The following is a 72,089-nucleotide window of genomic DNA, read 5'->3' as shown; positions in this document are numbered from 1 at the left end:
TCCCTATAGATTGAAGCATTCTGAAACAAATATGAAGCAGTCTGAAGAAGGGTTTCGGCCCGAAACGTCGCCTATTTCCTTCGCTGCATAGATGCTGCTGCACCCGCTGAGTTTCTCCAGCATTTTGTGTACCTATGAAACAATCTTACTTGGATGACCTGAAATTAAAGCATATAATTAGTTAGTTACCCAACTGTAGCTAATTACATAATTCAATTACTACATCTAAACATCTATCCATTTGAGAAAAGATTTAACGTTTTAAAATCTCTCTCCCTCACTCTCCCCTTTCTCCCCCCCATCGTTCTCTCTATCTCTCCTTTCTTTCTCTCTCCCTGTCTCTCTTTCCCTCTCCCTCTCTCTCTCCTCCTCTCTCTTTTTCCCTCCCTCTCTCCCTTTCTCTCTCTCTCTCTCCCTCCCTCTCACCCCCCTCTCTCTCTATCCCCTTCTCTCTCTCCCGCCTCTCTCTCTCCCCCCTCTCTCTCTCTCTCTCTCCCCATCTATCTCTCCCTCCATATCTCTCTTTCTCACTCCCTCTCTCGCACCGTCCAGTGCTGGTCGGCTCCATCTTGGGGCCGCGGCAGAAGCGTCATTTCCGGGCTGAGGCCGCCCCGCAGCCTGCGGGTCAACGGGGGCGGCGACGTCATTTCCGGGCTGATGCCGCCCCGCTGAAAGACTATCGAGGGAGGGGGGAGAGAGGAACATCAGCCCGGAAATGACGTCGCCGACAGCCCCCGGCCCCTTTGCCCCGCAGGCTGCGGGGCGGCCTCAGCCCGGAAATGACGGCTACGCCGGCCCAAGATGGAGCCGACCCGCCCTGGACGGTGAGAGAGAGGGAGTGAGAAAGAGAGAGAGATGGAGGGAGAGAGAGAGAGGGGATAGAGGATGGGGAGGGATGGAGAGGGAGAAGGGGAGTAGTTGAGAGAGGGAGAGGTTGGGAGGTGAGAGATAGAGAGAGAGGAAGGGAATAGCTAGAGGGGGGGGGGGGGAGGGTGGGAAGGAGGGAGAGGAGAGAGAGCACGGGGATCGAGCTAGAGAGAGGCGTGGGGGCGGGAGATACGGGGAGGGATGAGAATGGATAGAGGAGAGAGAGGTGGCGTAGATTTCGAAGAGGGAGAGAATGGAGAGAAGCGAGAAGGGGATAGAGGGTGGGCGAGGGAGAGATGGATGAGAGCGGGAACAGAGGGTGGTTAGGAGAGAGATGGAGCGAGAGAAGGGAATGGAGATGGATAGAGAGAAGGGGATAGCTGCGAGAGGGCGGCGAGGGAGAGAGGAGAGAGAGAAGGGGATAGAGAGGTAAAGGGGAGGGAGAGATGGAGAGAGAGAAGGGATAGAGAAGAGAGAGCGGAGAGATGGAGAGAAGGAGGTAGAGAGGAAGAGGGGAGAGAGGGGAGCGACATTGCGAAGAGTGAGAGGGAGGAGAGAGGCGAGGAGGGAGAGATGGAGAGAGAAGAGGTAGGGAGAGGGTGGGGAGGGAGAGAATGGAAGAGGAGATGGAGAGGGAATGGGGGGGGAGTGAGAGATGAGAGAGAGAGGGAATAGAGAGAGACGAGCGAGAGGGGGAGAGGGTGGGGAGGGAGAGATGGAGTTAGAGAGAGGGGAAGTGGTGGGGGGGAGAGATATAGGAGAGGGGATAGAGAGAGGAGAGCGGGGAGGGAGAGGATGAGAAAGAGGGGATAGGAGGGAAAGAGGGTGGGAGGGAGAGATGGAGAGAGAGAAGGGGATAGAGAGAGAGAGAGGGTGGGGAGGGAGAGATGGAGAGAGACACCCAGATCTACCTTGGCACCAAAGCCCCCCCACAACCCCCCCCCCCCTCCCCCTCCCATATCAACTCATATTTGTCAGCTATAAAAACCTGGATGCAACATAATTTCCTCAAACAACAGCGATAAGACAGAATTCCTCCTCATAGGCTCCAAAGCCACACTCAGCAAAATCAATAACCCCACTCTCACCATCGACGGCACCACTGTCTCCCCATCTCCCCAGGCCCGCAACCGTGGCGTGATCTTTGATTCCACCCTCTCCCTTGAGCCTCACATCCGCCATGTCATTAAAACTTCCTTCTTTCATCTCCGCAACATCGCCAAACTCAGACCCTCTCTCACACCGCCCTCTGCTGAAAGACTCATCCATGCCTTCATCTCCTCCCGACTGGACTATTGCAACTCACTTCTCCTCGGCATCAGCTCCACCTACATCAACCGACTCCAACTGATCCAGAACGCAGCCGCCCGACTCATCACCCACACCAAATCCTGGCATCACATCACTCCAGTCCTCAAACAACTTCACTGGCTTCCCATCTCCCACCGGATCACCTACAAAATCCTGATCCTCACCTACAAAGCCCTCCACCATCTGGCCCCCCCATATCTCACTGACCTCCTCTACCCCTACCAACCCTCACGGTCCCTCAGATCCACATCAGCCGGTCTCTTCCATCCACAAGTCCAACCTCCGCAGTTTTGGGGACAGAGCCTTCTCCAGGGCAGCTCCCGGGCTCTGGAACTCCCTCCCCCAACTGATCCGCAATTCCGTGTCCCTCACCATCTTCCAGTCTCGCCTCAAGACCCATCTCTTCACCTCTGCCTATCCTTAGACCCACGTCCCCCTCCCTTTTCATCTGTGCATTAATTGCCTCATATTGTGTTTTGTATTGAATTCTGTCTTTACTTTGTGTACTGGTCATGTCTCTACTATTTATTTCATTCCCCTTACATGTTTTTCCTCTACCTGCTAAATTTTTGTAAGGTGTCCTTGAGACTCTTGAAAGACGCCATAAATGTATTATTATTATTGTTAGAGAGAAGGGGATAGAGAGAGAGAGAGGGTGGGGAGGGAGCGATGGAGAGAGAAAAGGGGATAGAGAGAGAGAGAGAGAGGGCGGCGAGGGGGAGATGGAGAGAGAAGGGGATAGAGAGGGAAAGAGGGGGGAGGGAGAGATGGAGAGAGAGAAGGGGATAGAGAGAGAGGGTGGGGAGGGAGAGATGAGAGAGAAGGGGACAGAGAGAGAGTGGGTGGGGAGGGAGAAATGGAGTGAAAGAAGGGAGAGAGGGAGAGAAAGGGAGAGACAGAGAGTGGGGAGAGAGAGAGAGAGAGAGAAAGAGGGAGAGAGAGTGGGAGGGAGAGAGAGAGACAGACAGAGTGAGGGGCGGAGAGAGAGTGTGTGGGGAAGGAGAGAGAGGGATTGAGTGGAGAGGGGTGGAGAGAGAGAGGGAGAGGGTGAGATAGAGAGGGGCAGAGAGAGATAGAGGGGTGGGGAGAGAAGGGAGAGGGAGAGACAGAGGGGAGGAGTTGAGGACAGAAAGTTCAGAAGGGAGAGGGAGAGAGAAATATCTGAGCGGTGGGGGGCTGAGAGGGGCAGGAATAAGGGGAGAGGCTCCTCTAGCGTGTCCAAACCCTTAACAATCTTATATATTTCAATAAGATCGCCTCTCATCCTTCTAAACTCCAGAGTGTACAAGCACAGCCGCTCCATTCTCTCAGCATATGACAGTCCCGCCATCCCGGGAATTAACCTTGTAAAGCTACGCTGCTCTCCCTCAATAGCAAGAATGTCCTTCCTCAAATTAGGGGACCAAAACTGCACATACTCCAGGTGTGGTCTCACTAGGTTTCTGTACAACTCTGAGCCTTGCAGAATGTGTAGAGCCGAGGGATCTTTGAGTGCGGGTACGAGTTGGGCCGAAGGGCCTCTTTCCAACGCTGTATCACTCTATCTCTGACAAAGTGCTGGAGTAACTCAGCGGGTCAGGCAGCATCTGTGGAGAGAAGGAATAGGTGGCATTTTGGGTCGACATCCTTCTTTGGTTTAGTTTAGTTTAGAGATGCAGCGCGGAAACACCAGGTCTTTCGGCCCACGGAGTCCGCGCCGGCCAGCGACCACCCCGTACACTAGCACTATCCCACGCACATTAGAGAAAATTCAGCAATTTTGCGGAGGCCGGTTCATCTACAACCCTGAACGTCTTTGAAATGTTGGAGGAAACCGAAACACCCGGAGTAAAAACTCACGCAGGTCAAAGGGAGAAACTACAAATTCCGCACATAGTCAGGATCGACCCCGGTCTCTGGTGGTGAGGCAGCAACTGTACCGCCAGTGTGCCGCGCAGAATTATATAACGGTTTCCTCCACCATAAACACACTCAATATGTGCTAGTAATGTCCTGTTTGCCAGCTTGTTGACCCTCTGTGCTCCCTTCCTGCAGGGTTTAGGAGCCGTTGCTGTGGATGGAGAGACGGGGACGTGAGCGGCCATTGAGGGCAGCCAGGGAGAAGCGTTATGAGTGCGACGTGTGTGGCAAGGCCTGCCGGAGCCCAAGCAAGCTGGAGATCCACCGACGGGTGCACACGGGAGAGAAGCCCTATGACTGCTCCACCTGCGGCAAGAGCTTTATCCAGTTGTCGGGGCTGCGGGATCACCGGCGGGTGCACAGCAGTGAGCGACCCTTCACCTGCCCCGACTGCGGCAAGAGCTTCAAGTTGTCCACGGAACTGAAGGTGCACAGGCGATTGCACACCGGGGAGTGGCCCTACAACTGCAGCGACTGCGGCAAAGGCTTCACCCAGTCCAGCTACCTGCTCGATCACCAGCGCACCCACACCGGCGAGCGCCCCTACACCTGTGCCCAGTGCGGCAAGTACTTCACCCAGTCCGGCAGCCTGCTGAAGCACCAGCGCACCCATACCGGCGAGCGCCCCTACACCTGCGCCCAGTGCGGCAAGTGCTTTACCCGCTCCGACATCCTGCTGAGTCACGAGCGCACCCACACCGGCGAGCGCCCCTTCACCTGCGCCCAGTGCGGCAAGGGCTTCTCCCAATCCAGCAGCCTGCGGGTGCACCAGCGCACCCACACCGGCGAGCGCCCCTTCACCTGCGCCCAGTGCAGCAAAGGCTTCTCCCATTCCGGCAGCCTGCGGGTGCACCAGCGCACCCACACTGGCGAGCGCCCCTACACATGTACCCTGTGCGGCAAGGGCTTCATCTGCTCCTCCAACCTGCTGATGCACAAGCGCAGCCACACCGGCGAGCGCCCCTACACCTGCGCCCAGTGTGGCAAGGGCTTCACCCGCTTGACCCGGCTGCTGTCCCACCAGCGGGTTCACGCCGGCGACCGTCCTGTCCCCAGCCCGGTGTGTGGAGAGTACTCTGCCATGGTCTCCCACGCCCTGTCTCACCAGCATGTGCTCACCAGTGGCCCACCCTACGACTGCCCGTATTGTGGTGAGTCGTTTGACAGCTCGCGGGGGTTGCGGCATCACCGGCGGGCCCACGTCGGCGAGCAGCTGCTCCCACTGTGACAAGAGAGCATGAGCGCAGTGGGAGCACCAGCGGATACACACCGGGGAGAGACCCTTTGTGTGCGCTGAGTGTGGCAAGGGTTTCACCTGCATGTCCAGTCTGTGGTTGCACTTGCGTACCCACAGCGGTGAGCGTCCCTTCCCCTGCCCGTCCTGTGGTAAGGGCTTCACCCGCCTTGACCACCTGCTGGAGCACCGGCGAGTCCACACCGGCCAGCGCCCCTTCACCTGCCCGCTCTGTGGCAAGGCCTTTGCCCGCTCCTCGCCTGCTGGCACACCGCCACGTGGATAGATAGGCGCTGTTTAGGTAAACACAAAATACTGGAAGGAATGGGTAACATTTTTGGTCGAGACCCTCCTCAGTCTCGACCCGAAATGTCACGCATTCCTTCTGTCCAGAGATGCTGCCTGTCCCACTGAGTTACTCCAGCATTTAGTGTCCTTTTTTGTAAACCAGCATCTGCAGTTCCTTGTTTTTAAACCATTCTAGTTAACTGTATGCAATACTCCAAATGCTACCTGAACAATGTCCCTTAAAGCTGCACATATACATTCCTCTCTCCTTATCTCACATCCTTTTATCTCCTTATTTCCCTCGCCTCTGTCACTTACTTCACTCATCTGCCGATCACCCCCTCACCTGTCAATATAGTGTCAGTCTGAAGAAGGGTCCCGACCCGAAATGTCACCTATCCATGTTCTCCACAGATGCTGCCTGACCCGCTGAGTTACTCCAGCACTTTTGTATGTAAAAATAAACAGCCTACCTTGCCTTGTCCCCTACGTGAGATCCGTCCCTTTGACTAAGTTCCTGTTGTTTGGGGGTTTGTAACTAAAGTTTGTCCACGATATAACCATAGCATGAGAAGTATTGCGTTAGTGACAAGAATGCTTTGAATGGGCATACTCTGTGATTGATGTGTTAGACGTCATTGCTCCACCGTGTATAAACATGTGACTACGTTTCCAAAATACTAACAAAAGATGCTGTGTGCCTTGGTTCATTAAAGTGATGGCCCAGGAGGTTTAAGTGTGTGTTGCATACTTGACTTTGTATCCCCTGCCACTCTCGCCGGCTAAATGATCAGTAAAGCTTGTGTTGGTTGATCTAACTTATTGTGAGTTGTCTGTTTTAAGAAATGTACCTTAACAGTTCTGGACTCCCCAACATGGGGAACATGTTTCCTGCATCTACCCTGTCCAATCCCTCACTAATTTTATACGATTCTATAAGATACCCGCTCATCCTTCTGAATTCCAGTTAATATAAACCCAGTCGACCCATTCTGATTCAGATTCAACTTTAATTGTCGTTGTCAGTGTACAGTACTGAGACAACAAAATGCAGTTAGCATCTCCCTGGAAAAGCGACATAGAATATGATTTCAATAAATAAATCTATTTACATGTATACAGTCAAAGTGTTTTGCCTGTGGAAGGAGTGTAAGGGGGGGGCGGGGGGTGATTGGCAGTCACCGAGGTACATTGTTGAGTAGTGTGACAGCCGCAGGGAAGATGCTGTTCCCGGACCTTCATAATCTTTCAACATATGTCAGTCCCGCCAACATCCTATCTCCCTCCCCTATCTCTCTATCCCCTTCTCTCTCTCCATCTCTCCCTCACCACCCTCTCTCTCTCTCTTTATCCCCTTCTCTCTCTCCCATCTCTCCCTCCCCACCCTCTTTCCGTCTCTCTCTATCCCCTTCTCTCTCTCCATCTCTCCCTCCCCACCCTCTCCCTCTCTCTATCCCCTTCTCTCTCTCCATCTCTCCATCTCTCCCTCCCCCCCTCTTTCCCTCTCTCTATCCCCTTCCCTCTTTCCATCTCTCCCTCCCCACCCTCTCTATCAGATTCAGATTCAGATTCAAATTCAATTTTAATTGTCATTGTCAGTGTACAATACAGAGACAACAAAATGCATTTAGCATCTCCCTGGAAGAGCGACATAGCAAATGATTTGAATAAATAATAATAAGTGTCCGGTGGGGGGGGGGGTGATTGGCAGTCACCGAGGTACGTTGTTGAGTAGAGTGACAGCCGCCGGGAAGAAGCTGTTCCTGGACCTGCTGGTTCGGCAACGGAGAGACCTGTAGCGCCTCCCGGATGGTAGGCGGGTAAACAGTCCATGGTTGGGGTGAGAGCAGTCCTTGGCGATGCTGAGCGCCCTCCGCAGACAACGCGGGAAGACAACTCAGACAACGAGATATCCCCTTATCTCTCTCCATCTCCCCCTCCCCACCCTCTCCCTCTCTCGCTATCCCCTTCTCTCTCCATCTCTCTCTCCCCCCCTCTCTCTCTCTCTCTCTCTCTCTCTCTCTCTCTCTCTCTCTCTATCCCCTTCTCTTGAATTGCCTCTTCCAGCCTCTGGCGGTAATGATTTGTCAAATCCATCATCACACCTTTCCAGGAGCTCCATCAGCGAAGACATTGGAGGAGCTGTGATGAATCAAAATAATGGAATTATCAAGTGTTGTCTGTTTTCCTCCACCCATAGCTGTCACTACCCCCACTCTGCTAAAAGGCGGACCACATGACGGAGATGAGACGCTCCGATCAGCGGGTTGCAGTCAGGCCACGAGCCGGTTCTACCCGCACCCTGCACGGAGGGAGGGAGACCCGGCTGTGATCCTCAACTTGCCCTGACAATGGTCCCCAGGCTGTTGCTGTAACTTATTCCCTGCGGCATCTAAACAATGCGCTAACTCACAACAATTGTCCCTCTCCCACTGTTCAATCCCACGGGTGCATTCTCTTCTTGATTCTGGATGGACACAATGTCGACACATTTTGACAGAATACACCGTTGCGACATTAAACGCGACTTATTCTCACACTTTAGCTTCAGCATTCAGAGTTCAGAGGCACAGTATGCAAACAGGCCCTTCGGCCCAGCGAGTCCATGCCAATCATCAATCCATCACCCGCTCACACTAGTTTTATATTATCTCACGTTCTGCATATTAGGAGCACATTTATAGAGGGCAATTGATGTTCATGCCAGCATGTCATAGGGATGTGGGAGGAAACACACGCTGTCATAAGAAAAACATGCAAACTCCACACAAACAGTGGCCGTGGTTGGAATCGAACCAGTCTCCGGAGCCGTGAGCCAGCGGTCCTACCAGCTGCACTACTGTGCCGACACTTATTATTGTCACATGTACTGAGAAACAGTGAAAATATTTTGTTTGCATGCTGTCCAATCTAATCAGGTACACTATACACAAATACAGCCAGCCAAGCACAAGTACAGCAGGTAGAGTGAAGAGAGTCTAATGAATATTGTATGTATGAAATATTGAATGTATGCGGGATAGTTATCTAAATCAACATGTAGAGGAACCAACGAGAGAGCAGGCTATTTTAGACTGGGTATTGAGTAATGAGGAAGGGTTAGTTAGCAGTCTTGTTGTACGTGCCCCCTTGGGCAAGAGTGACCATAATATGGTTGAGTTCTTCATTAGGATGGAGAGTGACATTGTTAATTCAGAAACAATGGTTCTGAACTTAAAGAAAGGTAACTTTGAGGGTATGAGACGTGAATTGGCCCAGATTGACTGGCAATTAATTCTAAAAGGGTTGACGGTGGATATGCAATGGAAGTCACTTAAAGACTGCATGGATGAACTACAAAAATTGTTCATCCCAGTTTGGCAAAAGAATAAATCAGGGAAGGTAGTACATCCGTGGATAACAAGGGAAATCAGGGATAGTATCAAAGCAAAGGATGATGCGTACAAATTAGCCAGAAAAAGCAGCATACCGGAGGACTGGGAGAAATTCAGAGACCAGCAGAGGAGGACAAAGGGCTTAATTAGGAAAGGAAAAATAGATTATGAAAGAAAACTGGCAGGGAACATAAAAACTGACTGCAAAAGTTTTTATAGATATGTGAAAAGAAAGAGATTAGTTAAAACAAATGTAGGTCCCTTGCAGTCAGAAACAGGTGAGTTGATCATGGGGAACAAGGATATGGCGGACCAATTGAATAACTACTTTGGTTCTGTCTTCACTAAGGAAGACATAAATAATCTGCCGGAAATAGCAGGGGACCGCGGGTCAAAGGAGTTGGAGGAATTGAGTGAAATCCAGGTTAGCCGGGAAGTGGTGTTGGGTAAATTGAATGGATTAAAGGCCGATAAATCCCCAGGGCCAGATAGGCTGCATCCCAGAGTACTTAAGGAAGTAGCTCCAGATATAGTGGATGCATTAGTAATAATCTTTCAAAACTCTTTAGATTCTGGAGTAGTTCCTGAGGATTGGCGAGTAGCAAACGTAACCCCACTTTTTAAGAAGGGAGGGAGAGAGAAAACGGGAAATTACAGACAAGTTAGTCTAACATCGGTAGTGGGGAAACTGCTAGAGTCAGTTATTAAAGATGGCATAGCAGCACATTTGGAAAGTGGTGAAATCATTGGACAAAGTCAGCATGGATTTACAAAAGGTAACTCATGTCTGACGAATCTTATAAACATTTTCGAGGATGTAACTAGTAGCGTGGATAGGGGATAACCAGTGGATGTGGTGTATCTGGACTTCCAGAAGGCTTTCGACAAGGTCCCACATAAGAGATTAGTATATAAACTTAAAGCACACGGCATTGTGGGTTCAGTATTGATGTGGATAGAGAACTGGCTGGCAGACAGGAAGCAAAGTGTAGGAGTAAACGGGTCCTTTTCACAATGGCAGGCAGTGACTAGTGGGGTACCGCAAGGCTCAGTGCTGGGACCTCAGCTATTTACAATATATATTAATGATCTGGATGAATGAATTGAAGGCAATATCTCCAAGTTTGCGGATGACACTAAGCTGGGGGCCAGTGTTAGCTGTGAGGAGGATGCTAGGAGACTGCAAGGTGACTTGGATAGGCTGGGTGAGTGGGCAAATGTTTGGCAGATGCAGTATAATGTGGATAAATGTGAGGTTATCCATTTTGGTGGCAAAAACAGGAAAGCAGACTATTATCTAAATGGTGGCCGACTAGGAAAAGGGGAGATGCAGCGAGACCTGGGTGTCATGGTACACCAGTCATTGAAAGTAGGCATGCAGGTGCAGCAGGCAGTGAAGAAAGCGAATGGTATGTTAGCTTTCATAGCAAAAGGATTTGAGTATAGGAGCAGGGAGGTTCTACTGCAGTTGTACAGGGTCTTGGTGAGACCACACCTGGAGTATTGCGTACAGTTTTGGTCTCCAAATCTGAGGAAGGACATTATTGCCATAGAGGGAGTGCAGAGAAGGTTCACCAGACTGATTCCTGGGATGTCAGGACTGTCTTATGAAGAAAGACTGGATAGACTTGGTTTATACTCTCTAGAATTTAGGCGATAGAGAGGGGATCTTATAGAAACTTATACAATTCTTAAGGGGTTGGACAGGCTAGATGCAGGAAGATTGCTCCCGATGTTGGGGAAGTCCAGGACAAGGGGTCACAGCTTAACGATAAGGGGGAAATCCTTTAAAACCGAGATGAGAAGAACTTTTTCACACAGAGAGTGGTGAATCTATGGAATTCTCTGCCACAGAAGGTAGTTGAGGCCAGTTCATTGGCTATATTTAAGAGGGAGTTAGATGTGGCCCTTGTGGCTAAGGGGATCAGAGGGTATGGAGAGAAGGCAGGTACGGGATACTGAGTTGGATGATCAGCCATGATCATATTGAATGGCGGTGCAGGCTCGAAGGGCCGAATGGCCTACTCCTGCACCTAATTTCTATGTTTCTATGTTTCTATTTGTTGCAGTACTAATACATGTAATATTGTATGCTTTGTGTATGCGAATTAAATGTGGGTGTTCTAAGTTGGGAGCCCCGGGATTACCTTGTCCCTTATCTGGGGGATAGTTAGTACACTGTTTCTGGGCAAGAGGAAAGATCATTAATGACATTGCCCTAAACTTGGAAGAAATAAATACAGAGATGGTGACCATCCGGAACTGAATGCCTCTGGAATGGTCCAGAATGCAGATTCCTGCATAACTGAACGGCTTCGGATATACTGCTTCTGTACCTTTGCCTTATGGGAGAGGGGTAAGTGGGAGTGACCGAGGGGAGACTTGTCTATGGTTATTCTGGTGGCCGTACCGAAGGATCGTGACGTATAGATGGTGTTTATCTATTCATGTGTTTTGTAATCAATGCCTACTATGTTCTGTTGTGCTGAAGCAAAGCAAGAATTTCATTGTCCTACCTGAGACACATGACAATAAACTCACTTGAACTTGAACTTGAACTTGAACTTGAGTTCGAGTGATGTGCCGGGATGGGTTCACAATATTCTGTAATCTCTTGCTCTCTTGGATGGAGCGGTTCCCAAACTATGCTGAGACACACCAGATAAAAATGGATGCGGTGGTGCATCTGCTGACGTCGGTGAGAACTAGTGGTAACATGCCAAACTCCTTGGGTCTTCAAAGGAGGTAGAGACGTTGTTGCGCCTTCTTAAGGTAATAAAGTCTTGTAATAGTAGTAAAATGAGGTTATTCGACCCATCAAGTCTGCTCAGCCATTCAATCATGGCTGGTCTATCTATTTACCAGGTCTTCGGAGATGTCCTCATTTCTTAGGGAACGGGGCTTCCCCCTCTTCCATTGTAGATGAAGCTCTGACCAGGGTCTCCTCGCAATCCCGCGGGGTAGAAGATACCATGGACAACAGCGAAAAAGATTTCAAGAAGGAAGAGAGCATAGGAACATGATGTCGAATAACAATGTTCGTCAGTGAGATGAAATATTTAGTCCTTGACTTCAAGAGCATGGTGGGGTATATGCCCGAATCGTCATCAATGGTGCCGCATTTCAATCGTTCCAAATAGTAAAGTTTGGCGTGAAATTATCAACGATTTGTCCGGGACCATCCACGTTAAAGCAACAGCAAAAAAAGGCATATTATCAATTGCCGTCTGAGGATACTGAAGGAATTCGGCTTGTATATGCTTGCAGATACACATAGGCGACATACCGTCGAGTTGCAACACTGCCTGATTCGTTGCACCGCTGGAATTCCAGTCCAGTCCAGTCCAGTCCAGCCCAGTCCAGTCCAGTCCAGTCCAGTCCAGTCCAGTCCAGTCCAGTCCAGTCCAGTCCAGTCCAGTCCAGTCCAGCCCAGTCCAGTCCAGTCCAGTCCAGTCCAGTCCAGTCCAGCCCAGTCCAGTCCACCACACAAACTGGAATCCTCGACAATGAAGCTTGAAAACGAATGGCACCGGGGATAGGAACAGAACTTTATTAATATTCTCTAAACGGCCTTTCCAAATGCTAGGCTACTGTCCAATTTGCCTACCCCAGCGAGGACAATGGACTTTGTCCGTGGAACTGATGCATTAACAATGCGCTACAACGTTGCTCCATCCAGTATATTTAACTCATCTATTTAGTTCTTATTTCTACTGGATGGGCACTGCCCCTCATTCAGAACAACGCTGCGACTTGAATGCATGTCCAGGATGTGATTGTGTCCCTCTGTTCTCAGAGTTCTGCACAGTCCTTCTAATTGCTAGGATTCTGCCTGATTCACCTCTACCCATTGCAGCCACTGGACTTTGTCTCTGGAACTGCTGGGCTATAATGCTCAGAACTATGTTCTCCATACGAACCTTTCATTTGCTCTACCTAGTTTAGATGAGCCGGGCTTGATTGCATTTATTCATGTTAATCCTTTGTGTCTTGCTGACATTGGAAAAGGGTGCAAGATTCTTTAGACCTATCATTTGGCTGTTAAATAACTATTAACTGGGTTCCCGCTTAATTAATGTTTCCAAACTTAGCTGACTTGATTCAATATCAATTCGTTTGTTTTTATCTGTATTCTGGGACAAGGGATGAACCATGGACATATGAACATTCAAATTGTGAGCCTTATCGAACCGCTTCTCATATTGATCACAAGCAAATTCAAGTTCAACTTCTGCCTTGCGCCTGGTCATATGGCATTTCAAGGTTACTCTTTACCTGCACTGGAATCCACAAACTCCACACGTCAAAGGTTTTGCTCCAGTACGGCTCATTTGGTAAACTGACAGTTGTTTCTGCTGTTTGAAAGTCTGTCCACATTGATCACAAATGTAGTTTATTTTCACAAATCGAGTCGTTCTTCATCCCAAGTTGTCCATCAGCGTGCGAAACCAGAATTCTTCTCCCTTCTCCATCAATGCCAACTGGCTGTCTGATCCATCCCAACTCAGCTCCTCACTTTGATCCCGGCTGGGATTTACTTCAATCCAGTTCTGTAACTGAGTTGCATTCCAAAATCAAGGCTTTTCAACTCTACAACCTGATTGTTCTCCTTCAGCTGCTGTGTGATGGAAGCGAAATGGTTATTTTCAGACTGGGCATTGGTGAGCGTATTTCTCAAACGTCTTGGTGCAGGGGTTGTTCCCCAAGTCCAGCCCATCTGGGCCAACCTCAGGATAAAAAGTAGGGTCAATATCCCCATTGTCCTTTCTTGGTTCTCCTCCATTTACAGTCAATCGTATCAGATGTCTCCAACGTAAGTCATCTTCACGGCTGTTGGTGTCGTAATAGCACCTGGTACAGTCCCTCCAACACAGTCCCAATTTTGTCCGATCCCAGCAGTATGGACTGTGTCTGTGTTCAACTGGCAGTGGCTTCAGCGTTGTCAACCCACGAGAATGCAAGGCTGACAAGGTTGTGCTTAGTTGCTGTGCGTATGTAATTCATTCATTGCTGTGGGCCTGTAGGTCATAACTAACTTCCACACCCTTTAGTGTCCTATTCATTCCCTCCACTAATCCAGAATTATACGGTTCGGTGGGGGGTGGGGGGGATTACTGTTTAACTACCTATAAAGCAGCCCCCTTTAACAATAGATCATCATATTTTTTTTTTAAATCTTTCCCAGTTGTTCCAATCTATGTCCCCAAATTTACAATTTCAAATTAACAGATTTTGTTCTGAGATAAAGGCATCTCCAATCTCATCTAACACATCTACCAGAATGTCACGTGGCCACCGTGGAACTCAGGTCTCTATTTGAACTCAAATCAAAAGGTAAGAAATTGGGGGGGGGGAACTTAAAGTTAAGAGAAAACAAAGAATAAACAATTAATTTTCTTAGATTGCAAGCTCATTGCAAGCCCACAATGTGCGTCTCTCTATCAGTACTACACCAATGTGTCATTACATCAGGACTACCCACAGTGTGTCATTCCACAGGTACTAGCACAAAGTGTCATTATTTCAATATTACATAATACATGAGTACTACCCGCACGGTGTCATTCCCTCACGACAACCCCACATTGTACCATTCCAGTAGAACTACACTGCGATGTGGCACTCCAGTCATTCCTTCTGTACTATAAATGTCAGTCCAGCTATACTGCTTTGAAACATAGAAAGTAGGTGCAGGAATATGCCATTCGGCCCTTCGAGCCAGCACTTCCATTCAATATGATCGTGGCCGATCATCCCAAATCAGTAGCAGAGAATTCCACAGATAACACCAGACTACCCCACTGCGTGTCAGTCCATCAGTACAACCCACAATTTGTCACTTCATCAGTAGAACCCCATAGTTTGTCGCACTATCTGTACTACCCCAGTGTTTCACTCCATCAGTTTTGCCCCACAGTGTGTCACTGCATCAGTACCACCCACAGTGTGTCATCCATCAGTTCTACCCCACAGTGTGTCCCTCCATCAGTACCACCCCACAGTGTGTCCCTCCATCAGTACCTACCCCACAAGTGTGTCACTCCATCAGTATACCCCACAGTGCGTGGACCAGCGCATGCAGCAGATGATGTTAGAGAAGGTGCAGGTGAACATCTGCCTCACCTGGAAGGACTGCTGAAGTGTGAGGGAAGGGGTACAGGGACAGCTATTACACCCCATGGCGACTATGCGTTTTAACCGCACTTCGCAAGAAAGGCGTTGGAGAGAGACGTGATGGCGAGCAGGAGGAAAGTTGGGGGAAAGGGAGAGACAGAAAGGGAGTATAAAGATGAAAGGGAGAGATAGCGGAGACGAAAGGGGGAGTGAACTATTAAAGCGAGAATGGGAAGATGAAGTGAGCGGGAGTTGTCAGAGCGAATGGGGTGGCAAAAGGGAGGGAGGGAAGGTCAGAGAGATACAGATACACGGAGGGAGAGATGCATCGAGAGTGAGGGGGGGAGGGAGGTCTAAGGAGAGAGTTCAGAGTGAGGACAGCAGTAAGGATGGAGGGAGAGAGAAAGGGAGGAGGGAGATGTGCGGCATCATTTATTTATTTAATTATTTACTTCGAACAGAATAAAAGAATAAAAAGCAAGTGTGAAACAGCACAAAACAACAAAACAAGAATATTTATAAAGTGTCATAAACAACATCTATAAATAAATGAAATCGTATGTGTCCGAAAAGGAGCAGGAAGAAGCCAAAGCTTATTAATTCCCACCCCTTATTCAACTGCTTATAATTATCTTATACAAATTTAGCAGCTATGTGTACACCATATGTACACCAGCAGCTATATGTACACCAAATTATTTACATTTATACACTAATCAAATATTTACACAGCCATACAAAAAAGAGAGAAAAAAAGAAAAAAAGAAACGAAAAAACACTCATATTCTATACAGTATCTTAGTCATATATACAACCCATCACCCTATAATCACCCTTCCCAATACAATCAGTATAACAAATATCCCACAACAATCACCTATCCTCATCCCAGTGTCCTTTTAAAATTTTGTTTTTGTACATCCTTTGAACTGAATTATGTTTGTGCTAAGTTTTTTTCTCCTGTTCCAGACCATTCCACAAATTCACCCCACAGATTGCTATGCACATACCTTTAAGAGTTGTTCTGACATTGAGTTTTTAAAAATTATGTTCCCCTCTCAAATTATACCCACCCTGTCTTTCCATAAACAGTTTTCGTATATTTCTTGGAAGTAAATTATTTCTTGCTTTGTACATGATTTGCGCAGTCTTAAATTTAACCAGATCAGTGAACTTCAGTATATGTGACTTTAAGAATAATAGATTGGTATGTTCAAGATATCCAACGTTATTGATAATTCTTATTGCTCTTTTTTGTAATGTGCATAACGGCTGTAGGTTGGTTTTGTAGGTGTTACCCTATATCTCCACAAAAGTAACTCAGATATGGCAATATGAGTGTATTATACAGAGTATGTAATGATTTGTGGTCCAGAATATGTCTAGATTTCCCAATATTGCTATAGACTTTGCCAGTTTTGCTTTGACGTGGTTTATATGTGGTTTCCAGCAGAGTTTGTGGTCTAAGATCACACCAATAAATTTATTTTCATATACTCTTTCTATACTTATGTTATCTATTTTCAATTGTACGAGCGTTTGTTTTAAGTTTTCCAAATAGCATAATCTTTGTTTTGCTTAAATTTAGAGACAATTTGTTGACATCAAACCACTGTTTTTATTTATTCATTTCTGATGTGATGACCTTCAAAATCTGCTTCAAATTGTCACCGGAACAAAACATATTCGTATCATCGGCAAATATAATCAATTTCAGTATATTTGATACTTTGCAAATGTCGTTAATATACATTATGAAAAGCTTTGGACCTAACACAGACCCTTGAGGTTCTCCACAAGTTATGTTCATGTAAGTTGATTTATGTTCACCTATTTCTACAAATTGTTGCCTGTTTCTTAAATAGCTTCTCACCCAATCCAATCCAACCCCTCTGATGCCATACCAATCCAATTTCATGAGTAAAATGTCGTGATTTACAGTATCAAATGCTTTATTTTAAGTCTATGAATATTCCCACTGCAAGTTTTTTTATTATCTATGCAATTTGTGATTTCCTCGATTAGTTCCATTATTGCCATAGACGCTGATCTGTCTGTCCGGAATCCACATTGACTGTCGATGAAATGCTTAGGTTTTTCCAATTAAATTGTCAAATCTTTCTGTAAAAGGTTTTTCAAGGATCTTGGAGAATTGGGAGAGTAAAGAAACAGTCCTGTAATTTGTGAAATGGTGTCTATCCCTAGTTTTATATAATGGTATTACTTTAGCTACTTTCATTTTGTTCGGAAATTTACCGGATTGAAAAGACAAATTACAGATATGAGTTAATGGTTCTGCAATTTCTTCAATGACGTTATTTATTATAATCATATCAATATCATTCCAATCAGCAGAGGATTTGCTTTTACATTTTCTTACAGTGTCTATGATTTATTTTCCTTCGACTGCTCTAAGGAAGATAGAGCTAGTATTTCTATCCTAAAGATCAGTATCTGTCCCTTCTTTTATTTCTGCCAAATCTGGTCCCACATTTACAAAGAATTTGTTAAAACCATTAACCGCATCATCCATATTATTTATTGTCTTGTCTTCCTCAATAAAATACTCAGGGTAGCTTGTATTTTTGATCCATTTCTAATAATACTATTTAGCACGTTCCATAAACCTTTCATATCGTTTTTTTTTATTCTCTAACATTTTATTATAGTATTCTTTCTTACATATCCTCATAATATTGGTTAATTTAACAATTTGAAACAATTTAATCATTCATTGTTGTATTTAGGTTTAGTACAATTCTGAGGCGGCAATGTTTCTGTTTTTCTAAGTGTCGTGTGTCTTTGGTGTCAGAGGTGATGAAGGCAGAGAATGTTATTGTCCCAGGGCAAAGTCAGATCCATTCTAGGCAAGCAAGGAGTGAATGGTTACCGGGGTCGACGGGAGTCTGGGGTTGGGGATACAGTTAGATGAGCCGCGATCATATTGAGCGGTGAAACAGAGGCGATCTGTTGAACCAATTCCACACGCTGTGGAAAAGGGTCGCCCTGTCTAACTTCAAACCGGGCACCAGAAGCCATGAGAGGGTCCCTAGAATTTGGGATTGCCTTGCTGAGTGAAGCGGATTGAAGGAAATGAGACAAACAACATGAGGTGGAGAGTTGGGACTGATGGAGATTGAAACAATATTCCCTGTGCTGGAACAATGCCGCTCCCAATTTCCATCCCTAAGTATCGCCACTATTCCCAGTCTTCGGAGTTACTCAATCAATTCCCTGAACAAATCACAACCAGTCACTGTGGGGATTTAACTTGGCCGATGTCATCTGTTTGCGAATAATTTCAAAATTTATATTTTTAAACTCTAATGAAACTTTACAGTCCCGGTGGAGACGGAACATGGTATAAAATCTCCGGCAATGTTCTGCCCCAGCATTTCATTCTGAGAGACTGCCGGTAGCTCACGGGGACACGTCGCTGGGCAGAGAAAATGGGGGAAAAGCTGAGGGAATATTACGAAGTGGGGAAAATCTTGTACGTGATCATTGCTGCCGTTGGAGTCCCTGGTAAATGAGCAGAACTATTCAAGTTATATAACTCCGTGTGTTAACCTGATTCTGATCATGTTACAAGGTTTCCAACTGGTGATCGTTGTACAAGAATATGTGAAGTGTATCAATCCACTCAGTGGTTTTTCTTAAATTGTACTAACGCTGTGATTTTGTGATTTTCAGAAAGCTGAAACTAATCCTCTTTTCATCCCACTGCCGGGACCCACTAGAATGTTGTTCGTGCCTTCAGTGGGACTTTGCCCAGAGTTGTCCCAGTGCTCGGGACAGGCAGCTCTCCGGGCCGGTGTGACTGGGAGAGGTTTACATTGTGAAGTTCACTGTGTCTGAATTATTGATCAGAGTGAACACCCGCTCCCGTGAACCTCATCGTCCCCATCAGATGCCGAGTTCCCAGAGACCTGGTTAAACGCGGCCGGTCACGGGCAAGTCTGTGAAACCGGCCCCATCTGAGACTGTGTGCGGGGTTAACTATAGAAAAGACCATCCCGCCTATTGTAGCAGGTGGCTGCTCGTTCCCATCCCGCTCTTTACCCCGCCCGTCGCCTTATCTCTTCTCCCCTGAAGCAGGCAGGTCGGGCACAGTCGGAGCCGGGTCTGACATTGTTAAACCTGCAGCCGCGCACCGACTCCAACACTCCTGATCTTTAGCTGAAAGTCGAACCGGTGTTCAGCCCCGGAGAACGTGTTCAGTAAATGCCCAGTGTCCGTTCCCTTCTCTTTCCGCAGTGAATTTAGTGGCGATTGTGATCCTGTCCCGGGGTAAGTGCGGCCTCTCCACCTGCACCACTCGCTACCTGGTGGCCATGGCAGCGACCGATCTACTGGTCCTGATCACCGAGGTCATTTTGTATCAGATCAAATCTCATTACTTTTATTGGAGTTTCCTGTCCATCACCCCTGTGTGCAGTGTTAACGTTGTACTGAGGACTGCAGCGACAGACTGTTCTGTCTGGTTCACCGTCACTTTCACCTTTGATCGGTTTGTCGCCATTTGTTGCCAGAAGCTGAAAACTAAATATTGCAGCGGGAAAACTGCGGCTGCGGTTCTCGCAACAGCCGGCGTTCTGTTCTGTCTGAAAAACGTTCCCCGCTACTTCACACTGGAACCCCGGACAATCATCGACAATGTCCCGTGGGGCTGTGTCGCGGTGGCCAGTTATTACACTGACCCCGTGTGGGTGACATTTGACTGGATCGACACGGTTTTAACGCCGCTCCTCCCTTTCGCTGTAATCCTGCTGCTCAACGCTCTGACAGTCCGGCACATTTTAGTGGCCAGTCGGGTCCGTAAGGGGCTGAGGGGTGAGAGCAAGGGGGAGAACCGCAGTGACCCGGAGATGGAGAGCAGGAGGAGGTCTGTGGTTTTACTCTTCACCATCTCCGGCAGCTTCATCCTCCTGTGGCTGACGCTGGTTGTATTCTTCGTCTATTATCAGATCACAGGAATTGGAAAAGATCGGAATGATTCTCAATGGATCTTTGTCGGCGTCGCGTTTTTGCTGAGGAATGTCAGCTGCTGCACGAACACATTTATTTACGCGGCGACCCAGTCCAAGTTTAGGGAGCAGGTGAAGAGCGCGGTGAAATATCCGCTCACCTCAGTGTTTCGGCTCATTCATAAATCCGCGCCCTGAGCGCCCCCCAGAGGCGGCCGCGGTCTCTCCGCTCCTGGCTCCGGCTCCAGTGTAGATGTTGACCATCATTTGGACACTGGATAAGGGGGGGGGGTGATTATTTGTGGATACGGGGGGAAGGGGGAATGGCCACTTTGTCGCCCTACGCTGAGAAAGTTGGTCATCTAGAAACGCGCTCTCTCTCTCTCTCTCTCTCTCTCTCTCTCTCTCTCTCTCTCTCTCTCTCTCTCTCTCTCTCTCTCTCTCTCAACCGGGTTGACGGTCGATATGCAATGGAAGGCATTTAAAGACTGCATGGATGAACTACAACAATCGTTTATCCCAGTTTGGCAAAAGAAAATAATCAGGGAAGGTAGTGCATCCGTGGATAACAAGGGAAATCAGGGATAGTATCAAAACAAAAGATGAAGCGTACAAATTAGCCAGAAAAAGCAGCCTACCGGAGGACTGGGAGAAATCCAGAGTCCAGCAGAGGAGGACAACAGGCTTAATTAGGAAAGGGAAATACATTATGAAAGAAAACAGGCAGGGAACATAAAAACTGACTGCAAAAGCTTTTATAGATATGTGAAGAGAAATAGATTAAAAACAAATGTAGGTCCCTTGCAGGTAGAAACAGGTGAATTGATCATGGGGAACAAGGACATGGCAAGCCAATTGAATAACTACTTTGGTTCTGTCTTCACTAAGGAAGACATAAATAATCTGCCGGATATAGCAGGGGACCGGGGGTCAAATGAGATGGCGGAACTGAGTGAAATCCTGGTTAGCCGGGAAGTGGTGTTAGGTAAATTGAATGGATTAAAGGCCGATAAATCCCCATGGCCAGATAGACTGCATCCCAGAGTATTTAAGGAGTAGCCGCAGAAATAGTGGATACATTAGTGATGCTTTTTCAAAACTCTTTAGATTCTGGACTAGTTCCTGAGGATTGGAGGGTAGCTAATGTAACCTCACTTTTTAAAAAGGGAGTGAGAGAGAAAACGGGTAATTACAGACCAGTTAGTCTAACGTCGGTAGTGGGGAAACTGCTAGAATCAGTTATTGAAGATGGGATAGCAGCACATTTGGAAAGTGGTGAAATCATTGGACAAAGTCAGCATGGATTTATGAAAGGTAAATCATGTCTGACGAATCTTATAGGATTTTTCAAGGATGTAACGAGTAGAGTGGATAAGGGAGAACCAGTGGATGTGTTATATCTGGACTTTCAGAAGGCTTTCGACAAGGTCCCACATAAGAGATTAGTATACAAACTTAAAGCACACGATATTGGGGGTTCAGGATTGATGTGGATAGAGAACTGGCTGGCAGACAGGAAGCAAAGGGTAGGAGTATACGGGTCCTTTTCACAATGGCAGGCAGTGACTAGTGGGGTACCGCAAGGCTCAGATCTGGGACCCCAGCTTTTTACGATATATGTTAATGATTTGGACGAGGGAATTGAATGCAACATCTCCAAGTTTGTGGATGACACGAAGCTCGTGGGTAGCTGTGAGGAGGATGCTAGGAGGCTGCAAGGTGACTTGGATAGGCTGGGTGAGTGGGCAAATGCATGGCAGATGCTGTATAATGTAGAGAAATGTGAGGTTATCCACTTTGGTGGCAAAAACAGGAAAGTAGACTATTATCTGAATGGTGCCCGATTAAGAAAGGAGGAGATGCAACGAGACCTGGGTGTCTTGGTACACCAGTCATTAAAAGTTGGCATGCAGGCGCAGCAGACAGTGAAGAAGGCGAATGGTATGTTAGCATTCATAGCAAAAGGATTTGAGTATAGGAGCAGGGAGTTTCTACTGCAGTTGTACAGGGTCTTGGTGAGACCACACCTGGAGTATTGCGTACAGTTTTGGTCTCCTAATCTGAGGAAAGACATTCTTGCCATAGAGGGAGTACAGAGAAGGCTCACCAGACTGATTCCTGGGATGTCAGGACCTTCATATGAAGAAAGACTGGATAGACTCGGTTTATACTCGCTAGAATTTAGAAGATTGAGGGGGGATCTTATAGAAACTTACAAAATTCTTAAGGGGTTGGACAGGCTAGATGCAGGAAGATTGTTTCCGATGTTGGAGAAATCCAGAACAAGGGGCCACAGTTTAAGGATAAGGGGGAAATCTTTTAAGACCGAGATGAGGAAAACCTTTTTTCACACAGAGAGTAGTGAATCTGTGGAATTCTCTGCCGCAGAAAGTAGTTGAGGCCAATTCATTGGTTATATTTAAGAGGGAGTTAGATGTGGCCCTTGAGGCTAAAGGGATCAGGGGGTATGGAGAGAAGGCAGGTACAGGATACTGAGTTGGATGATCAGCCATGATCATATTGAATGGCGGTGCAGGCTCGAAGGGCCGAATGGCCTCTACTCCTGCACCTAATTTCTATGTTTCTATTCAGCCCCGCGCACATTCCACAACATCCCGTCCAGACCAACTGTCGACGAGCGCGCGCGCGTTCCCGCCCGAACTACGTCACCTCCAAAGATCTTATAGCAGAGCTCCTCTATAATCTTTGGTGGTGGGGGGGGGAGGGGGGGGGGGTGGGGAGTAGGGGGGGGGGGGGGGGTGGGGGGAGGGGGGTGTGGGGAACAATCACAGCGGCTGCAGAGGCTGCAAACCTGAGATAGAACTTCAAGGGGGGGCAGACTACAAAATGCTGCAGTAACTCAGCGGGACGGGCAGCATCAAAGATCCTATAAGATCTTTGGGCAGCATCTCTGGAGAGAAGGAATGGGCGACGATTCGAGGTTGAGATCCTCCTCAGACTGAGAGTCGCAGGAGAGATGTAGACGGTGATGTGGAGTGAAAAGCATTCATTCTCCACAACAACGTTCACATTCATTGTCGATAAAAACACTGCTTTTTGTTGCTGTTTTGAAAATCTTTTATATTTTTCAATTACATTCATTATTTCGATTTAAACCATTTTCAAAAGGTAAACCAAACGCTTTCTTTATTCTTTATATGGGCGACAAATGGCGCAATGGGCTAAGTGTTCGGCTGGCAACCTGAAGGTGGCCGGTTCGAATCCAGCTTGGAGTGTGTACTGTCATTGTATCCATGGGCAAGACACTTCACCTACCTTTGCCTGGGACTAGAGACGGAAATTAGCTACTGATTGGCTACATATCACAAATTTGCACAAATATATTTACATGCAAATGGCTACATTGATATATTATCAATCTCGCATATTTACATGCAAATTTGTGATATGTAGCCAATCAGTAGCTAATTTCCGTCTCAAGTCCGTCCGGCACTGTCCCTATAAACAAAACATATTATTATTTTCCAAACGTTTTTATATTTGATTCATTATTTTAGAAAATATGATTGCATAATCGTTTAAAAACGTTGCACTTATTTGATTTAGAAACATAGACAATAGATGCAGGAGTAGAGGCAATTCGGCCCTTCGAGCCTGCACCGCCATTCAATATGATCATGGCTGATCATCCAACTCAGTATCCTGTACCTGCCTTCTCTAATGGCAAAGGCATTAAACGAGTATTTTGTATCAGTCTTCACCATAGAAGACACAAAAAATATTCCAACGCTGGATAAACAGGGGGCGGTAGGAATGGAGGAGCTAAATACTATTAAGATCACCAAGGAGGTGGTATTAGGGAAATTAATGAGACTGAAGGAGGATAAATCCCCTGGGCCTGATGGATTACATCCAAGGGTCTTGAGGGAGATAGCGGTGGGGATTGTGGATGCATTGGTGATAATTTTCCAAAACTCCCTGGAGGCAGGAACGGTCCCAGTGGATTGGAAAATGGCCAATGTAACACCTATATTTAAAAAAGGAAGTAAACAGAAGGCGGGTAACTATAGACCGGTTAGTCTAACATCGGTGGTGGGTAAAATGTTAGAGACAATTATTAAAGAAACACTAACGGGGCACTTGGATAAACATGACTTCATCGGACAGAACCAGCATGGTTTTGTGAAGGGGAAGTCCTGTTTAACGAATCTGCTCGAATTCTTTGAGGAAGTAACAACCCGGGTGGATAAAGGGGAACCGGTGGATGTGGTATACTTGGACTTCCAAAAGGCTTTTGACAAGGTGCCACATAAGAGACTATTGCTAAAAATAAAAAATTATGGGATTGGGGGTAATATATTAGCATGGGTAGAGGATTGGCTAACAAATAGGAAGCAGAGAGTGGGGATAAATGGTTCATACTCGGGATGGCAACCGGTAACTAGCGGGGTTCCGCAAGGGTCGGTGCTGGGACCCCAGTTGTTCACAATTATATAAATGATTTGGAGGAGGGAACCAAGTGTAATATATCAAAATTTGCGGACGATACAAAAATGGGAGGAAAAGTAGGGGATGAGGAGGATAGGAAGAGTCTGCAAAAGGATATAGATAAGCTAGGTGAGTGGGCAACAACTTGGCAGATGAAATTTAATACTAATAAATGTGAAGTCATTCACTTTGGGAAAAAAAATGATAGGGCAAGTTATTTTCTAAATGAGGAGGAGCTGCGTTGTAATGCAACGCAAAGGGATCTAGGGGTATTAGTACATGAATCACTAAAAGTTAGTATGCAGGTGCAGCAAGCAATCAGGAAGGCCAATGGAGTTTTGGCCTTTATTGCTAGGGGGATTGAGTATAAAAACACGGAGGTCTTGCTGCAGCTGTACACAGTATTAGTGAGACCACATTTGGAATACTGTGTACAGTTCTGGGGTCCATACTTAAGAAAGGATGTACTAGCCCTGGAGGCAGTGCAGCGAAGGTTTACAAGATTAATTCCTGCAATGAGGGGATTGACATATGAGGAAAGGTTAAGTAGGCTGGAACTCTACTCTTTGGAGTTTAGAAGAATGAGAGGCGATCTCATTGAAACATATAAGATCGTGAGGGGCCTTGATCGGGTGGATGCACCGAGGATGTTCCCAATGATCGGGGAAACTAGAACTAGGGGACATAGTTGCAGAATAAGGGGGGGCTCTTTTAAAACTGAGATGAGGAAGAACTTCTTCACCCAGAGGGTGGTTAATTTATGGAATTCACTGCCCCAGGGAGCAGTGGAAGCAGAAACTTTAAATATATTTAAGACTAAAATAGATGGTTTTTTAGCTGCCAAGGGGATAAGGGGCTACGGGGAGAGGGCAGGGATATGGACCTAGGTATGGTTAGTATAGTAAGACCTGAGTGATCTCCTGGACAAGTGTCGATCGCCTGGATTGGGGTCGGAGAGGAATTTCCCGGATTTTTTTTCCCGAATTGGACCTGGGTTTTTATCCGGTTTTTTGCCTCCCCCAGGAGATCGCGAGGTTCTTGGGGTGGAGAGGGGTGATAGCGGTATAAAGGGGAGGGTAGTGTCTTGTGTTCTGTGTCTTGTGTCTACTGTTTGTGGGTAAGTGTGTCTGTTTAGTGTTCAGCCATGAGCGAATGGCGGTGCGGGCTCGACGGACCTGGTGGTCTACTCTCGCACCTACTTTCTATGTTTCTATGTTTCTATGTTTCTCTCCATACCCCTGATCCCTTTAGCCACAAGGGCCACATCTAACTCCCTCTTAAATATAGCCAATTAACTGGCCTCAACTACCTTCTGTGGCAGATAATTCCACCACTCTCTGTGTGGGGAAAATTTTTTTTTCTCATCTCTGTCCGAAAAGATTTCCCCCTTATCCTTAAACTGTGACCCCTTGTTCTGGACTTGACCTGCATCGGGAACAATCTTCCTGCATCTAGCCTGTCCAACCCAGACACTGAAATTTAGACTGAAATTGCTTTTCTTACATTTACAATTTGAATTTGCTCCTATATTTACCTTTTGAATTTGGGGATAGATTGCAGCGGGGATATAAACAGAAAAGTAAATAACGACAAAGTTTGAAAAGAAAATAGGAAGGAAAGATCAGTGGGGATTTGAAAATTGAAAAATAAGCAATTTTGTAAAAAATTAATTGTTTAATGTAAATATTCTCTCTCTTTCTTTTTTAAAGGTTGTCGTTATTTACTTTTCCGTTTACATCCCCGCTGCGATCTATCCTCAAAGTCACAAGTAAGTGGAGTCGAACAACTGAAGACCCTGTTTCTATTGTGTATCTTTCAAATCAATATTCCCCAGATTCCCTGTATATCCACAGCCCTATCTTGAAGCTCTTCAATGCCATTCTCTCACCAGCCTTGACAGGGAGATGCCCTTCGGATTGTGCAAAGTTCTTCCGCTCTCTTCTTAAATCTGCCGTCTAGTTCTTGGTTCCATTCCCCTTTAAAAAAAAGACTTTGGGCACAGAGGGAGGTGGTTATATGGAATGTGCAGAAAGCATTTGAGATTAGTGGGCAAAATTAGTTTAGTTTAGAGATGCAGAAACAGGCCCTTCGGCCCACCGAGCCCATGCCGACCAACGATCCCCACACACTAACACTATCCCACACACACACACTAGGGGAATGGTTTTACAAAGCGGAAATCATGCTTAACTAATCTTCTGGAATATTTTGAAGATGGTAACTAGGAGATGGACAAGGGAGAGCCAGTGGATGTAGTGTACCTGGACTTTCAGAAAGCATTTGTAAGGTCCCACATAGAAGATTAGTGGGCAAAATTAGGGCACATGGTATTGGGACTAGAGTGCTGACATGGATAGAGAAGTGGTTGGCAGACAGGAAACAAAGAATAGGGACTAACGGGTCCCTTTCAGAATGGCAGGCAGTGACCAGTGGGGTACCGCAAGGCTCGGTGCTGGGACCGCAGCTATTTACAATATACATCAATGATTTGGATGAAGGGATTCAAAGTAACATTAGCAAATTTGCAGATGACACAAAGCTGGGTGGCAGTGTGAACTGTGAGTAGGATGGATGCTATGAGAATGCAGGGTGACATGGACAGGTTGGGCAGATGCATGGCAGGTGAAGATTAATGCGGATAAATGTGAGGTTATCCACTTTGGTAGCAAAAACGGGTAGGCAGATTACTATCTAAATGGCGTCAAGTTGGGAAAAGGAGAAGTACAACGGGATCTGGGGGCCGTTGTACATCAATCTATTGAAATAAGCATACAGGTACCGCAGGCAGTGAAGAAAGCCAATGGCTTGTTGGACTTTATAACAAGAGGAATAAAATATAGGAGCAAAGAGGTACTTATGCAGTTGAACAGAGCCCCAGTGGAGTATTGTGTGCAGTGTTGGTCCCTTAACTTGAGGAAAGACATTTTTGCTATTGAGGGAGTGCAGCATAGGTTTAGAAGGTTCATTCCCGGGATGGTGGGACTGTCATATGCTGAGAGAATGGAGCGGCTGGGCTTGTACACTCTGGAGTCTAGAAGGATGAGAGGGTACCTGAAACATGTAAAATTGTTAAGGGCTTGGACAGGCTAGAGGCAGGAAACATGTTCCCGATGTTGGGGGAGTCCAGAACCAGTGCCACATTTTAAGAATAAGGAGTAAGCCATTTAGAACGGAGATGAGGAAACACTTTTTCTCACAGAGAGTGGTGAGACTGTGAAATTGTCTGCCTCAGATGGCGTTGGAAGCAGGTTCTCTGGATGCTTTCAAGAGAGAGCTAGATAGGGCTAATAAAAATAGCGGCGTCAGGGGATATGGGGAGAAGGCAGGAACGGGGTACTGATTGGGGATGATCAGCCATGATCACATTGAATGGCGGTGCTGGCTCGAAGGCCCAAATGGCTTACTCCTGCACCAATTATCTATTGTGTTGCCAATAACATGGTTTTAGTGACATTTGGGCAGGTACATGGGCAAGAAAGGTTTGGAGTGATAATGGCAAACATGGACAAACAGGGCTGGCTCAGATAGGGCAGGTTGGTCGACACATCTGCGTCTGTTGGAAGCATGTCTGTCTGTGCGGTGTGACTGTGATTCTGCCACATAGCGAGAGAGAAATAATCTGAAAATGTCGACATTAGAATGAAAGATGAAAACAAACCATTAAATACAATTGCATTATATCATTAAGATTACAGGATGCAAGAGACATGTTTGAAGTAACAAGGCCAAATGGAAAATAATGCGTGGCCATGTTGTACGTATATCAACAAGGTAGATACAGCACAGTAATCTACAGCACAGGAAAGGTATTGTGGTCCACAATGTCCATGTGGGCCGATGCCAAATGAAACTCATCTCCACTGCCTTCACACAATCCATATTTCTCCATTCCCTGCATATCAAAAAGCTGAAATGCAACTATGGTATATGCCTCAACCACCACACCTGGCAGCGTGTTCCAGGCACCCATCATCCTCTACGTATAAACTAACTTCACCTGCACTTCCCCTTTGAATTCCACCCTTCAGCTTACAGCTGTGCACCCCAGTATTGCCACAGACCCCCAGCCAGAAGAACAACCCTTTGCCTTCTCAATAAACCAGTTCTGAATGTATAGGACCATGTTGCTGTGAATCTTGTGCATTCTTATTATGATGTTATCAGACTGCTGAAAGATCCTTCCATTGGTGAGTTGCGGCCTGTGTGGGGACATAGTCCTTATTTTCACAAACTATTTCATTGCGGACGCTGGATGTTTTCTCTGAAACTATTACATGCTGAGAAATCTCATGCTGAGATTCTATCCACGGCCACTGTTTGTGTGAAGTTTGCATGTTTTTCCTATGACGGCGTGTGTTTCCTCCCATATCCCTAAGGCATGCTGGCATGAACATCAATTGCTCTCTGTAAATTTGCCTTTAATACGCAGAACGCAAGATAACATAAAACTAGTGTGAGCGGGTGATCGATTGACGATTGGCGTGGTCTCGCTGGGCCGAAGGGCCCGTTTACATACTGTACCTCTGAACTCTGAATGCTAACCCTAAAGGTAAAGTGTGAGAATAAGTCGAGTTTAATGTCGTAACAGTGTATTCTGTCAAAAGGTGTTGACATTGTGTCCATCCAGAATCAAGAAGAGAATGCACCCGTGGGACTGAACAATGGGAGCGGGACAAATGTTGTGAGTTAGCGCATTGTTTAGATGCCGCAGCGAATAAGTTACAGCAACAGCCTGGGGACCATTGTCAGGGCAAGCCGAGGATTGCAGCCGGGTCTCCCTCCGTGCAGGGTGTGGGTAGACAGTGGCCTGACAGCAACCCGCTGATCGGAGCGCCTCATCTCCGTCATGTGGTCTGCATTTTAGCAGAGTGGGGTGGTGAAAGCTATCTGTGGAGGAAAACAGACAATTCTTAATAATTATGTTATGTTGATTCATCACAGCTCCTCCAATGTCTTCGATGACGGAGCTCCTGGAAAGGTGTGATGATTCGCAGCTGCTGGAATTGACAAATCATTACCGCAAGAGGCTGGAAGAGGCAATCCAAGGGGCGGTGGAGAATGTCGTCTTCGTTCTAGCATACGAGAGATATTTCAGTGAGCAAGAGTACAAGGTAGGGAGAGGAATGGATGAGTGGGTAATTTCAGCCGATACGCAAATCTTTTCATGCACACATATTGTGGGCGAAGGGTCCATTCTTGTGCTGTACTGCTTGTAATGATTCGAGTCTTACACACGTCAAGGTACAACAGATGTTTATTAAAGTCCACTCACTCACAGTATTCATCTGCATGGTGTTACAGTAAGCTAGCAGCTACTCCGACTAATTACCAATAAACATATTACATAGTGTGCAAGCAAAGATACTATAAACATACTATAAACATAGTAAGCACAAATTGTTCCCCCGCAACGCTGATTACACTGCGAGAGGCATAAGTGAAGTCGGGTCGGGCTTACTGAAATGGCGATAGTTACGCTCCGTTGCATATTACACGTCAGTCCATTGGGTTTTGCAGGAGTGGTCTATCTTGGTCCGCTCCAGTATCTTTGCTAATTACTTAAACAGACTTCTGATAATATAACCCACATAGTAGGCGGAGCATCTATTAACAAGCACTACAATTGGTTAGTAAGGAGTAACCAATCTACACATCTCTCTATCATTACGGTGCAGTCTCAAAGAATATCCCGAACAGTGGTCTCAAACACGCCATTATATTCAGGGTGTGGTGCAACCCAAAGTGTTTCAATGATTCACATCGCTAGCAAATTTTCAAAACACTGGCAACACAATAGTTCTATGCGCATTTTACATTTTTGGCATAATTAATAGGTGATCAACTTCTCTTTACAGTCTTACATCCTTGCTTTCCACCAGGTAGACAACAATGCTGGAGAAACTCAGCGGGTGAGGCAGCATCTATGGAGCAAAGGAAATAGGCGACGTTTCGGGTCGAGACCCTTCTTCAGAGGGGGGGGGGGAGAAGAAAGTAAGAGGTGGACACAGTGGGCTGAGGGAGAGCTGGGAAGGGGAGGAGAAAGCATGGATTACCTGAAATTGGAGAAATCAATGTTCATACCGCTGGGGTATAAACTGCCCAAGCGAAATATGAGGTGCTACTCCTCCAATTTACAGTGGGCCTCACTCTGGCCATGGAGGAGGCCCAGAACAGTATGGTCGGATTGGGAATGGGAGAGGGACTTGAAGTGCTGAGCCACCAGGAGATCAGGTTGGTTGTTGTGAACCGAGGAGAGGTGTTGGGCGAAGCGATCGCCAAGCCTACGCTTGGTCTCACCGATGTAGAGCAGCTGACACCTTGAGCAGCAGATGCAGTAGGTTGGAGGAGGTGCAGGTGAACCTTTGCCACCTGGAAAGACTGCTTGGGTCCTTGGATGGAGCCGAGGGGGGAGGTAAAGTGACATTTGTGTAGCATTTCCTGCGGTTGCAAGGGAAAGTACCAGGGGAGGGTGTGTTTTGGGTGGGAAGGGACGAATTGACCAGGTAGTTACGGAGGGAGCGGTCTCTGCGGGAAGCCGAAACGGGAGGAGATGGGAAGATGTGGCCGGTGGTTGGATCCCGTTGGAGGTGGCGAAAATGTCGGAGGATTATCTGTTGTATGTGACGGCTGGTAGGGTGGATGGTGAGGACAAGGGGGACTCTGCCCTTGTTACGAGTAGGGGGATGGAGAGTGAGAGCAGCCACGGGTTATTGAAGAGACCCTGGTGAGAGTCTCATCTGTAGTAGAAGAGGAGAACCCCCATTCCCTGAAGAATGAGGACATCTCCGATGCCCTGCCGTGGAATCCACCAGAGTCATGTTTAATCTTCTCCGCCAAATGGATACAGTTGTCACCATCAACCCGCAGCAAGAGCGGGGGCCGCTAATGATAAAGTCATATCTGGGATCCTGCAGGTCCCCGCTGCAATTCCCCCGTCCCCCACTGGAGGGCAGGCAGCAACGGATATCCGGCATCTGTAGCAGCGCCGCGTACCCGGGTCACGTGACAGCAGGCAGGGCCACCTCTCACGCCACAGCCCAGAAGGCACGGGAAGTGTCGGGGTTTAAAGGAGAGGGGGCCGTTTAAAGTGGAGTGCGGCCGTTTCAAGGGGAGGGCGGCCGTTTCAAGGGGAGGGCGGCCGTTTCAAGGGGAGGGCGGCCGTTTCAAGGGGAGGGCGGGGAATCGGACAACATTATTCCCATTCCCAGGGCGGTGACGTTTACACCCGAGATGTTCACACGACCACTCTCAGTCTGCATCTGGATTCCTGCATCGACCTCAGTTCCTTCTTCCCGGTCGGACTGAACTTATTCGCCCCCAGCCTGAAATAAATCGAGGAATAAAGAGGAAATAAACAGATGAAACAGTGTCAGTAACAGAGACTGAGGTTAATATTTCAATAACACTTACAGTTGAGGGAGTGCAGAACCAGGGGCCACAGTTTAAGAATATGGAGTAAGCCATTTGGAACAGAGACGAGGAAACACTTTTTCTCACAGAGAGTGGCGAGTCTGTGGAATTCTCTGCCTCAGAGGGCGGTGGAGGCAGGATCTCTGGATGCTTTCAAGAGAGAGCTAGATAGGGCTCTTAAAAATAGCGGAGTCGGGATATGGGGAGAAGGCAGGAACGGGGTACTGATTGGGGATGATCAGCCATGATTACATTGAATGGCGGTGCTGGCTCGAAGGGCCAAATGGCCTACTCCTGCATCTATTGTCTATGGAACAAAATCACAGGAGAAAGAAGCCCACGGATCTGCTGATATTTTATCACATTAAACATTAACACAAACACTCACCTGATCCACTTCAGTCTGGGGAGGGCCAGTATGAGGCGGTGGAGAGCGGGGACAGATTGGTCTGTGAGGGAGTTCTGTGCCAGGTACAGCTCCGTCAGCGAAGTATTTGTACTGAGAGCGGAGACGAGTTCCTCGGCACCAGAATCTGTGAGACCAACACCATCCAGCCTGGAGACGAGAGAGAGTGAGAGTGAGAGGGACACAGAGAGTCAGGAGACGGTGCAATTCCCCAGTGTTTATCAGTGACACAATTACTGATCGTATTAATGTTCAGTGTCAGATACCCAGTGAGTGTAAACACAATCTCTCACTGTCTGGGACTTACCCCAGTCTATGTATTTTACAGTCCGGGTTCGTCAGAGCCGCAAACACCAGTTTCACTCCGGAGTCTCCAAGTTTATTATCACCCAGCCACAGCTTCGTCAGTGAGTGGTTTGTACTGAGAGCGGAGGTGAGATCCCCGGCTCCAGAATCTGTGAGACCGACACTGTTCAGCCTGGAGATGAGAGAAAGTGAGGGTGAGGGACACAGAGAGTGACAGGTCTAGCAAGCCGCTTTTAAGCTCAAATACATCTCCTGACTTCATACAGACATGACGGACTGGTCTGTAGGCTTTTTTGGGGCCTTGTGCCAGAGGAAAAACATTTTCTGCTAGGCTGCAAAATGCAATTTTTGGCCTTTTGCAAGGTCCAGCTAGCTCCTTTTAAGCTGAAATACATCTCCTGATTTCATACAGACATGAGGGAATGCCTTCTGCACTTTTGCAGGCCCTTGTGGGACCTAAAATGCATTCTCTGCAAGGCAGCAAAATCCATTTAATGGCCTTTTCCCCGGGCTTGGCAAGGTGCTTTAACGCTCAAATGCATCTCCTGTGTTCATACAGGCATGAGGGAATGTGGTTCCTTTATCTTGACAGGAACAGGGTACTGATTGGGGATGATCAGCCATAATCCCATTGAATGGCGGTGCTAGCTTGAAGGGCCGAATGGCCTACTCCTGCACCTATTTCTATTGACTATTAACCTTTTGGGAATCCTGCACCAATACTCCCAAGTCCCATTGCATCTCTGATTTCTGGACTGTCCAGCCTGGAGATGAGAGTGAGGGTGAGTGAGAGAGAGACAGGAAACGGTGCAAATCCTCAGTGTTTATCAGTGACACAATCACTGATCATATTAATGTTCAGTGTCAGACACCCAGTGAGTATAAACACAATCTCTCACAATCTAGGACTTACCCCAGTATCTGTATTTCACAGTCCGGGTTCCTCAGAGCCGCAGACACCGGTTTCACTCCGGAATCTCCAAGTTTATTATCTCCCAGGTACAGCTGCGTCAGTGAGTGGTTTGTACTGAGAGCGGAGATGAGATCCTCGGCTCCAGAATCTGTGAGACCGACACGGTTCAGCCTGGAGTTGAGAGAGAGAGAGAGTGGGTGAGTGACACAAAGAGACAGGAGATGGTGCAAATCCCCAGTGTTTATCAGTGACACAATTACTGATCATATTAGTGTCAGACATCCAGTGAGTGTAAACACAATCTCTTACAGTCTGGGACTTACAATAGTGTCTGTATTTTACAGTCCGGGTTCCTCAGAGCCGCAGACACCAGTTTCACTCCGGAATCTCCCAGTTTATTCTCACTCAGGTTCAGCTTCGTCACCGTGTGGTTTGTACTGAGAGCGGAGGCGAGATCCTCGGCTCCAGAATCTGTGAGACCGACACGTTGCAGCCTGGAGATGAGAGAGAGTGAGGGTGAGAGACACAGACAGGAGATGGTGCAAATCCCCAATGTTTATCAGTGACACAATTACTGATCATATTAATGTTCAGTGTCAGACACCCAGTGAGTGTAAACACAATCTCACACAATCTGGGACTTACCACAGCATCTGTATTTTACAGCCCGGGTTCCTCAGAGCCGCAGACACCAGTTTCACTCCGGAATCACCTAGGTCGTTGCGTCCCAGTCTAAACACAAACAGACAGAGTATGAAACAAATGGATACAAACCCCGGCGAGGCTGAGATAGATAACTTCTCCCAAACGGATATGTATGGAAACACTTCAGCACATTATTGAACAAATCTCTGTGGATGTGGTGTTTGGTGACTTTCACCATTTATTCTCATTCCCCGACCGACGACCGGGAAATGTTCCCCGTGCAGAGAACGGCGGCAGGCAACACGCGCCCCGGGGGAAGGGGTCGACCACCGGTGACCCGGGGGAGATGGGGGGGGGAGTGGAGACGACCACCGGCGACCCGGGGGAAGAGAGGGTAAAATAGGTGGGTGCCCCCCCCCCCCTGTGCACAGTGTCGCCCGCTCGGCCCCATAGAAGGGGTGCTGGATGGAATTACAAAATAGTGAAACAATTTTACAGTTCAGTGTTAGTGTCAAACGGACAGTTACCTCAATTCCTGACACTTGTGCAGAGCCGGTCCCAGCCGCTGGAGACCTTCACACTGAATGCGGCAGCTCTCCAGATCGAGGTGTTTGATTGTATCACAGGGCCTGATGACATGAGACAGGACCGCACAGTCAATCGGGGTCAGTCCCAGTCCACTGAATGAAAGTGTTTCCACAGATCCCAGTGTCTGCTGAGCCAGTACAGGATTCTGAGACTCAAACAGGTAGTGCAGCGTGTTCAGGAGGCGCCGTTTACCAGCTTCACTCCTTGTGTTTCCAGCCCGGCGTTTAACTTCCTCCTTCACCCAGTCAATCACTCGGCAGATTGTTTGATGAGGGAATTGACCCAGAAACTCCTCCAGGATCCAAACTGCCCGTGGGGAGGAGAGACCAGCGACAAAACGGAGAAATACTTCAAATCGCCCGTCTGTCATGCCATGGGCTTCAAAGAGGAGTGTCTTGATATCCCCGCGATCTGAAGACATGAATTGCGCGAGTGCGGCTACAAACTCTTGGATGGTGAGGTGCGGGAAGGTGTACACCACGCTCCGGGCTGAACCCTCTCTCTCCAAAAGTTCCATCAGGAACCCGGACAGGAACTGGGAAGGCTGCAGATTGTTTTTGATCAAATCTTCATCTGTGAACACAATGTTCTTCTCAGCCACTCCAGTGAAGGCCATCTGACCAACCCTCAGTAACACCTCACGCGAGCTCTCAATCTCACGGCCGTGGTTTTTCAGGATGTTGTAAATAAAGTAGCAATATAGTTGGGTGATGGTCTTGGGAACTTGCTGCGGGCCCCGGTGTGTTTGTGTGAAGAAGGGGCCCAGTGTCAGGACGAGGATCCAGCAGTAGGAGGGGTTGTAGCTCATGGTGTACAGGATCTCGTTCTCCTTCACGTGTTTGAAAACAGCTGCTGCCACCGTCTGATCTTCAAAATACCTGGTGAAATATTCCTTCCGTTCCTCACCAACAAATCCCAGGATTTCAGCCCAGACACTGATCGCTGCCTTTTTCAGTAAATGTAACGCAGTGGGGCGGGTGGTCACTAGCACTGAACACCCTGGGAGCAGCTTGTGCTGGATTAAACTGTACACAATGTCAGACACTTCACACCACCACTCGGGATCTGGGCACTGGTGCTTAGGTTCGGTGTCTCTCCGACTGTCAGCAAAATCGATTCTGCCCTTGAATTCATCCAGACCGTCGAATATAAACAGCAATCCCTCTGGGTTCTTCCAGACCTCCCGCAGCATATTCTCAAAGTAAGGATATTGCTCCAGAATCAGTTCCCTCAGGTTTATTCTGTCTTTAATTGTGTTTAAATCCCGGAATTTGAAACTGAAGACAAACTGGAATTGTTGGTATATTTTCCCCGTGGCCCAGTCATGGACAATCTTTTGCACCATTGTTGTTTTTCCGATCCCCGGGACTCCGGCCACGGCAGACGAACTCCCAGATATGGATTTGCTCGCCGAAACGTTCTGGAATAACTGATCAGTTCGGATTTTTTCAAACTCTCCCCCGAGATGTTCCTCTCTCCACTCTTCATGGTACCGGCCTCTTGCCAGCAGCTCATGTTCCACCAATGTCCGATCTCGAACAGTGGAGATGACCGTGAGCTTGGCGTATCGATCAAGCAGCTGGAAAACCTTAACCTTCTCCTTCATCAGGATGGTGTTCACGCTCAGTATTTCAGTCTGTGCCTTCAGTGTCTCCATGTGCTTCTGCTGAACATCTTTTATCAGGTGAGATAAACAAGAGGTCTTGAAATTAGATTCATCACGCAAAGAAAAACACATTCACGAATTCTAATATTATGGTTATTAGTTGACTGTGTTATTGATTATATGTTATCTGATAGTTATTGTTGTTTATTGGTCAACTAAGCAGAACAAAATTATAAAAATAGTATTTGACAAGTACATGGATTGGAAAGGTTTAGAGGAATATTGGGAGAGCTTAAATGGGGCATTTTGGGCTGTAAGTACAAATTAGATAGAAGATCCTGTTTCCGTGCTGTGTGACAGTATAAATCTATCGCTACAACTCTAAATTCAAGAGTAATCAACGCAGGAATGAAAGAGTTTCCCAGAAAGCGGGTAGTGCGAGTTATTCCAGCGTGCCGTCATTCATTAGATAGTGTACTTCCAATGTTTAACATCATCAATGACCTGTCTCTCCATAATCGCAGAGAACTGGAGAATACCCAGGGTTGTTCCTTTGTTTAAGGAAGAAAGTAGAGATGAACCAGGAAATGAACCTCGTCTGTGGTTGGGAAGCCATTGGAGAGGGATTGTTTGAATACGATTTGCTCGCACATGGAATAGAATATGACTACTAGCGAAAGTCAGCGAAACATAGAAAATAGGTGCAGCAGGAGGCCATTCAGCCCTTCGAGCCAGCACCACCATTCATTATAATCATGGCTGATCGTCCCCAATCAATAACCCCGTGCCTGCCTTCTCCCCATATCCCTTGATTCCACAATCCCCAAGAGCTCTAACTCTGTCTAGCTCTATCAAAACTTGCTCTTAAATCCATCCAGTGACTTGGGCTCCACTGCCCTCTGTGGCAGGGAATTCCACAAATTCACAACTCTCTGGGTGAAACAGTTTTTTTCTCACCGCCGTCTTAAATGGCCTCCCCTCTATTCTAAGACTGTGGCCCTTGTTCTGGACTCGCCCAACATTGGGAACATTTTTCCTGCATCTAGCTTGTCCAGTCCTTTTATAATTTTTATATGTTTCTATAAGACCCCCCCGCCCCCCCCCCCCCCTTGTCCTTCTAAACTCCAGTGAATACAAGCGTAGTCTTTTCAATCTTTCCTCATATGACAGTCCCGCCATCCCAGGGATCAATTTCGTGAGCCAACGCTACATTGCCTCAATTCCAAGGATGCCCTTCCTCAAATTAGGAGACCAAAACTGTACACAATACTCTGGGTGTGGTCTCACCAGGGCCCTGTACAACTGCAGAAGAACCTCTTTACTCCTATACTGAAATCCTTGTTATGAAGACCAACATTCCATTAGCTCTCTTCACTGCCTGCTGTAACTGCACGCCAACTTTCAGTGACTGGTGTACAAGGACACCCAGGTCTCTCTGCACACCCCCCTTACCTAACCTAATCCCATTGAGATAATAGTCTGCCCCCTTGTTTTTGCCGCCAAAGTGGATAACCTCACATTTATCTATATTATATTGCATCTTCCACGCATCTGCCCACTCACTCAACCTGTCCAGGTGACCCTGCAACCTCCTAACATCCTGTTCACACTGCCACCCAGCTTTGTGTCTTCCAAAAACTTGCTAGTGTTGCTCCCAATTCATTCTTCCAAATCATTAATATATATGGTAAACATTTGCGGCCCCAACACTGAGCCTTGCGGCACTCCACTCGCCACTGCCTGCCATTCTGAAAAGGACCCGTTCACTCCTGCTCTTTGCTTCCTGTCTGCCAACCAATTTTCTATCCATGTCAACACCCTACCCCCAATACGATGTGCTCTAATTTTAGTCACCAGTCTCCCGTGCGGGACGTTATCAAAGGCTTTCTGAAAGTCTATATACACTACATTCACTGGCACCGCTTCATCCATTTTCACATCTTCAAAACATTCCAGAAGATTAGTCAAGCATGATTTCCCTTTCATAAATCCATGTTGACTTGGACTAATCCTTTTACTGCTATCCAAATGCCCCATTGACTTCTTTACTAATTGACTCCAACATCTTTCCCACCACCGAAGTCAGGCTAACTGGTCTGTAATTCCCCGTTTTCACTCTCGCTCCCTTTTTGAAAAGTGGGATCACATTAGCTATCCTCCAATCCACAGGAACTGATCCTGAATCTATTGAACATTGGAAAATGATCACCAATGCGTCCACTATTTCTAGAGCCATCTCCCTGAGGACCCTGGGATGCAGACCATCAGGCCCCGGGGATTTATCATTCTTCAGTCCCATTAGCCTACTCAATACTATTTCTCGCCTAATGAAAATGTCTTTCAGTTCCTCTACCCCCTTAGATCCTCTGTCCTCCAGTACATCTGGTAGATTGTTTGCCTCTTCCTTAGTGAAGACAGATCCGAACTACCTATTCAACGCTTGTGCCATTTCCTTGTTGCCCATAATTCACCGTGTCTGCCTTCAAGGGACCCACATTTGACTTTGGTACTCTTTTTCCCTTAACATATCTAAAGAAGCTTTTACTGTCCTTCTTTATATTCCTGGCCAGCTTCCTTCGTACTTCATCTTTTCAGCCCGTTTTGTTTCCTTCTGTTGTCCTATGAAAGTTTCCCAATCCTCTGGCTTCCGGCTACTGTTTGCTGTGTTATACATCTTTTCTTTTAGTTTTATTCTATCCCCAACTTCTCTTGTCAGCCACAGTTGCCTCCTACTCCCCTTAGAATCTTTCTTCACGCCAGGTCATGTCATATGAAAAACTGTGTTTTTGAGGAGGTCATGTAGGTGATCGTTGAGAGACGGACAGTGTATGTTTTCTACATGGACTTTGACATGCATTTAATAAACCCCATCTTCGCCGGATGATATAGAAGATTAAGATTTACTATATTCATGGTGAATTGTTCAATTGTATTCATAACTGTTTTACTGATGCAGGACAGATAGATGCGTTGGAAGGGAGTTATTCGGGCTGGATGTATGTGATTGGTGGAGTCCGCAGTGAACTGTGCTTGGAACTTTGCTGTTTATGATGTATGAAAATGACTTGGCTGTAAATATAGATAGGCTGCTTCGTAAATTTCCAGACACAACCAAAATTGGTGGAGTTGCGGAACATGTTATAGGAAATATGTTATCTAGCTGGAAAGGGTACAGAGAGGAGTTACGAGGATGTTGCCTGGACTTTAGTGTCTGAGCTATAGGGAGAGTTTGAGTAGGCTGACACTCTATTCCTTGAGCACAGGAGGACGAGGAGTGATCTTATAAATGTGTATACAATCAAGAGAGGAATAGATCAGGCTGCTGACATGGATAGAAAATTGGTTGGCAGACAAGAAACAAAGAGTAGGGATTAACGGGTCCCTTTCAGAACGGCAGGCATTGACTCGTGGGGTACCGCAAGGCTCGGTGCTACGACTGCAGCTATTTACAATATACATCAATGATTTAGATAAAGGAATTACAAGTAACATTGGCAAATTTGCAGATGACACAAAGCTGGGTGGCAGTGTGAACTGTGAGGAGGATGCTATGAGAATGCAGGTGTGACTTGGACAGGTTGGGCAAGTGGGCAGATGCATGGCAGATGAAATTTAATGTGGATAAATGTGAGGTTATCCACTTTGGTGGCAAAACCAGGAAGGCAGATTATTATCTAAATGGTGCAAATTGGGAAAAGGGGAAGTACAACGGGACCTGGGGGTCATTGTTCATCAATAATAGTAAGCATGCAGGTACAGCAGGCAGTGAAGAAAGCGAATAGCATGTTGGCCTTCATAATAAGAAGAGTTGAGTATAGGAGCAGAGGTCCTGCTATTGTTGTACAGGGCCTTAGTGAGCCCACACCTGTAGTATTGTGTGCAGTTGTGGTCTTTAAATTTGAGGAAAGACATTCTTGCTATTGAGGGAGTGCAGCGTAGGTTTACAAGGTTAATTCTCGGGATGATGGGACTGTCATATGCTGAGAGAATGGAGTGGCTGGGCTTGTATACTCTGGAATTTAGAAGGATGAGAAGGGATCTTATTGAAACATATAAGATTATTAAGGGTTTGGACACGCAAGAAGCAAGAAACATATTCCCAATGTTGGGGAGTCCAGAACCTGGGGCCACAGTTTAAGAATAAGGGGCAAGCCATTTAGAACAGAGACGATGAAACACTTTTTCACCCAGAGTTGTGAGTCTGTGGAATTCTCTGCCTCAGAGGGCGGTGGAGGCAGGTTCTCTGGATACTTTCAAGAGAGCTAGATTGGGCTCTTAAAAATAGCGGAGTCAGGGGATATGGGGAGAAGGCAGGAATGGGGTACTGATTGAGGATGATCAGCCATGATCACATTGAATGGCGGTGTTGGCTCGAAGGGCCCACTCCTGCACCTGTTGTCTATTGACAATGCTCTGCGCAGTGTTGATGTACTGATCCTTGTAGTGCAAACACATAACCCCTGACCAAGTGCCGACAAAGTTGATAGAGTGGTGAAGAAAGAATATGGTCTGCATTCTCCCACGGGACATTCAGTATGAGAATCACAAATTCACACTGCAGATTTACAGAAAAATAGGATCATACTGGTGTAACTCATTAGGCCATGCAGCATCCCTGGAGAACAAGGATATGAGATATGTCATGTCAGGAAACCTCTTCAGGCTGTTTAAAGTGGGGCTGGTTGGAGAAAGCTGGGAGACCTGGAGGACCAGTCGCCTCACAGTGCCAGAGACCCAGGTTTGATCCTGACCTCGGGTGCTGTTTATGTGGAGTTTGCAGCTTCTCCCCGTAACCCCCCCCCCCCCCCCCCCAAGAGTCCTTCACTTTCTACTCACACCGCACAGACGTGGGTTAATTGGAACTCTGCAAATTGTCCCTAGACTGCAAGTTGATATAAACATGGGATACAATCGATGGATGACGTGTACGCACTGGGCAGAACGTCATGTTTCCATGCCCTATCCCTGAACTAAACAAAACATGCAATTGAATACCTTTCAGATGAGCAGATAGTTCCGAGGAAGCCTTCATGTCATTGTTGAACGATTCGATCAGATCAGAACCTGTTGGAATCAGTTCGTGGAATGAGTCTGAGGTGCATTGTGACAAAAAGATCAAATTCTATATAGAAAAATGTCCTGTACCTTTTTCCCCCATTGCTTTCAGCAACTCCTCCAGTTTGGGGAGCAGGTGGTGCATTTTTACGAAACATTTCCATATCAGATTACGGACCCGCGGCTCTTTCTCAGTCACCAGGTTGAGGAGAAGTGTGGAACCGGCCGCACGGCTTCCTCTCTTGGAGCGTTTGATGACTCGCTGTGAAGAGCGTAGAGACGAGGAGTTATATAGCTGTACTGCACGGAAACGGAACCCTCGGCCAACATTGGCGATGGATTTACTGGAATCACAGTGCCTTAAGTGGTAGAGTGATATAGTATAACACACGGAGACAGGCCATTCAGCCCACATTGTCCATGCCAACCAAGTTGCAATTGTAAGCCAGGGCCATTTGCCTGCATTTGGTCTACAGCCCCATTAGCCCCTCCTACCCACTCATCTGTCTGAATGTACTTTCAAATCCCTAATGTTATCCGCTTTTCCAGCTTCCTCTGGCATTGTGTTCCAGATATGGACTGCTCTCTAGGTAAACCTGGTGTCCCCAGATTCCACCTAAATTTCTCCCATCTCCCCTCAAGCCTACACCCTCCAGTTTCTGGATCCTTTATCCTGGAAAACAAGACTGTGTTCCCTTTATCCCAGCATCTCTTTGTCTTGCACACCTCAGTAAAGTCACCCCTCATTCTCTTGCACACCGACAAAAAAATATCCCAGCATACCTAACCTCCCTATATAACTCAAGAAGTAGGCCTGGGCATCCTGGTTAATCTAGCCTGTATCATTTCCAACTGAACGACAAGATTAATAAGGAAGATATTGTGAAGGAGCGGGACAGAGTCACGTCAAATAAGAAAGCGAGGAATTGCTCAGGGATGGACTTCCCGGACATATGGAGCAGTGAATGCAGTGGCCGGCTGGGTCTTTGTAACTGAGAGCATTACAGTCCCATGCCGGAGTTGGGTATTAGGGATTGTCGACAATCTCCTGGAGTATCAATGGGATCAAATTCCTCTGCCTTTCAAGCCACTCCGAAGCACAATGCGGGCATGTGATGAATGCAGAGCAGGACGTTCTGCACCATCCGACTTCATCAATTAAAAGTGTAGGAAGCTGCAGATGCTGGTTCATGCCGAAGATAAACACAACATACTGGAGCATCTCAGCGGGTCAGGCAGCATCTCTGGAGATAAGGCACAGGAACAGAGGTTTCCCTCTCCCCCGACTTTCAATCTGAAGAAGGAACTCAACCCGAAATATCACCCAGTTCATTCCTTCAGAGATATCCTGCCTGACCCGCTAAGTTGCTCCAGCATTTTGCGTCTTTCATCGATTAACACATGCGCATACCTCACTGCCGCAATGTACTGTAAGAGAAAATGCATTCTCTTTAATCAAATAAAACAAAGCGCTGGAAGGTGGACACGATGGCGCAGCGGTAGAGTTGCTGCTTTACAGCCAAAGCAGCAACGGACACCCGGGTTCAATCACATTATGGGTTGTCTGTACGGAGTCTGTACGTTCGCCCCGTGACCTGCGTGGGTTTACTCTGAGATCTTCGGTTTCCTCCCACACTCCAAAGACATACAGGGTTGTAGGATAATTAGGTCTTGTAGGTTAATTAGCTTGGTAAATGTAAAAATTGTCCCTAGTGAGAGTAGAATGTGCGGGGATGGCAGGTCGGCGTGGGCCCGGTGGGTTGAAGGGCCTGTTTCCGCGCTGTATCTCTAAACTAAATTCAAACACTTCGGTTCGGGTAGCAGCTATCAAGGCACAAGGACAGATGACATTTTGGTGTTGAGCCCTTCTTAAGATTCTGACCTGTGGTGTTGTATGTCGGTGCCCTCCTGAGACTGAAACATTTTGTCTATTAACCTGGTATGCTACAATGCTGGGGTCACTGCTCTGGAGTTTGTAAACCAGGCTGAGGCTAACAAGATTTACCAGGACATAACAGAAGGCCTTTAATTGTACCGATTTGGCAGAGAAGGTTAAAAAGGACTCTGGGGATAAACAAGGATGTAAGACTGCAAAGAGAAGTTGATCACCTATTAATTATCCCAACAATGTACAATGCGCATTAAACTATTGTGTTGTGAGTGTTTTGCTGGCGATGTGAATCATTGAAACATTTTGGGTTGTGTCAGTGTATTGCACCACATCCTGAATATAATGGCGTGTTTGAGAAACTCACCACCACTGTACGGGATATTCTTTGTGACTGCGCCGTACTGAGCTGTAATTATAGAGAGCAGTACAGCACAAGAATGGACCCTTCGGCCCACAACATGTGTGCCTGAAAACATTTGAGTATCGGCTGAAATTACCCACTCATCCACTCCTCTCCCTACCTTGTACTCTTGCTCACTGAAATATCTCTCGTATGCTAGAACGAAGACGACATTCTCCACCGCATCTTGAATCGCCTTTTCCAGCCTCTTGCGGTAATGATTTGTCAATTCCAGCAGCTGCGAATCATCACACCTATCCAGGAGCTCCGTCATCGAAGACATTGGAGGAGCTGTGATGAATCAAAATAACGGAATTATCAAGGATTGTCTGTTTTCCACCACAGATAGCTTTCACCACCCCCACTCTGCTAAAAGGCAGACCACATGACGGAGATGAGATGCTCCGATCAGAGTGTTGCTGTCAGGCCATGGGAGGAAACACACCGTCATAGGAAAAACATGCAAACTCCATACAAATAGTAGCCGTGGTTAGAATCAAACCAGTCTATGGCACCGTGAGGCAGCGGTTCTACCAGCTGCTCTACTGTGCTGAAACTTATTATTGTCACATGTACTGAGAAACAGTGAAAATATTTTGTTTGCATGCTATCCAATCTAATCCGATAATACTATACATAAATGCAACCAAGCCAAGCACAAGTACAGCAGGTAGAGCAAAGAGAGTGCTGAATATAGTTTTCTCACCATGTAGCGATACAGTTTCGGAGAAAACATCCAACATCCGCAATGAAATAGTTTGTAAAAATAAGGACTGTCCCCACACAGGCCGCAACTCACCAATGGAAGGATCTTTCAGCAGTCTGATAACATAATAATAAGAATGCACAAGATTCACAGCAACGTGATCCTATACATTCAGAACTGGTTTACTGAGAAGACAAAGGGTTGTTCTTCTGGCTGGGGGTCTGTGGCAATACTGGGGTGCGCAGCTGTAAGCTGAAGGGTGGAATTCAAAGGGGAAGTGCAGATGAAGTTATTTTATACGTAGAGGATGATGGGTGCCTGGAACACGCTGCCAGGTGTGGTGGTTGAGGCATATACCATAGTGGCATTTAAGCTTTTTTGATATGCACGGAATGGAGAAATATGGATTATGTGAAGGCAGGGGAGACGAGTTTCATTTGGCATCGGCCCGCATGGACATTGTGGACCACAATACATTTCCTGTGCTGTAGATTACTGTGCTCTATCTACCTTGTTGATATACGTACAAAATGGCCACGTATTATTTTCCATTTGGCCTTGTTACTTCAAACACGTCTCTTGCATCCTGTAATCGTAATGATATAATGCAATTGTATTTAATGGTTTATTTTCATCTTTCATTCTAATGTAGACGTTTTCAGATTATTTCTCTCTCGCTATGTGGCAGAATGACAAAGTCACACCGCACAGACAGATGCTTCGGCCAGACGCAGACGTGTCGACCAACCTGCCCTATCTGAGCCAGCCCTGTTTGCCATTATCATTCCAAACCTTTCTTGCCCATATACCTGCCCAAATGTCACTAAAACCATGTTATTGGCAACACACTCCATATATCCTCCTTCCTCTGTGCCCAAAGTCTTTTTTTAAAGGGGAATGGAACCAAGAACTAGACGGCAGATCAGTTCTTGTACTGCAGTGTACTAGTTTCGATATCTGCACGGCCAATGTCCGCCAAGCACTTTAGCTGTTGTTGTCCCTTCAGCTCTCGCTTCTCTTTACCTTCATTTCGCTTCACATTTGGAATTCCGAAGTTGGGTACGTATCTCCCACGCCTACCCTAACTTCCACAATTTTTTACATCGCAAGTTTTTAACAGGTAAGAAAGTATGCGTTTCTTGCATTAATAACATATACCGGAAGCTGCAATGTTCTCCAGATGGATTGAGCGGCTCCGTGCGTCAAGCCCTATGACCCAGTGACCTTACGTGCAACCCCTCTATTACAATATGTTACCTCTCTATTCAGCTGCTTACAAAACCTATTTCATACAGCATCTCCCCAAGGTTTCAGAATGCCCCACTCTAACATACTTCAAAAATGACAAACGTTGTAAATATAAAGGAAGATTTGTCTGGCTATTTTAAAATCATGAATGAAGGATGTGCCCAAAATTACAAGATCTCCATGTAGAATATTTCCCGGAACAGAAGCATCAAACACCAGCAATATAGATGAGATGAGAAAAACACCCCATTGAAAACAAAAAGCTATGGTATACCTATGTAACTCAAGAACCAAATAACAAGCGCAGGAGTAGACCACCTGGCACCTCGTGTCTGCCCTGCATTCCAAATGCCTTTTAGACGATCTACCCAAAGACCCAATTCATCATCTGTGCCAGATCCTCGAAGCTTTCAAATCCCCTGATCACCGTATCATTATTCCAGACCAAACAACGTCAATGCACAACATCCACGCCTCATCTGAATGGAGGCGTCAACTCAGAGAAAGGGAAGAAACACCCTCGGATGGGGAATTACCGCCACACTCTGCTGGCCCTCTTCCAAACACAACCCTGTCACACAGGACGAAAACTTCCACACCGCTATCATACTTACTAGCTGGAAGGGGAAATAAACCATTTCATGGGCCAACTGCAAATATCTAAATTCTACTGGAAACTGTAGTCCCCACTGTCCCCATGGCACATTCCACCACATTCCTGGAGTTCCCATTCCACAATAGCAGGATTATATCCCAGGCTTGGACTCTGCAGGGTCTCCATGATGTCAGGTGATGTCTGCAGTACCACCACCAGTCCCACTTCACAGGAGAATCATCCGTCTCATCTTGCAGACATTCTCTATTGTCATAGCTGAAAGATACAATTCTGCATTAAATGGTACCACTTCTGGTCCTGAACTATCCCAGCTGTGGACAGGTGATCTCTCCCCACCTTTAAACAACATCTAGCATCTAAATCAAACATATTTGTTTACCTTACTGTTCTGTGGGATCGGGACAAGCACAAATCACTACCATTTTTCCTACAGTGTAACAAAGACAAAGTGCATTTACTTCATTGATTAAAATAGTAAATACTGAAAACAGTGTAAAGTGTAATGTTGGATGATCCATTATAAGAACTGGGACTGTAATCAAATGCTTCTCAAACTGCTGAATGTTTCCAGCATGGCAGCTTATTCCTCAGATCTTCTGGAATAGCAATGTTTCTTTAAATTTCCATGCCCAAAAAAAGTTGCAAAAGTCACGTCATCCTGGTCAATAGATTTGTGCAAATGCCATACCTCCACTCACATACCCGACAGACAGTCCCAACTCGTTAGTTCTCGGTTCATTATTCAAATATGTACAAAATGCCTTCCATGCTACAAATCCACAAAGTATATTTTCCTCTTGCCACCATTCTGCTGTACCGTCTCCTGGGATCACTCTCTCCGCTGTGACCAGAGGGCGACAAAAACGAGCAACACTCCTTTACTCTGGCAAGAGGAAGTTGCTGGCCAAAAATAAATGAAAACGGGAATAACAGGTTCAACATCTGACGCACCAATTTAATTAAAAATAATTACCGTGAATGTTCGGCCATTTTGTAACTGGAACAAACTCCAACATTTACTTTACAAATGTATAGATCTGTGTCATTGTGCAACATGAATCTCCACAAACCATCCAATGACAAAACGCAGCCTATTGCATTGTATCTGTTTATTTACGTGTGTGTGTATATATATCTATATATATATATATTCTATGGTAAATGGACACACTGATCTGATCTGTATTTATGCCGACAATATTCTGTTGTGCAGCAGCAAGCAAGAATTTAATTGTCCTATCTGGGACACATGACAATAAACTCTAAGAAGGAACTGCAGATGCTGGAAAATCCAAGGTAGACAAAAGTGCTGGAGAAACTCAACGGGTGCAGCAGCATCTATGGAGCGAAGGAAATAGGCAACGTTTCAGGCCGAAACCCTTCTTCAGACTATAAACTCTCATGACTTGACTGTCATGATAAAAAAAAAAAAAAAAAGTGCAACTCTCCGTACAGAAGGCTCAGAAAGGCCGTTACCCTGGCAAATGAAAACGTTTTATCAGCAAAAATATCTGAAACCAGAAATAACAAGCTGACGGTTTCATTATGAAATAATTTCTTGAACATTGAGCCATTTAGTAAGTGCAAAACAAACTGGGACATTTGCTTTGACTCCAGCAGACTGCTCAGCTCATTCAACACATCAAGTGTTGGTTGCAACTTTATACAAGTGTGTGTGATGGATGTGCAGCATGAATCTCCACCAACACATCCAATGACAAAACACAGCAGCAACAGCTGTTGCTCAACATGATTTTTCTGCTTCAAACTATCACTGGGACACATTTAGTCACAACATTAACTTCAATGTCCTCACAGACAAGAGCAAATCACATTCAATGGGGGGATTTAACCCAAGTCTCTCCCCAAGATTAGAGCCGTGCACTGGGGAACGGCGGACAAAATACTCACCGATGGATGGATGGATGGATGACAATCTGCCGTCCTCGCCCCCCGGCCCTGAGTCTCCCCGCCCGGACTGCCAGTAGTTAAGATGGCCGCCTATAGCTTCACTCCCATTGACGTCAATGAGAGACTGCCAGTAGTTAAGATGGCCGCCTATGGCTTCACCCCTATCGACTTCAATAGACCCGTCCACTGGGGATCGGCGGACAAAATACTCACCGATGGATGTCAATCAGCTGTCCTCGCCCCCCGGCCCTGAGTCTGCCCGCCCGCCCGCCCGGGCAGCGGGGCCCTGAGTCTCCCGACAGCGGCCGGGAATCCATTCATCCGCCGCTGCAACAGGTCGGTCCACAGATACTCGACGAGCCGCCGCCCAACCGGTGACGTTTCAGACCGCGCACATGCGTCATCACGGCGGGGGCGGGGCCCAGTCCGTCACCGGGAAGAAATTAAACAAACCCGCAGATGTGGAATAAAGGCCCGCAGATGCTGCAAATGTGAAATAAAGACCCGCAGATGCTGCAAGTGTGAAATAAAGACCCGCAGATGCTGCAAATGTGAAATAAAGACCCGCAGATGCTGCAGATGTGAAATAAAGACCCGCAGATGCTGCAAGTGTGAAATAAAGACCCGCAGATGCTGCAAATGTGAAATAAAGACCCGCAGATGCTGCAAGTGTGAACTAAAACACGCAGATTCTGCAATTCTGAAACAAAGACTCGCAGTAGGGCGCGCCTCCGGGCGGTGACGTGGCTGGAGGAGGAGTGCTCCTTAGTTTTTACATGTTCAAGAGGAGGCTGTTGTCCTGACACCAGAGATCCAGATCAGCCACCTCCTCCCGGTAGACCTCATGGTTGTCTGAGATCAGGCCCACCACCACAGTGTCATCAGCAAACATGATTATTGAGTTGGAGCTTAACCTGGCCACACGGTCATGTGTGTACAGGGAGTACAGTAGGGGGCTGAGGACTCAACCCTGGGGGCTTCCTGTGCTCAGGGTGAGAGACGTCGATGTATTTCCCCCCATTTTGACTACCTGGGGCCTGGTGGAGAGAAAGTCCAGAGCCCAGGCACACATGGGGGGGGGGGGGGGGGGGTGGGGGGGGGGGGGGGGGGGGGGGGGGTTGAGCCCTAATTCCAGTAGTTTCTCGGCCAGTCTGGTGGGGACTATCGTGTTGAAGGCTGAACTGAAGTCTATGAACAGCATCCTCACGTAATCCCCCTTCTGGCTGTCCAGATGAGAGAGAGCGGTGTGCAAAAACTGGGAGACCGCATCGTCCGCGGATCTGTTCAGACGGTATGCGAACTGTAACGGGTCCATGTTGCGAGGAAAGAATGCGCAGATGTGTTTCTTCACCAGCCTCTCAAAGCATTTCATGACTACCGAGGTGAGGGCCACCGGACGGTAGCCATTCAGACAGGCTGGGGAGGCAATTTTACGTACCGATACAATGATGGATCTTTTGAAGCAGGCAGAGACCACGGGCTTGTCCAGGGAGAGGTTGAATATTGGAGTGAGCACCCAGGGTTTTTGATTAGGAGAGGTGCTCACCCTTACCGTGGGGAGGATGTACAGGGTCATGGTGAGACCATACCTGGTGTATTGCGTACAGTCTTGGCTTCGAATCTGAGGAAATACATGCTTGCCGTAAAGGGAGTGCAGAGAAAGTTAACTGGGATGTCAGGACTTTCATATGAAGAAAGACTGGATAGACTCGGCTTGTACTCGTTATAATTTAGAAGATTGAGGGGGGATCTTACAGAAACTTACAAAATTCTTTAGGGATTGGACAGGCTAGTTGCAGGAAGATTGTTCCCGATGTTGGGGAAGTCCAGAAAAAGGGGTCACAGTTTAAGGATAAGGGGGAAATCTTTTAGGACCGAGATGAGATAAACATATTTCACACAGAGAGTGATGAATCTGTGGAATTCTCTGCCACAGAATGTAGTTGAGGCCAGTTTATTGAGGAGTTAGATGTGGCCTTTGTGGCTAAAGGAATCAGGGGGTATGGAGAGAAGGTAGGTACAGTATTCTGAGTTGGATAATCAGCCATGATCATATTGAATGGCCGTGCAGGCTCGAAGGGCCGAATGGCCTACTCCTGCACCTATTTTCTATGTTTCGATGTTTCTATGTTGTCGGTTTATTGTTGCGATGAAGTCCGTGACAGCTTCCGGGAACTCACTGACGTCACTGGAACTTGCTTGCAACATATTGCAGTCGAAATCGCTCAGTGCATCTTGCAGCAGGGCTGGTCGGACCACCGCTTTACGTCCCTGCCGCTTCCCGAACTATCCCTGTTTATACTCCAGCAGCAGGAAAATGGTAGCGTGGTCAGGTTTGCCTAGTGGAGGCAGTGAAACGGCCTTGTAGCCCTTCCGGAACGGCTTATAGCAGTGGTCCAATGTTCTCTCCCCCCTGGTGGCACAAGTGGTGTGTTGGTAGAAGTTCGGCATGACCTTCTTGAGATTTGATTTGTTAAAATCTCCAGCCACCACCATAGCCGCATCCGGGTTCTTGTTTTGATGTCGGCATAGCACATCATGTAGGGCTGACAGTGCCACGTCGGTGTCCACCTGCGGTGGAATGTAGACGGTTGTGACCAAAGATTATAGAGCAGTGCAAGATTCGCCACTCTGCGAAAAAAGCGTAGTATGACATGGGTATGACATGACGCCATTTTAGTGAGCTGCAATTTACAATAATATTAATAAAATGTACAATAATCTATATTACTAAAAGTCTGATCTTGACCGCTTTTGGCCCACTGTGCTGCGATTTCCGAGGGAACGCCGCCACCTACGGCCGTCATTTTTGGCTACCTCGACCAAAGCCCACGTCTGCCTTCTTGGACCTGAGTATTTTTCCCATCGATGAAAAATCAGAGACAAATTAATGTTTTTTAAAAAGTCACCATTCTCACTGCTGCCCCCTGCTGTAGGGAGGGGGAGGGACTATAAAACCAGGAAGTGGTGTGCCTCAATCAGTCTCTGCAAGACGGAGATCACTCTGAGCTGTGAATGACACTGAACAAATGTCCACACAACTGTGAGTACCCTTAATGTGGTTAGAAAATGAAAATATGGTTAATTTGAAGTAAAATAGCACTGCCTGCAAATGGTTGTTTGGGTTGAAGTAAAAAGGCATTCTCTCTCTCTCTCTCCCTCCCCTCCCTCTCTCCCCAATATCTCTCTCCCTATCCCTCTCTCTTTCTCTATCTCTCTCTCTCCCCGTTGGCTCACTCCCTTTCTCTCTCTCTCCCCCTCCTCTCTCTCCCCACCTCTCTCCACATCCCCCCTCTCCTCTCCTCTCCCCCCCTCTCCTCTCCCCCCTCTCTCCTCTTTCACCCCTCTCTCCTCTCCCCTCCCTCTCCTCCCCCGCTCTCCACTCCCCCCTCTCCTCTCCCCTCTGCTCTCCCCCACCTCTCCTCCCCGCCCCCGTCTCCCTCACTCTTCTCCCCCCTCTCCCCCCCCACTTCCCGCCCTCTCCTATCCCCCTCCTCTCATCTTTCACCTCTCCTCTCCCCCTCTCCTATCCCCCCTCTCCTCACCCCCTTCACCCATCTCCTCCCCTCTCCTCTCCCCCCTCCTCTCCTCTCTCCCCTCATCCCCCTCTCCTCTCCACCCTCTCCTCTATCCCCCTCTCCTCCCCCTCTCACTCTCTCTCCCCTCTTCCCCCCCTCCTCCCCTCCATTCCCTCCCCCACCGTCCCACCCCTAAATCCCCCTCCCCTCCACACACCCCTACCCCCTTCCCTCAACCATCCCTCCCCCTCCCTGCTCCCCACCTCTCCCCCTCCCCTCACCTCACCCCCCTCAGCACACCCTCTCCCCTCCCTCTCTCCCCCTCCCCCCTCTCTCCTACCCCCTCCCCCCTCTCTCTCTCTCTTCTCCTCCCATCCATCCCCTCCCCCACCCTCTCTCCCTCCCCTAAACCCCTCCCCTCCACAGCCCCTACCCTCTTCCCTCCACCCTCCCCCCTCCCTCACCCTCCCTGCTCCCACCTCTCCCCCTAACCCCTCTCAGCACCCCCTCTCTCTCCCCCTCCCTCTCACCCTCTCTCTCTCCTCCCCTCCTCCCCCACCCACCCTCCCTCCTCTCCTCCTCTCCACCCCCCTCTCCCTCTTGCCCCTCTCTGTGTGTCTCTGTCTCTCTCTCTGTCTCTGCCCCTTCTCTCTCTGCCCTCACTCTCTCCCCCCCCCCCCCCCCCCCTCTCTAGATGTGACTGCAAGTTGGGGGCTATGCGTCAGTAGATAGGGTGGTTATAGGGTAAAAGGAGCAAATTAATAATATTAATATAGTATCAAGGGGGGTAATTAGCGTGAGTGCGGGGGTGGTTAGTTAGTGTGTGTGACGCTGCATGCCGCCTCCCCCCCCCCCCACAACCGCACGTTGGGGGTACAGACCCAACGGGTCTGCACTTGGTCTAGTATTAACTAAATATGTGATGTGACTGATGCTATATAAAACACTGTTCCCTACAACACTGATTACACCAAAGACGATAGAGCGGATCAATGTTTGGAACGGGTTACACCAAAGATACTAGAGGAGCATTGCCCGCTGCCTCGGGAGCGCCGACCACGGGCAGACGATTGAGGCTTTCCCGCCGGCCGCCTTCATCTGGTATCGGGGGGACCGAGAATCAGTCCTGGATCAACTCAGGAGTGGAAGAAACGTCCTCTTCCACCAAAGCTACTAGACGAGCCTCTAGTATCTTTGCTTTTCCCTGCGACCTGCTTGATGTAAGAGCAGATTTTATAACTGTGGAGTCCGTCCCCGCTACCAAAGATGTCGCGTTTGGCATAAACAAATGGCGGCCGTGACCTCCCGTTACGTACTACACGTCAGTTTATTGGATTTCGTAGGAGTGGTCTATCTTGCTCTGCTCTACGATTTTTGGTTGTGACGATCACTGAGCTGAACTCCCAGGGAAGGTAGAATGTGCGGCATGAGATCATCAGGTGCTCCATGTCCGGTGAGCAGGAACGGGAAAGCATCTTGATATTTCCAGGTTTGCACCAGTTGTTATTGGTCATGAAGCAGACTCCTCCACCCTTGGATTTCCCCAATGCATCTCTTCTGTCAGCACAGTGGACAGTGAAGGAAACTGCTCCTAAGCCGACCGGACAAGCATCTGCTATGACTTTTGTTGGTGCACCTGGATCATAATATCCAAGAGTTTCTGCATTAATTACACTCTGTTTCAGAGATTTGAATGCCTGACTCTGTTCACTACCAAACCGAAATGGTACGTGTTTCCTGATCAACTTTCTCAGTGGATCTGCACAGAGAAGGTTCACCAGACTGATTCCAGGGATGTCAGGACTTTCATATGAAGAAAGACTGGACAGACTCGGCTTGTACTCGCTAGAATTTAGAAGATTGAGGGGGGGAACTTTTATAAACTTACAACATGCTTAAGAGATTGGACAGGGTAGATGCAGGAAGATGATTCCCGATGTTGGGGAAGTCCAGAACAAGGGGTCACAGTTTGGGGATAAGGAGGGAATCTTTTAGGACCGAGATGAGAAAAACATTTTGCACACAGAGAGTGGCGAATATTTGGAATTCTCTGCCACAGAAGTTAGTTAAGGCCAGTTCATTGGCTATATTTAAGAGGGAGTTAGATGTGGTCATTGTGGCTAAAGGGATCAGGGAACATGGAGAGAAGGCAGGTACAGGATACTGTTGGATGATCAGTCATGATCATATTGAATGGCGGTGCGGGCTCGAAGGGCCGAATGGCCTACTCCTGGACCTATTTTCTATGTTTCTATTTTTCTATGCAGCAAAATTTGGAATACATTTCGCAGAATAATTGACCAGTCCTAGAAAAATAACTCATCTTGGTTGCATTCTGAGGTACACGTGCATCTTCAACAGCTTTCACTTTAGTTTGGGCTGGGTTCAGCCCTTCACCTGTGAGTCTGTGTCACATGAACTCCATCTCAGAGACACCGAACATGCACTTGTCTTCATTCACAGTGAGACCTGCTTCATGAAATTTAGTCAACACCAGCTTCAACCTCCTGTCATGCTCTTCACGAATTGATGCATGGACGATGATGTCATCTGATATGTTTGCTGCTCCTGGTACACCTTGAATCACTCTGTGGATTTCGTATTAATAGATCTGGGGAGCAGCATTGATTCCAAACATCGTGAGTGACGAATGTTGTCACCTCTCTTGATTCTGGATGTAATTCCAACTGATGATATGTCCACTTGAGATCAATTTTGGAAAACACTTTACTGGTTGCTAACTCTTGTAGCACCTCGTGAAGCGTAGGCATTGGGTGTCTTTCTCTGATTATTGCCAGCTTTCTCTGAACCACTGTGTGGACCCCAGCGGATGAATTGGTTATTTACTCCCAGACCGACCTTGCCGTCTGACCTGTGGGTTGGAATTCACATATACTGGTCAGAAGTAGTTCACTACAAATCAAAGTGCAGATTGACCAGAGCCACGGCTAGTGTTCACCGGCTGGAACTAATATTCCCCACTGGACAAAGGGCACAGCACAGTTACTCAACTCCCCTTTCTCTGATCTCAGGCTGCATTTTAATTTTCAGCATCATGTGTTATGTTTTCAATTGTATGCCGAGAGAGGCAATTAGTATTTCTAACCTCTGTTAATTAAGATGAAAATAACAAATGAACGAATCTTCAGCTGCCTTATTTACCAGCATGGATAGAGTGCAAGATGTAGTTAGTGCTCATTGCAGACGAGATTCGTTCTAGATCCTGAACCTGCGCTAACACTTTATAGTTGAACAGTTGAAATAAAGAGAATGGATTATTTATGTTACATAATGTCAAATGCAAAACATAGAGTGCAGATTTAATGAGATCATGTCACTGCATATCCACACGCATCACCGACCACACTGATAATGTCGCTGCTTCTCCAGACCCATCAATAACTGGCGTCACACACAGGCAATTTATTTGAATCATCCATTCCCAGGACATGTCACATAACAACCAGTTACCCACTTTCGTCGCACAATGCTCAGATTTATTTACACCAGTGACAACATTGATAACATTTGCCTTGTGCTGAGCCACAGTAGAGGATTGGTCACGTTTTCATGTTGCCTATCCATGGGTAAAGAATGGACAGCTGATGTAATAATAATGTTGAAAAGTGGGATTAAGCGGTTTTGTCACAAAATGAATCTGTTCTACGTTCCCAGGATAGAGGGCCATGGCCAAGTGAGGAATATCTTACTGAATTCTGTATGTAAACACCCTCCACCTATAGATCCCCAGAGTCAGAGTCTCACAGCGCCTACGGCCCAGCCTGCCCTCACCGGCCAACATGTCGCATCCCCATATTCCTATAAATGGCCTGCCTATGCACCTGTCTAAATATTCCTTAAAGTTGTCGATAGTACTTTTATGTTCGTAGCTTTATATAGTTACACGGAGAGATCGTGTGCGGGCGAGGCGTCGAAGGACGAGAAACCGAAGCAAAGAAGTGGAAGCCAAAAACCGAACGGAAATGAAGCCGCTAAGCCAAATAACCGAAAGCGTACGAGACCGAAAAGCCAACTAACCGAAAGGGCGGGACGCCTAAAAGCCAACTAACAGAAGGGTGGGACGCCTAAAACCAAACTCTTCAAAAGACCGCTATGCCGAAACGCCAACACACCGATGTACTGCGTCGCCTAAAATCCAACTCACCGAAAGGCCGCTCGACCGAGAAGTCAACGAACGACCATGACGTCGCCGGGGGGAAGGGACTTGTCAGCGATTGGTCCAGACCCCTGCGACCATCACATAATTGGCAAGTGGGGACGGGAGGTTGGGGGTCATTTTCTCATATAAACCATTGCTGACTGGGCCCTCTGAATCCGAGCACCAAGTTGTAAGCGGCCGAAGGAGCGCATCCCTCGGGACAGTGCACACTCTGCCAGAGCCACGGCCGCACTCCGCCTCATTTACCCCGAGCTGCCGCACTATGGCGGGCTGTGAGTCGGCAACGCACACACACACACGGGGCCTGGTGTGAGGGTTGGGGTCCGATGGCGGTGCATCGCTGTTAGTGACTCTGGGTGGGCGGAGGGACCAGCCTGTCCCACACCTCTTCTCCACCCGGTCCCGTGTGTGTGTGCGCGCTGCCGACTCAAGGCCCGTCACAGTGAAGGCGCACGCTGGAGACCAGGCGGAGGGCGGCCATGGACGTGCGAGAGTGGGGGCTGGCCCGAGAGATGAGTTCCTTCGGTCGCTTTCAACGTGGCGCTTGGGTTCAGAGTGCCCAATCAACTATGGCTTGTGTGTGAAAATGATCCCCACCCTCTCGTCTCCACCGGCCAGTGATGTGATGGACACGGGGATGCGGACCAATCGCTGACAAGTACCCCCCCCCCTCCCCCCCCGGCAGAGCGGATTATAAAGTATAGTGAGCTGGCCTATAGGCGACACACCCTTTCGGTGAGTTGGCGTTTTGGCATAGCGGTCTTTCGGTGAGTTTGCCTTTAGGCGTCTCACCCTTTCGGTTAGTTGGATTTTAGGCGTCCCGCCCTTTCGGTTAGTTTGCTTTTCGGCTTCGTACGCTTTCGGTTATTTGGCTATTCGGCTATGTTTCCGTTCGGTTTTTGGCTTCCACTTCTTTGTTTCGGCTTCTCATCCTTCGATGCCACGTAACCTGGTCCTCAATTCTCCAACTCTGGGCAAGATACTCTTTTTTTACACATCTTTAAGATCAACCCCATCCTCCTGCGCTCCATGGAACAGAAATCCAGCCTACTCTACCTCTCCCGATAGCTCACCCCTCTAGTTCTGGCAACATCTTTCTGAACCCTTTCAAACTTGCCAATATCTTTCATACAACATTGTGCCCAGAACGGAACACAATATTCTAAATATGGTCTCACCAACGTATTCTACAACTGCAACATGGACTCCCAACTTCTATACTATGTACTCTGACTGATGAAAACCACCTTATCTACCTGCGACTCGACCTTCAAGGAACCATGGACCTGCACTCCCAGATCCCTCAGGTCTACCACACTCCTCAGAGGACTACAATTCACTGTGTATGTTCTGGATGTGCGCGTGAGAGGGGTAGAGGGAGAGGGGAGAGAGAGAGAGGGGGGAGATGGAAGTGGAGATAGCGGGAGGGAGAGATAGAAGGTAGAGAGAGTTAGAAGGCAGAGAGGTAGGTGGAGAGGGGTACGGAGAGAGTGGGGGGGTTGTGAAAGGGTAGAGAGGGAGTGAGAGGAGGGAGAGGGGGTAGAGAGACGGGGCTAGAGAGAGAGGAGGAAGAGAGAGGGGGAAGGGAGGGAGGGTGGGAAAAGAGATGGGAAGTGAGGGGTAGAGATAGACAGAGGAAGGTAGCGAGAGTGGGGGAGATAGGTGGGGGGAGAGGGTGTGGGAGAGAGGTGTGCGAGAGCGATAGGGAGAGAGAGGGGAGAGGGTGGGGAGCGGGTGGGTAGAGAGAGGGGGTGGAGAGAGAGGTTGTAGAGAGGGGGAAGCGAGAGAGAGAGGGGGGAGAAAGTGAGGCGGATGAGGGAGTGGGAGAGAGAGATGGGGAGAGAGAGATTGAGGTGAGAGCGATGAGGAGAGAGAGGGCAGAGAGAGAGAGAGGAGGAAGGAAGGGGAGGATCAGAGGGGGATGATGAGAGGGGGTAAGAAATATTAGCTTAATATATTGTGACTTTATTATAATAATGTGGAAAGGTGGGAGAGAAAGAGAGGCGAGAGTTTCGATTTTGGTTTAACTTCTGTTTTTTATTAAATGCAAGGAGTGAGAGATGTGGTGATGGGAAAGGAGAGAGAGAGGAGAGAGCGTATCAAATATGTGTTTACTTTCCGCGGTGTATCTCCAAACTAAACTGGTGTGTGAACGGGCGATCGATGGTCGACACTGGCATGGTGGGCCGAAGGGTCTGTTTCAGCGCTACATCTCTGAAGCATAGGGGTAAAAATTTATGTAGGGATCGGTGGGAGGGTTTGGGGCCTGTTTCAAGATGGCCAACATTTTGACCCCTGTTTGCAGCGGAGGATGAGAAAATGTTCGTTTCCCCCATCATATCCTCGAAAAATCACCTATATCCAGAGAGCCCATGATGGTCAATATCTACACTGGATTAGAGGTGATGTTTCAGGTCAGAGAGGGGGGGGGGGGTGAAGAGAAAGAGTGAGGAGAGGGATTGGCGGTGTGAGAAATAGGAAGAATGAGAGAGGGGGAGAGAGAGCGGGGAAGAGAGAGTGGTTAAAGGGGAAAGAGAGAACGGTTAGAGAGGGGGAGAGAGATAGAAGGCGGAGTGGGGGAGAGAGGAGGAGAGAGAGAGAGAGGGGGGAGAAAGAAGGTAGAGATGGGAGAGGGGGGAAGAACAGGGGAGGGGGGGAGAGGGGTGAAAGAAAGAGGGGGAGAGAGTGAAGTCGAGAGATAGAGGGCAGAGAGAGAGGGGAGAGGGGGAAAGATAGAGGCGGTGAAAGAGTGTGGGAGGAAGATGGGGAGAGAGGGGGAAGAGAGAGTTGGGTGCAGAAGGTGGGGAGGAGGGAGAGAGAGAAGGGGAGAGAGAGAGAAGAGAGAGGGGAGAGAGATAGGGGAGAGAGAGGGGAAGTGGGGAGAGGGGGAGAGAGTTAGTGGGGGAAGCGTGAGTGCGGGTGAGAGAGAGTGGCGAGAGCGAGAGAGAGGGAGGAGATGGGGAGAGAGATAGGAAGAGGGAGATGGGGAGAGGGAAGAGGGGGACATGGAGAATGGGAGGTGGAGAGTGGGAGCAGAGGTAGTGGCGAGAGAGAGGTGGGAGATAGAGATAGAGGGGGGAGAGTGGTGAGAGGGAAGAGAGTAGGGCAGAGAGTGGGAGAGAGAGAGAGAGGAGGGAGAGGGGTGTCTCCTCAGAGTGTTTATCGATGTGCATCAACAAGGCCTTTACTAAACCGCCTTGTAAGATAGACAAGCCACTGAACTCCCAGCTGCTTTATGTTGAATCTGTGCCTCTCTGAGTAAAGTCAGATATAGGATACAAGTGCAGCACAAATTAGCACAGATCCTCCTGATACATACACGGTGGTGGGTGCATGGAACGAACTGCCAGAGGCATGTACTATTGCAACGTTTAATCGTCATTTAGACGTGTACATGGATACGACAGGTTGAGAGGGATATGGGGCAAACGCGGACAGATGGAACAGGGATAGAAGGGGCTTGTTGCATTGGAGTGGACGAGTTGGGCCAAAGATGTTTCCGTGCTGCATGACTCTCTGACTCCTTGAGTTCCAACCTCTTTGCAGATATTCCATAGTTGGCTCATATTAGATTTCATTTCGATCGCGTTCTTACCGATTCCATTAATTTCTTCTGTTTCTCAATTAATCTGATAACCTGTTTCCATAATTTGTTTCTCACCTTCTCGGTTTCTTTCAAATAGGTAGCATGTGTATTATCTGTTTTTTCTCGATACATGAGTTCTCTGTAACTTTCAATTGACTCGTTAACTTGTTCGCCTATCGAGTTTTCCTCATGCATGGCTCTTTCTTCATCTTCCGGCTCCATGATTTAAAGAGGTCTTGTCAGATCACCAAGTCTTTAAATTGAACGAACAGTCTTCTCTGAATTCTGCTACAACTTTGTGTAAACATCGAGTGGCTCTTTTGAAAGCAATTTCCTCGAAACAATAACAAACTGATATTGTAGACAACATCTCTCAAACATCATTAGAGCACATGGTATTGGGGGTAGGGTGTTCACGTGGATAGAAAATTGGTTGTCAGACTGGAAGAAAAGAGTAGGAGTGAACGGGTCCTTTTCAGAATGGCAGGCAGTGGCGAGTGGAATGAGGCAAGGCTCGGTGTTGGGGCCGCAACTGTTAACCATATATATTAATGATTTGGAAGAGGGAATTAGGAGCAACACTAGCATGTTTGCAGATGACACAAAGCTGGGTGGCAGTGTGAACTGTGAAGAGGATATTAGGAGGGTTGAGTGAGTGGGCAGATGCGTGGCAGATACAGTATAATATAGATACATGTGAGGTTAGCCACTTTGGTGGTAAAAACAAGGGGGCAGATTATTATCTCAATGGGGTTAGGTTAGGTAAGGGTGAGGTACAGCGAGACCTGGGTACACCAGTCACTGAAAGTTGGCGTGCAGGAACAGCAGGCAGTGAAGAAAGCGAATGGGATGTTGGCCGTCATAACAAGAGGATTTCAGTATAGGAGTAAAGAGGTTCTTCTGCAGTTGTATAGGGCTCTGGTAAGACCACATCTAGCGTATTGTGTATAGTTTTGGTCTCCTAATTTGAGGAAGGACGTTCCAAATTCCCTCCTCTAACACTCTACGACGCGTAGCGGAGCCTATCCTCAACCTCAACAACCTCTCATTTGACTCCTCCCACTCCCTCGAAGTCCAAGGCGTAGCCATGTGCTCCTGTGTGTGTCTGTCAGCTATGTACGTTGAACATTCCCTGTTCCAGGCATGCACTGGACCTATCCCCGAACTCTATCTCCGTTACATTGATGACTGCATCGGTGCTACCTCTTGCACCCATGCAGAACTCATGGACTTCATCAACTTCACCAGCTACGCCCAAGTTGGGATGTTCCATACTAGAACATCCGAGGTTCTCATTCTTAAGCGAACGGGGGATTCCCCTCTCCCATCACAGACGAGGCCCTCACTCGTGTTAACTCGGTACCCCGCAACTCCGTCCGTGCTCCCGCACCATCTCGTCGCCACAGAGGCAGAGTCATCCTAGTCCTTACCTTCCACCCCATCAACCGTCGCACATAACTGATAATCGTCAGAAATTTCCGCCAACTCTAACGGGATCCCACCAGTAGCCACGTTTCCCCCTCAAACCTTCAATAGAAACATAGAAAATAGGTGCAGGAGTAGGCCATTCGGCCCTTCGAGCCTGCACAGCCATTCAATATGATCATGGCTGATCATCCAACTCAGTATCCTGTACCTGCCTTCTCTCCATACCCCCTGATACCTTTAGCCACAAGGGCCACATCTAACTCCCTCTTAAATATAGCCAATGAACTGGCCTCAACTACCTCCTGTGGCAGAGAATTCCAGAGATTCACCACTCTCTGTGTGAAAATGTTTTTTTCATCTCGGTCCTAAAAGAATTCCCCCTTATCCTTAAACTGTGACCCCTTGTTCTGGACTTCCCCAACATCTGGAACAATCTTCCTACATCTAGACTATCCAACCCCTCAAGAATTTTGTAAGTTTCTATAAGAACCCCCCCCGAATCTTCTAACTTCTACCGAGTACAAGCCGAGTCTATCCAGTCGTTCTTCATATGAAAGTCCTGACATCCCAGGTATCAGTCTGGTGAACCTTCTCTGCACTCCCTCTATGGCAAGAATGTATGTCATCAGATTAGGAGACTACATGCTGGGACATTTCACTCCGCAACTCCCTGGTTAACTCATCCATCCCCCCCCCCCCCCCCCCCCCCCCCCCCCCCCCCCCCCCCCCCCCCAGGTACCTTCCCCTGTAACCGCAGAAGATGCAACACCTGTCGCTATAACTCCTCCTTCGACTCTGTCCAGGTATCCCGACAGTCCTTTTAGGTTAGACAGAGGTTCACTTGTACCTTCTCCAACCTCATCTAATGTATCCGTTGTTCAACATGTGGACGCTTATACATTGGCGAGACCAAACGCAGACTGGGCGATCGATTGGCGGAACACCTTAGCTCAGCCCGCGTGAACCAACCTGATCTCCAGCTTGCTGCATGCTTTAATTTTCCTTCCCAATCCTACCCAGACCTTTCGGTTTCCTCTATTTTTAGAGTGAGGCTAATAATCACAATTGGTTCCACGGGTGACCTGGATTCATGTGAACCTGCCGATTAGTGAATTGTCCATTAGCTTTCCCCCCACTGTACAGATAAGCGGGAGAATCTGGGACGGTTGATTTGAAAGCGGGAATATAACAGCGAGTTGATGTCGGATGTGTGGACATGACCTTTGACAGTCGGAGCGGATCCAGGCTGAGATATTATTCCTGACCTAAATCCCTCGACTGCACTCCTGCAGCCTACCCCTGTCCCACGGTGCGAGTTCATTCCAAGAGCTCTCCCGAGTTAAAAAAAATCAAACTCGTGGTAAGCACGGAGAATGAACGTAGCGGGTGCGTCGGAGCTCGGGGACGATTCTGAGCGCTAACGGCAGGTACTCGGGAAGACTCGCCAAGGGAAGGGTAGCACGGGAAGACTCGTGAAGATTTTTCAACATGATGAAAAATGTCCACGAGAGCTCTGAATAACGACGAGTGGCCATTACCGTAAATCTCCGAGTTCGAATCAGGGCAAACTCGGGAGAACTTTTGGAATGAACTCGTACCGTGGGACAGGGCTTGTTAACTCACATGCGGCATTCAACATTGAAGTAATTGCTTCCAGCTTCACAGTAATGTCTAGTTTCTGGCTATGACCAGCGTGGCTGAACAACGGGCGCTCCTACGAGGAATGCGAGTGCAAGAAGCTGAACGCCCGCTGAAGCTTGATAATTACCCGTCTTTCTGTGCAGAGGTTCTTCTGTGGATATTCGAAGACGGAACACACCTTATTATGTACAAGTTGAGAGGAAAGATATTTTGCTTTCTAAAACAAATGTCCCGACAAACAAGGTTTTAAATTAAGTTGTGTGCATGCGTGATTACGATTTAACCCGTGACCATCAGCTCGCTCAGTATCCAACCCAGCCTAAATCTGCCGACTTGTTCACTAAAGCAAAATGTAGAAATCTTCAGGATATCTTGGATGTTGCACTGAGATAGGTCAGATATACACGAGAATATTGCTGGCATTGGTGAAATGGGAGAGACAATGCTGCTGTTATTTATTTATTATAGTTTCTACATTCGATTCCTCCCTTAATACATTTGGACATAATTATCCGCAGATATGTTATCCCGCTCTTCAGTTCCTCTCTGAATTTAGACTGAGTTACCGCGTAAATACACGTGTTTGTGCAGCAACTCAAAAGCAGGAGCATGTAGCTGGTTTCGTCCGCGATAAACAACGGGTCACTGAAACCGGTTAAATAAAACCGCTTTGTTATTTGTGTCCAGAGGAATAATATTAAATACGTCATCCACAGCATAATGAAGTTGCCGGAAATTGCAAAGAGCAAGATGATTGACTTCCTTCTGCTTTCCAGCTCGGCATCATTCTGATTCGCACCATTCTTGCTGCCTCTCAGATTCCTGCGGACTTGACTGGCCCTTAAAATGTGCCCGACTGTTAGAGAATTGAGCAGTAATATCAGGAACATTGGGAGCAGAGGGCTGAAACATCGGTGAATCCAGGTGAATAATATCCATGTGGGTTCAATGACGCATTCTTGTTTGAAATTACAGCCCCAGCCTACATTGTGTGCTGATATATAAGGTTCGAATGCAAAGTACCAGGGGATGTTTTTGCAGCAGAACAGCGGACACACAGTTGCTATAACCCTGGCTGCAGTTTCCTCGGTGCAAAATCTGGATCTCAGCTTGTGGCAACAAATCATCAAATATCGATCAAATGTGAACGAGAGGGTTAACCACACGGAGATGTCTGTGACTGCGTGGTTAAGGACCCGGTGGAAGGAGCACACTTGAGTAATGACGAGAAAAGTTGTGGGGAAATATAGATCATTGATACGACAAAATAAAACGTCAATGACTGCAACCAACAGATCCGCCGCAGCCATGGCCACAAGATAGCGTGATACACATTTGGAGAGACCGCACTTTCCCCGGGACAGGATGACAATGGATATCACATTAGCTGTATTACGGGAACAATCAGAAATCAACAAAGTGCAGTAACAGTGGTGCCCCACATAACACGCGATTTCACATTAAGGTTAGAGTTGAGCATAGACATTCATGACAGGGCGAGCGGCCCACCGCACAAAATGTTTAAAGGTTCAAGTTCAAGTTCAAGTGAGTTTATTGTCATGTGTCCCTGATAGGACAATGAAATTATTGCTTTGCTTCAGCACACAGAACATAGTAGGCATTTACTACAAAACAGATCATTTTGCCCATACACCATTATATAAATATATACACACATGCATATATTAACTGACCAAGTGTAAATAGCAGATAATGGGTTATTAATAATCAGAGTTTTGTCCGAGCCAGGTTTGATAGCCTGATGGCTGTGGGGAAGTAGCTATTCCTGAACCTGGCTGTTGCAGTCTTCAGGCTCCTGTACCTTCTACCTGAAGGTAGCAGGGAAAAGAGTGTGTGGCCAGGATGGTGTGGGTCGTTGATGTTACTGCCAGCCTTTTTGAGGCAGCGACTTGAGGTTGGGCGACGAGAAAGAAAAGCATTTCCACTGTTAGGACTGTCGCCAATTTTGACGGGCGAATGGAATCGCAATGGATGCGTGAATGAAAATAATGATAATTTTACAATGAATGTACATGGAATAATATTTAATCAGGTCGGATACACATGATGTTCGCGGCAGGGGCTGTATTAGAGAACAAATGTGTGATCTGAAAATGAAGCGAGACGCCACGGCGTTTTATTTGTGGGGATAGTGAAATCAAATGCCATCAGACAACATATAATGGATGTCTGAAAATCTAGCCGTGATTTTCTACGTCTTTAACTCATTTACGCTTCGTTTCATTAACGTGACATGCTTGCAGTAAACGATACAGTTATTTGCATCGAATTATATCGATGTAGTTATTGCAGTTATTTTCATCATTTTCTATTTGATTGAAACTTCCCGCAGTAAATCAATAAAATCAATTATTTTCACTTTATCATTTCCATTCATCAGTCAGTCACCGCTCTTGTCCTATCACTCTCGGCAACATCTCGCCAGTGACAAATTGTATAAATGCCTAATTTTCCCTATTGCTGTTTACACACACATTGTTAGGATACCGGAACCGCCACACACGTACCTGAGATTCTGACCAGAGTCACACAGAGACGGGGCATTCCTTCTGCCGTTTACCCGGTGCAATTGATTCCCTGCGGCAGCGATGTCGCTTCTGTCACAGATGCTACAGAAGGCAACTGCTTCTGACGCGCAAGGACAGAACAATGCGTCGAGAATGAAACATTGAACATTGAACGTTGAGTAGACTATGTTTGTTTCTGCTAAGAGTGGGTATCCACCCATGGCAGGCATTGCAATGTTGATGAATAATATCCTTCACCTGGGTGTGACATTATGGCCAACGGCACCGCAGCCGGGGACATGTTTGATCAAAAACCAGAGTGTGTCTATTGGAACCGAACGGCTCACGATATATGTGTGCACAGAGGCGATGAGGAAGCGCGGTTTAATACACCTATACATGACGAGACGTCACCTGGTGTCACCGGATAGGAACAGTGTCTATCCGATGAATGGAAACTATAATGTAAACACAAAATATTTTATTGACTGCAGGAAGTTTCAGTCATACAGAACATTAATGAAATACATTAAATCATTTCTACCAACTGCAGCAGTTGCTGTTGAAGATGTACATTTCAGGTGACCGGAACGTGGTATTACTGAGTTCAGCCTTCACAAACACGGCTGTAGTCGTCTTTCAATGGATTGGAGGACAGGGACATCTAAACGCTACATATCTGCCAAGAATGGAGTAGGAAAAAATGCTTTTATTGACGATTCATAACATATATCCAATTACTTACCAAGAATTCCAAGCACTGCTATAATCGGGTAATAAATCATTCCTGCCTGGAGTATCGGAGGCAGCAGAAAAAACGGATAATCGGTGAATACAACTTTCATCCTGGAGAGACGTGAGAGAGAAGCTCAAAGTTCGATGCTAGAATGCAACTGACAGCGCGTGGCAGAGAAAGGCTTCATATCTACTCGAGATAGTCTTCCCCTGGGATCAGGAAGACACAAACAAGAACATTAACATCACTTCATGGTATTTGAATATCGTATCAACAATATTCACAGCTATGATTTCACCACACGATCTATAACCACTAATGATGTTTTTATCTAAGTGGAAATACCTGACCTTAAGATTACATAATTTCCCTCTAACTCTGATTTAAATGTCGGAATTTGAATGCTATACTGTACCACGTCCAACAAGTGCGGCATCGCTTCTCTTATTCTGTGAAACGGTGCTTCTCTGCCGGAGCTCAAATTAAATTCAACAAGCTGTAACAAACTTTCAAGATTTCGCTAGACTCGCAGTGATAGAACTAGATTCGAATCAATATGAGTTTCGACTCGCAAGAGGTTACTAGGATAATAATGGTGCATGTAAAGCCGGGACAGTATTGCGAGTTCAGTACATTACAATATTGGGAGTGGATGGCAGCAAATGTAGTCGTGGATTCATAGAATCGTCGACTGGAACATTGTGAAAACAGGACCTTCGGCCCAACTCCCCCACACCTACCAACATGTCTTACATACATGTCTTCTGCATGTATTTTGCAAAGACATGCGAGTCCTCGAGTTGCTAGGACACTGCGAGTGTCATGCATGTCCCGGTGCGGATATAACAGACAGTTAAGAGTCGGTGGACTTTCTTCTGCAGTTGTATAGGGCTCTGGTAATACCACATCTGGAGTATTGCGTACAGTTTTGGTCTCCTAATGAGAGAAAGGACATCCTTGTGATTGAGGCAGTGCAGCGTAGGTTCACGAGATTGACCCCTGGGATGGCGGGACTGTCATATGAGGAAAGATTGAAAAGACTAGGCTTGTATTCACTGGAGTTTATAAGGATGAGGGGGTACTTAAAGAAATATATAAAATTATAAAAGGACTGGACAAGCTAGATGCAGGAAAATGTTCCCAATGTTGGGCGAGTCCGGAATCAGGGGCCACAGTCTTAGAATATAGGGGAGGCCATTTAAGACTGAGGTGAGAAAAAACGTTTTCACCCAAAGAGTTGTGAATTTATGGAATTCCCTGCCACAGAGCCCAGTCACTGGATGGATTTAAGAGAGAGTTTGATAGATCTCTTGGGGCTAGTGTAGTCAAGGGATATGGGTTATTGATTGGGGACGATCAACCATGATCACAATCAATGGCGGTGCTGGTTCGAAGGGCAGAATGGCCTCCTCCTGCACCTATTTTCTATGTTTCAATGTTTCTATGTTTCTATCTGTAGTGCCAAGTGAGGGTGAGGCGTATGCCACCCACTATAGATGAATATACCTTCTGATCATCAGTTATCGTCCCGTATCACAGCGTCTCCGTACCTATATGCTTCATTACCCCCTCATGTTAGATACATTCATTCCCTAACAGAAGTCAGTGAAGGGTGTCCTTAAGAGTCGAGTCAAATTGACATATGTAACAGATAGAACAATGAAATCCATAGTTGCAGCAGCACAATAGAATATGTAAACATAGTGTCCGGTACGCAATGAAATATACCATAAGTGTGTGTGTGTCTATATACACATACTCACACATACCCCCCCCCCCACACACACACACACACACACACACACACACACACACACACACACACACACACACACACACACACACACACACACACACACACACACACACACACACACACACACACACACACACACACAGACGTACAAAGAGTAGGAGTAAACGGATCCTATTCACAATGGCAGGCAGTGACTAGTGGGGTACCGCAAGGCTCAGTGCTGGGACCCCAGCTATTTACGATATATATTAATGATTTGGACGAGGCAATTGAATGCAACATCTCCAAGTTTGCGAATGACACGAAGCTGGGGGGCAGTGTTAGCTGTGAGGAGGATGCTAGGAGGCTGCAAGGTGACTTGGATAGGCTGGGTGAGTGGGCAAATGCATGGCAGATGCAGTATAATGTGGATAAATGTGAGGTTATCCACTTTGGTGGCAAACACAGGAAAGTAGACTTTTATCTGAATGAAGGCCGATTATGAAAGGGGGAGATGCAACGAGACCTGGGTGTCATGGTACACCAGTCAGTGAAAGTAGGCATTGCAGGTGCAGCAGGCAGCGAAGAAGGCGAATGGTATGTTAGCATTCATAGCAAAAGGATTTGAGTATGGGAGCAGGGAGGTTCTACTGCAGTTATACAGGGTCTTGGTGAGACCACACCTGGAGTATTGCGTACAGTTTTGGTCTCCTAATCTGAGGAAAGACATTCTTGCCATAGAGGGAGTACAGAGAAGGTTCATCAGACTGATTCCTGGGATGTCAGGACTTTAATATGAAGAAAGACTGGATAGACTCGGTTTGTACTCGCTAGAATTTAGAAGATCGAGGGGGGATCTTATAGAAACTTTCAACATTCTTAAGGGGTTGGACAGGCTAGATGCAGGAAGATTGTTTCCGATGTTGGGAAAGTCCAGAACAAGGGGTCACAGTTTAAGTATAAGGGGGAAATCTTTTAGGACCGAGATGAGGAAAACATTTTTCACACAGAAAGTGGTGAATCTCTGGAATTCTCTGCCACAGAAGGTCGTTGAGGCCAGTTCGTTGGCTATATTTAAGAGGGAGTTAGATGTGGCCCTTGTGGCTAAAGGGATCAGGGGGTATGGAGAGAAGGCAGGTACAGGATACTGAGTTGGATGATCAGCCATGATCATATTGAATGGCGCTGCAGTCTCGAAGGGCCGAATGGCCTGCTCCTGCACCTATTTTCTATGTTTCTATGTTTTACACACACACACACACACACACACACACACACACACACACACACACACACACACACACACACACACACACACACACATATTTTCTATGTTTCTATGTTTTACACACACACACACACACACACACACACACACACACACACACACACACACACACACACACACACACACACACACACACACACACACACACACACACACACACACACACACACACACACACACACACACACACACACACACACACACACACACACATATTTTCTATGTTTCTATGTTTTACACACACACACACACACACACACACACACACACACACACACACACATACACACACACAACACACACATACACACACACACACCACACACCACACGCACACACACACACACACCACACACACATACACACACACACACACACACACACACACACACACACACACACACACACACACACACACACACACACACACACACACACACACACACACACACACACACACACACATGTACACAAACGTAATCATAAAAATCAAACAACAATGATAATGCAGCAATAATATTAATAGTCAATGTATTTCAGAGATTAATGCAGGTTGGGGAGTTTAATACCCTACTAGCGGTATAGGGTAGGCTGTTCCTGACGTGAGCGTTTTCAAGCTCATATATCTTTTTCCCGGTGGCAGCGGTGAAATGAATGTGCGGCACCGACTCTTCTAAATCCATGCGGTGGTGGGGACGCCAGGAACTATGACGCACTGGACAGTATTCACAACTTTTTGCAGTCTTCTTCGCTCCTGTCATTAAGAGCTCTGTCTAGCTCTATCTTGAAAGCATCCAGAGAAACTGCCTCCACCGACCGAGGCAGATAATTCCACAGACTCTCAACATTCTGTGTTGAAACGTTTTTCATCATCTCCGTTCTAATGGCTTACCCCTTATTCTTAAACTGTGGCCCCTGGTTCGGACCCCCCCCCCCCCCCCCCCCAACATCGGGAACATGTTTCCTGCCTCTAGCATGACCAACCCATTAATAATCGTATATATTTCAATAAGATCACCTCTCATCCTTCTAAATTCCAGTGTACAAGCCCAGCCGCTCCATTCTCTCAGCATGTGACAATCCCGCCATCCCGGGTATTAACCTGGTGAATCTACGCTGCACTCCCTCAATAGCAAGTATGTCCTTCCTCAAATTGGGAGACCAAAACTGCACACAATACTCCAGGTGTGGTCTCACCGGGGTCCTGTACAACTGCAGAAGGTCCTCTTTGCTCCTATACTCAACTCCTCTTGTTATGAAGGCCAACATGCCATTTGCTTTCTTCATCGCCTGCTGTATTGTGTACACATGCCCCTGTCCCACTTAGGAAACCTGAACGGAAACCTCTGGAAACTTTGCGCCCCACCCAAGGATTCCATGAAGTTACCGGAGGTTCCCGGAGCTTTTTGTCAGTCTCCCTACCTGCCTCCACTACCTACAACATCCGGCAACCACCTGCAACCTCCGGGAGCATTGAAACCTTGGATGGGGCGCAAAGTCTCCAGAGGTTTCCGTTCAGGTTTCCAAAGTGGTACAAGGGCAGTTATGCCCCTTGTAAGTCATTGTAAGTGCTGGGCCCGGAAAGATCTTCAAACATATGTACGCCAAGGAATTTGATACTTTTGACTCTCTTCACCATTGTCCCGTCGATATAGACAGATTTGTGGGATCTCATCCTTCCTCTTCCACAATCAGTTCACAATCAGTTCATTGGTCTTACTGACATTGAGAACAAGGTTGCTGTGCTGGCACTACTTGATCAGTCGATCGATCTCACCTTAATACTCTGACTGATCATCATCTGTAATTCGCCCAACAAGGGTAGCATCGTCGACGAACTTGAAGATGGAGTTCGCACTGTGTCAAGCTCAACAGTCATGAACTTAGAGTGGATAGAGCATGGGGGCTGCGCACAGAGTCTCGAGGTGCCTCCGTACTGATGGTTATTACGGAACAAGTGTTTCGCCAATTCAAACAGATTGTGGTCTGTTGGTGAGAATGTCGACTACAAATCATCGGTATTATGATGAAGTGATTTCCAGTTTGTGCCAGCTGAAGGTGGAATCTCATGTAGATAGGGTGGTAAAGAAAGCTTTTGGTGTGCTGGCCTTTATAAATCAGAGCATAGAACCATAGAAACATAGAAAATAGGCGAAGGAGTAGGCCATTTGGCCTTTCGAGCCTACACCGCCATTCAATATGATCATGGCTGATCATCCAACTCAGTATCCTGTACCTGCCTTCTTTCCTTTCTCCATGATCCCTTTGCCCACAAGGGCCACATCCAACTCCATCTTAAATATAGTCAATGGACTGGCCGCAACTACCTTCTGTGGCGGAGAGTTCCAGAGGTTCACCACTCTCTGTGTGAAAACTGTTTTTCTCATCTCGGTCCTACAGGATTTCCCCTTTATCCTTAAACGGTGACCACTTGTCCTGGACTTCCCCAACATCAGGCACAATCTTCCTGCATCTAGCCTGTCCAACCCCTTAAGAATTTTGTAAATTTCTATAAGATCCCCCCTCAATCTTCTAAATTCTAGCGTGTACAAGCCGAGGAGCAGCATTGAGCATAGAAGTTGGGATGTAATGTAAATTTTGTACAGGGCATTGGTGAGGCCAATTCTGGAATATGGTGTATAATTTTGGTCACCAAATTATAGGAAAGATGTCAACAAAACAGAGAGAGTATAGAGGAGATTTACTAGAATGTTGCCTGGGTTTCAGCACCTACGTTACAGAGAAAGGTTGAACAAGATAGGTCTTTATTCCTTGGAGCGCAGAAAGTTAAGGGGGACTTGATAGGGGTCTTTTAAATTATGAGAGGGATAGACAGAGTTGACGGGGATAAGCTTTTTCCATTGAGAGTAGGGAAGTTTCAAACAAGAGGACAAGATTTGAGAATTAAGGGACAAAATTTAGGGGGTAACATGAGGGGGAACTTATTTACTCAGATATTGGTAGTAGCTGTGTGGAATGAGCTTCCAGTGGAAGTGGTGGAGACAGGTACGATTTTATCATTTAAAAATCAATTAGATAGGTATATGGACGGGAAAGTAATGGAGGGTTATGGTCTGAGTGCAGGTAGACGGGAATAGGTGAGAGGAAGTGTTCGGCGCGGACTAGAAGGGCCGAGATGGCCTGTTTCCGTGCTGTAATTGTTATATGGTTATCTGGTTATAAACTACACGTTGTCCACAGCAAGGGGAGCTCTAGAGGAACAATAACAGTTTGCTCCAACAAAT

The 72,089-nt window shown here is 47.2% G+C and overlaps 1 protein-coding gene and 1 long non-coding RNA gene across 2 annotated transcripts; one reads left to right on the top strand and one right to left on the bottom strand.

Moving 5' to 3' along the window:
- Window positions 1-11,694: 11,694 nt before the first annotated feature.
- On the top strand, window positions 11,695-29,621 carry LOC116969220. The gene is made up of 4 exons (XR_004410683.1): window positions 11,695-11,705; window positions 15,104-15,115; window positions 23,030-23,040; window positions 29,445-29,621. It is a non-coding gene; the product is annotated as an uncharacterized LOC116969220 (long non-coding RNA).
- A 1,880-nt stretch (window positions 29,622-31,501) lies between these two features.
- Window positions 31,502-49,839, bottom strand: LOC116969222 (NACHT, LRR and PYD domains-containing protein 3-like). Its single transcript, XM_033016121.1, has 14 exons — window positions 49,794-49,839; window positions 48,205-48,390; window positions 46,214-46,294; window positions 43,905-44,014; window positions 41,523-41,694; window positions 41,373-41,441; window positions 36,312-36,445; window positions 34,711-34,748; window positions 34,184-34,270; window positions 33,862-34,032; window positions 33,539-33,709; window positions 32,627-32,797; window positions 32,302-32,469; window positions 31,502-31,825 (listed from the first exon to the last, which is right to left on the bottom strand). Exons 1-14 carry the CDS (start codon window positions 49,837-49,839, stop codon window positions 31,738-31,740), a joined length of 1,692 nt encoding a protein of 563 aa, XP_032872012.1. The 3' UTR covers window positions 31,502-31,737.
- Between the last annotated feature and the right edge of the window lie 22,250 nt (window positions 49,840-72,089).

This window comes from Amblyraja radiata, unplaced genomic scaffold (genome assembly GCF_010909765.2).
Source record: "Amblyraja radiata isolate CabotCenter1 unplaced genomic scaffold, sAmbRad1.1.pri S127, whole genome shotgun sequence".
Taxonomy (NCBI): domain Eukaryota; kingdom Metazoa; phylum Chordata; class Chondrichthyes; order Rajiformes; family Rajidae; genus Amblyraja; species Amblyraja radiata.
This window is presented reverse-complemented; position numbering and strand designations above follow the sequence as displayed.

Excerpts from the sequence above, each read along its gene's own strand:
- LOC116969222 (XM_033016121.1), bottom strand. The coding sequence starts at position 49,839 with ATGTATTTCCTCAGATTCGAAGCCAAGACTGTACGCAATACACCAG. Across the intron at positions 44,015-46,213 it reads AGGGCCAGCAGAGTGTGGCG|CTCCTCCAATGTCTTCGATG; the intron begins GTAATTCCCCAT and ends GATTCATCACAG. Across the intron at positions 34,033-34,183 it reads TGTAAAATACAGATGCTGTG|GCTGCAACGTGTCGGTCTCA; the intron begins GTAAGTCCCAGA and ends TCTCATCTCCAG.